The sequence below is a fragment of the Urtica dioica genome, chromosome 7, assembly GCF_054948205.1.
Source record: "Urtica dioica subsp. dioica isolate 48M chromosome 7, U.dioica_male_clone48M_v1_H2, whole genome shotgun sequence".
NCBI lineage: Eukaryota > Viridiplantae > Streptophyta > Magnoliopsida > Rosales > Urticaceae > Urtica > Urtica dioica.
The window spans coordinates 23,663,402-23,735,490 of record NC_142762.1 but is presented as its reverse complement, the minus strand read 5'-3'; the positions used below and the strand labels follow the sequence as shown (position 1 = coordinate 23,735,490).

Genomic DNA, 72,089 nt, shown 5'->3' with positions numbered 1-72,089 from the left:
AGCATCACTCATCAAGTCATTCTCCCCGAGTTGAGTCTTGCTCCTCGAATCGAGTCATACTCCTCGAGTCGAGCATCGCCCCTCGAGTAGAGTCATATTCCTTAAACTCCAGCCAATCTCCTTGAGTCGAGCGTAGCCCCTTGAGTTGAGACTTGAGTTGGCTCCCCGAGTCGAGCCTAGCCCCTCGAGTTGAGACTTGAGTCGGCTTCCCGAGTTGAGCTTCGCTCCTCGAGTTGAGACTTGATTCAGTCTCCTCGAGTCGAGCTTCGCTCCTCGAGTCGAGCCTTGAGTCAGTCTCCTCGAGTTGAGCTTCGCTCCTCGAATCGAGCCTTGAGTCAGTCTCCTCGAGTCGAGTCCCGCTCCTCGAGCAAGCACCTGGAGCGACGTAAAGAACAGGTTAGCCAAAGCAGAGACCCGCGCTCGCGCCTGGGGAATAAGGGCCGATCTTCGGAACGCAGACGAAGAAGCGTCACCAAGGCGAGAATGGCGGATGCCCCGTGAGACCGACTTATGCTTGATGCGTGGTCAAACTTTTAGCGTTTATCCCCGAGCAGTCGAAGCCCTCCGGTGCGGCAGAGCCTTCCGCCAGGTGCCACTCCGTCTTCTCGAAGCATCAGCCCGCAGCATCAACCTCCGTCTTCGAGACCTCGGAATGAGCACGCCTTTGCAAAATGCAAAAGTGCAGTCGCCTTCCAAGCTGGCTGAGACGGAAGCCATGATCTTCCCCTAATAGGTCACGATTACACAATCGTCGCCCTGCTAGTCACCGTCGAGTCCCATGGACTCCGGATTAATGATATTATCAAGCAAAACGCCATCGAAGAAAGGCTTGGGCGTGACTTCACCGAAAGATCAACAAGCCGCGATACGCCCGTCCGCCTCTACACAAATGCGTGTCCCGCTTGCCCACGCATGTCCCCTTTGCTCCGGGGCTAGAGCGACGGACGCAAACGCGTCTGCCTCACCCATGTCAAGCTACGTCTCCTATCCGCTTGGATCCTCCTCCACGTGTCGATCACACACGCGTGTCGAGAGAGGCGGAAAAGCGAGAGAGAGCACTAGCAATTGTGAGAATATCCTTCATAACCACAAAAGCTTCGTGATAGTGAAGCCCTAGGAAGTCTATTTTCCTCAAACACCCGGCGGAAACAACTAAAAGTTCACCGCCCGGGGCCTCCCGAGCAATGAACTTGGGAGGCTAATGTTGTCGGTCGTTTTCGGAAAACCCGAGACGCCAAGAAGGCACGTCACTCAAAGGGCCGATGGTTAGGCCGGAGGTCCTGAAGAGCGGCAAGTCTTCAAGCCCTCGCCCAAACTCTTGACTCCTTGAGTCGAGCCTAGCCCCTCGAGTTGAGACTTGAGTCGGCTCCCCGAGTTGAGCCTCGCTCCTCGAGTTGAGACTTCATACAGTCTCCTCGAGTCGAGCTTCGCTCCTCGAGTTGAGCCTTGAGTCAGTCTCCTCAAGTCGAGCCTTGAGTCAGTCTCTTCGAGTCGAGCTTCGCTCCTCGAGTCGAGCCTTGAGTTGTTCCTCGAGACGAGCCTCGAGTCGTTCTCGAGTCGCTCCTCGAGTCAAGCCACTAGTCATTCTCGTCGAGTTGAGCCTTGCTCCTCGAGTCGAGTCACTCTCGTCAAGTGGAAACCTTCATATTTCACGTGGGAAGAATGGTATTCGAAGACCCCTAAAGGCCCGCAAGAGTCCGGCAAGACAAGCCATTCACCGCGCGCACAGCACGCTGCGCCAGCCAGCCGTGCAGCAAGCAGCGCGCCGTGCCAGCAAGGCAGCGTGCCGCGCCAGGCAGGCGCGCGCCGCGCGCTCCATGCGCCGCGCATCCTGCGCCGCGCGTCCTGCGCCGCGCGTTCGGCGCCGCGCATCGCGCGCCGCGCCCCCTGCGCCGCGCGCCGCGCGCTCCGTGCGCATCCAATTGATGCCGCGCGCGTTCGTAGTCCCACATGGACGCCAAAGGACCCTTCTAAGGCCCCCAAACACCTATAAATACCCCTCTCATTGAGGGGAAAGCCATCTCATTCATTCTCAAGAACTTGACACTTCTCTCTGCTTCTCTGGATGCCATCCTTGGCCTGAAGCAGATTCTCCACGATTTCTCGTTCTCAGAGATTCTGAAGCGCTTTCCGGGGACTCCCGAGTGCCGCCTCTCTTGATCGAACGATTAATCTTGAGCCCACGAGCGCTCTAACGGTTTTCGACTGAAAATCGCCTACGCGTCTAGCACCCTAGACGCGTCCACCATTTCTGACAAGAAATCGCCTACACGTCCGGCATTTCCAACTAGGAATCGCCTACACGTCCGGAATTTCTGCCACAACAAGGAACTCTTGACTTAGAGTCTTCCACGTCTCCAAAAGAGAGAAAACACACATTCTCTCTCGCATACGCGATCTCCGAAGTTCTGAGACGTCGCCGAGGACTCCTCCGCGCCTCGTCTCCTTCGTTGAGCACGCCTCTCCACCAAGGCTCCGCGCCTCATACTGCGTCTTACATGCTTGAACCTTGTTCTGACCTGATCCCACACACGGGTACGTAGGCAGCCGACAACCAAGGCACGGTCACTCCTCCTCCTCACCCCCTACCTCTTCCGAGAGGCTGGTTGATCGGAGAAAACCCTAGCTCGAGACTTTCGAGTTCACACTCTTGGCCCGGGTGCGATCACTTGGTCCGGCCTTGGATCGAACCGCCCGAGGTTTTCAATAGTTGTTCATTTTCGTGCGACAACAGCATACAAAAGAGGTATTATAGGTTGAGTCGAGAATGAAGGATGAAATAAACTACAAGGATGAGAAAGATAAGCCAATGGGAGAAAAAATCGTAAGTTTTTTCATTTTGAAAATATCAATTAAATATTATAATGTTATTAACATCGAATAATATGTGAAGGGAAAGTTAACTCAAGAAGTTACGGAAGAGTCAATGAGAAGTGTCTTGCAAGACGCTTTGGGAACTAAGGAACATTTCGGTCGTGTTCGTGGGCAATCTAGATACTCCTCAAGTTGCAATTTCGTATCTCGTCCTTCAAACTCGACCAACGAGGTAATTAAGTTACGTCGAGAAATGTGTGAGTTAAAAACTTTCATCATGAAAGCCTTAACTCAAAATGGTTTGAGTCTCAAAGATGCTAATTACGAGTTGCCTAATGTTCTACGTCCCACAAATGAAGATGTTGCATATGAAAAGATTGTTGACGATGAAGAGATGGTTAAGGGTGATGATGAAGAGATGAGGGTGGTGATGATGACATGGCTAAAGATTGTGATGAAGACGTGGGTAATGAAATGACGTCTTTAGGTAATTTTCAATTTTTTAATACAAGTAATAAAGTTAAATATTTTTATACTTTTTTTTATAACATTAGTGAATTTATTAGATAAACAATGTCAACATGAAGTTACCGTGGATCTCAATGTTGGTGTCATAGAGCGTCCGCGTGTCGATCCTCTAATTATCGACAAACTCGATAGTGTTCGAGCAAGTCGCTCAATGAATCCAACCACGCCGGTGACACCATGTTCGGATGAAAGCATCGAATGCCTTCTCCTCCTTGATAACTTTTCGAATGGAGGCATGGTTCATGTAGCGAATGGGTGAGCGTACATGAAAGCCGAATCCATTCATTTCTCATCTTTGGAGGATGTAAACGTACGAGTAAGCGTTGCGGCGGCTTTGATTAAGAAAGGTTTTTTGCCGATTCCCACCGCCGAAGCCAAGACTATTGAAGAAACCGTAGGGGGTTCGTTAAGTGGCCAAAGAGATTAGTAGAAACCGAAATTGCAAAAGAGAGTCACGGCCCGGTGGTCACCCAAGTGTTGAAGGTCAGTGTTGATAGTGAACCTAGCGCCGAAGACGATAAGAAGATTTCATACAAGTTGATTAATCCAAAGTTTTGATTGCTCGCACAACATGCTAACCGATTAATGTTACCGAAAGGGGATTCAATCAATGTCAAAGTTTGTGCAAGTATCGCCGTAGTGCCTATTCCGGTGACGTTTGATGATGTTAGAGAATTCCTTAGATTTGAGGAAATTGGCGCATCATGCATCACGGTTTACATGGGATAAATATTTCTTTAATATTATTTTTCTTATATCAATATACAATACTTCATTTATTAACTAATTCAATATTTGTTTTTCGTAGTTATCTACAATCGATATTATATAAAAATAAGCGGAGTGAAGTAATGTGTTTTTGTAGAAGCGGGTTTGAGTTGCTACCTCCAAACCAACAACGACGAGGCCCATTTTTCCAAACGAGTCAAGCAAACCGGCAAAATGGTACGAAATTGAAAATCAAGACAACTAGTTTTGACGCCGTACAATTTAAATGATCATTGGATGTCTTTGATCTTTGGAAAGATCAAGCGATGTTCTTTGACCCGTTGAAAAATAAAATTCCATCCGATTTAAGGAAGTTGATAAAAAAGGTAAATTAATTACATGTTATTTGAAACACTGAATGCATGTATTATGTCTTAAGTTATATGCGTGATATTGTTGGAGTTGGTCTAGATAAATTACAATTGAAGAAGTCATATACACCGGATAACTTAGAAAAAGTTCGACAAGAGTGGGTATTTTACGTACAAACTATTATAGAATGTGAATATTATTTTGATTTTGGATTATATAGATATTTGTTTTGGATGTTTTTGGATATATATATTGTTTTGGATGTAATGGATATGTTTTGGATGTTATGAATATTTTGATTTCGGAAATATAATTTCGTTTTCAAGTTTTTTAATTAGAAAACTGCAAAAATAGCTCTCATGTACAATTTGGCCGCGGCATGTGATAGGTCATGCCGCGGAAAATTTTCCAGGGAATACAACTCGCCGCTGCAAAAAAATGTACCTTGATGCGACGAGTTTTTTTTTTATAAAAAAAATCAACATAAACTCACCGCGACCACGTTATGTTTTCGCCGCAGCGAGATCTTCCACAACGGTACAGAATTACCGTTGTAGAAGATCACGCCGAGGAGAAAAGATAACGTGGCCGCGGCGAGTTACCCGAAAAAAAACAATTTTTTTTGCCGCGGCAACGTGTATATTTTGCCTGCCGCGGAGAGACTTTACACAACGATACAATTGTACCATTGTGGAAAGATTCACCGCGGCGAACTATACACGTTGCCGCGGCGAGGTGCTTAAATCTGTTAAATTTTTCCACAACGGACTGTCCCGTTGTGGAATCATGGATATTTCCACAACGGGACTTGTCCCATTGTGGAATCATTACTTTTTCACAACGGGATGAGTACCGTTGTGGAAACATTCCACAGCGGAGGATTCCACAACGGTACAAAACCATTGTGGAAGATTTCCACAACGGTTCTGTACCGCTGTGCAATCCCCAATTTGTAATAGTATTGTCAAAGTTTTGTGATAACTATCTTCCCCCAATATGTTGAGTTCAGTTTGTTCTAGTTGATTGAATTATTAATTAAACTTAGTCTTAATGGGATTCAATACCCGTACTTTTACACTACTACAAATGTTGGATTATACAACCCACTTTCTACAACGCTTAACATAAGCGTTGTAGAAACTAGGGATTCTACAACGCTTAACATAAGCGTTGTAGAAACATAGTGTTTCTACAACGCTTATGGCTAAGCGTTGTAGAATCTCGGTGTTTCTACAACGCTTATGGATAAGCGTTGTAGAATCTGATGGTTTCTACAACGCTTAAAGTTAAGCGTTGTAGAAACTTAGTTATTCTACAACACTTTTGTTAAGCGTTGTAGAAGTACTTAAATTTCAGATTTTCCACAACGTTTACACAATCCGTTGTAGAATCCTCGCCGCGGCACCACGTGATTTATGCCTCGGCGAGGACTTTCTACAACGCATAGTCAAAGCGTTGTAGAAGGATGGGCCTCGCCGCGGCACAATTTCAACATCGCCGCGGCGACCATTCTACAACGCTATTTACAAGCGTTGTAGAATCTATTCGCCGCGGCGATAGATATTTCTCGCCGCGGCGACATAAGTTTCGCCGCGGCTAGAAATATCCTGCGCCGCGGCGAGATGGATACCGTGGCCAAGCAGTTTTTTAAGAAACTGTCTCGCCGCGGCAAAGACATATTTTCGCCACGGCGAGATTTTTTAGGTTTTCACTATAAAAGGCCGTTTTCAGTTTTTTTTCTCATTTTTTCCAATACCCACACACGAGACAACCATTTTCGGCCGCATCTTTTCAGTTTTTCTCTTCCAAAATTCCTCGCCACGTCCTCGCCGCCCAAAAATCTCGCCGTCGCCTTGTCCTCGCCGCCAACTCTCTCTCGCCTTGTCCTCGCCGCCATTTTTCTCTCGCCGTGCTTCCTCTAGCGCCTCTCTCTCTCTCTCTCTTGCCGCCTCATTGTAAGGTATGAATTTAAAACTTTTTTAAGGTGGTTTATTGATTTAATTTCGTGTTGTTGATATGGATTTCTTGTGTTTACCCGAATTGCATATAGTTTGATTTTTTTAGTTCACAAATTTAGGGTTTTGTTTGATTTTCTCTTTTTGGAACAAGAAATTAGGGTTTAGGTTAGTGGAATTTGAATGAGTGAATTTAGGTTAGTGGAATTTGAATGAGTGAATTTAGTGAAATTATGGTTTTGTTGATATGAATGAATTTGTATGAGAATTTGAGTTAAATTGAAATGTCCGGATTGTGTTTGACATATTGTTACATAGGTTTGTGGTTAAAATGGTTATGTACATTAATGTTGAGATTGAATTGTTTATGAATTTGTGATTGATCGATTTGTTCAATGAATTTGTGACATATTGTTACATAGATGTTTAAATATATATTCTTGGAATTGATATATAATTTGTTATATGTTAATTGTACAATTGTTTATGATTATGTTTTGTAGGAGCTTGAAAATGCGTCGAACTAAAAACACGGCGGTCCCCAAGGCTCCGAGCTCTTCCAGAGGTCAGAGTAAAGTAAAAGGCAAGCGACCTCGTCAACAGTCTCCCGAAGAGGAATACAACTCGAGTATCTTTACTAGCAAGGTCGCGGAGGAACGCTACGACAAAATCTTGCCGCGTAACATTATCCATGAGAGAGGATTCACACTAAGCAATACGTCGGATATAGGAAAGCAAATCCGCAACAGCATAGTTGGTCATGATTGGGGGAGGTACTGTGCTGTACTCGAGTTCGAATCGAACATCAACTTTGTGTACGAATTCTACGCAAACTTGCCGGACTCCCAAGGTGATGTTGTGACGGTCCGTGGGAAACCGGTCGATATGAGTATCGAAGCTATCAACGATCTTCTTGGGACCCCAGATGTGCCTTTCGAGAATGAGGGCTATCGAGAATGGCTAAGAAGTTGCAGCCATGAGGAGATGTCGCGGGTGTTGTGCATTTTGGGAGAGGATTGGGTCACTGAAAAAGGAAAAAGGGTACTCAAGCGTGACCAACTCATCAGGATCGCTAAAGCGTGGATTTACTTTGTTTGCGCTCGTCTCTATCCGATCAAGCACTTCACCACTCTCGACGAGGATCGTATCCAGGTGTGTTCTGCATTGTTAAAGGCCTTTCCATTAACGTCGGTCGATTCATCTATAATTGGATGAAGAAACTCGACTATACTAATGAATGACACGGTTTGCCATATCCGGCGATCATTACCGGCCTTTGTACAAATGCGGGGGTACCACGCTCGAAAAGGGATACGATCCACAGTTCAATGGGGCCTATTACGGATTCCATTATCGAGCGGTACAAGATTAGGGAGGATCCACAAGCGGAGGGAGCGGAAGAAGCGGAGGCCGCGGAGGAAGAGGGGGAAGCGGAGCCCCTATTGCGCTTACCAGCACCTCCGGTAATCGACCCCGCCACCATCGACTACATTGCTCATTGCTTCAACTATCTCGTCGGCGGGTTCCAACACACGCAACAGTACATGCACCAACAAGCGGAGTATGGCGCCTCTCACATCAACCAGTTGAATGATCTCTACTCTCGGTGGGACATCAACCAAGAGAATCAGGTGTTATTTCCTCCATATCCTCAGTACTCCGACTATCCGTACGCACCACCAGAGTGGCCACCGCATATGGCACCTCCTCAATATCCGGCGAACCCACCACCACCACCACCGAATGACGAGTAAATTTCAACAACCAACAACACCAACTCTTCCATATGAATTTCAAACTCTTTTTAAATTTAAGTTTCAGTTTAAGACTCGCTTGGTTTGTTTATGTTTATGACTAGATTACTGTGTTTTATTTGTGTGTTTGAGACCTCAGTCTTTGTTTGAGACTCGTTTGGTGTGTTTTATTTCATATATGTTTGAAACTTGATGTTATATGTTTAAGACTAGTTTTGTTTGTTTTATTGATTGTAGAAATTTTAATTGGATCATTTTTAGTTGGAGAACAGGTTAAAATATTGGAAAAAAAAGTGAATGATTAGGTGGTAGAGTGCTTCTTCGCCGCGGTTAGGTACCTTTCTCGCCACGGCGTGACTAGTCTCGCCGCGGCACCGTATAGTCCCCGCCGCGGCGAGTGGTTAACGCCGCGGCTAAAATATTACTTCGCCGCAGCGAGATTTTCATTTTTTTAATACCGAGAGTCTGTAGTGAGCTCGGCCGGGCGAGGCGAACTGACGAGCTCGATCGGGCGAGGCGAACTGACGAGCTCGATCGGGCGAGGCGAGCTGACGAGCTCGGCCAGGCGAGGCGAGCTGATGAGTTCGGCCGGGCGAGGCGAGCTGATGAGCTTGGCCGGGCGAGGCGAGCTGATGAGCTCGGCCGGGCGAGGCGAGCTGATGAGCTCGGCCAGGCGAGGCGAGCTGGTGAGCTCGGCCGGGCGAGGCGAACTGACGAGCTCGACCGGGCGAGGTGAGCTGACGAGCTCGGCCAGGCGAGGCGAGTCAAGACATTGTCTCGCTGCGGCGAGGTAATATTCCCGCCGCGGCGGGATATACTCGCCGCGGCATGTAATATACGTTGCCGCGGCGAGGTTTCTACAACGCCTCTTTAAGCGTTGTAGAAGGGTCCTCGCCGCGGTAGGATTTATATTTCGCCGCGGCGAGATTTTCATTTTTTTATACCGAGAGTCTGTATTTTTCAAGACATTGTCTCGCCGCGGCGAGGTAATATTCCCGCCGCGGCGGGATATCCTCGCCGCGGCATGTAATATACGTTGCCGCGGCGAGGTTTCTACAACGCCTGTTTAAGCGTTGTAGAAGGGTCCTCGCCGCGGCAGGATTTGTATTTCGCCGCGGCGAGATGATCCTGCCACGGCGAGAGTTGTACTCAGCCGCGGCGATGTCGGAGAAATGTAATTTTAATGTAAATGACATTGTATAGAGAAATTTTGAATGGAAAATAACGTTGTCTACAGGAGAAGAACATCAAATCCAAAATGAAAATACATTATCTAAATGTTCAACATCCTATCTACACAAAAATAGGATCTATATCCTTACGAAGTAGATGTGAAACATCGTCATTATCAAGATCATCCACCTCTTGATCAATTGGCGGTAATCCTGATTGTGAACGGAGGAATGCTAGACATGTCTTCGTCTTCTTCTTCGTTACCGTTTCTCGCTTTCATATGAACCACTAACGATAACTCAGGATTTGCTGGATCCGAAACATAAAACACTTGACTTGCTTGCGAAGCCAAAATAAATGAATCATTCTCGTAGCCAATCCGTCTAAAGTCGACAATTGTAACTCCGTCATTATCAACTTTAACGTGATTATTGTCTGCCCATTTGCACTGGAATAATGCGACTCGCAACCCGCAATAATCAAGTTCCCAAATATCTACAATGTATCCGTAATACTTCATAAAAGCATGTTTTGGATTCTTATCTTTTGCCGACGAAACATGTAAAGCTTCCGCAAACAATGTAACACCACTATTTTGTACGGGATGCTTATTGTCTTGTTCCTTTGTGTAAAATGTAAAACCATTAACAGACCAAGCAGTGTACCTTGTAACCATTGAGGAAGGCCCGCCAGATAGTTTACTCAACGTAGATGAATGTCCTGCCTCTTTAAATATGCGTTTTCCAAGCCAGTTTTGAAACAAACGGTTGTGCTCTTCTTGCAACCATTTTTCATTTCTACCCTTCTTTGGATTATTCACTCTCAACTCATTCAAATGAATATCAACAAATGGCTTGACCTCGGAAACGTTGTGTAGCACATGGAGACTTGCTTGCTCCCATTCTTTTCGGTTGACGATCGAATAAGTACCTATAATGATACAAATACTTAAAAATAATGTTCATATATAATTTAAATAAACAAATAAAGTGTTAAAAAAATACCTTTAGATAGAGGTTTTGAATCAAAATTGGTATTCTTGGGTAACCCAATTTCGTCTGTTTTAGCTAAATACTCAGAACAAAACTCAACCGACTCTTCTGCTATGTAATTTTCAACTATGCTTCCTTCCGGCCTATTGTAGTTCTTCACGTAACTTTTCAACACTTTCATATAACGTTCGATTGGATACATCCACCGTAAAAATACGGGCCCTCCTAATTTCACTTCACGTACCAAGTGGACGGTTAAGTGGATCATTATGTCGAAAAACGAAGGTGGAAAGATCTTTTCGAGCAAGCACAGAGTTTTCACCAATTCTGACTGCATTAAATCCAATCGAGTTGGATCGATGACCTTCGAGAAAATCGAGTTAAAGAATGTTGTCGCTGATTTTTGGACAACTATTTAGGAGCCCAGAGTGGTTAGACCCAAGGCCGGACCAAGTGGTCTCACTCCGGCTCGAGCGTGTCGGACTTGGTATCCCAAGTCGTCCCTTAGCTGTGGGTGAAGCTCACTTCGTCTCGATACCTGAAAAGCAAGCAAGAGATTGTGAACTACAAAGGGGAAACAGGGGGGGTGCCCCTGTTTACCTCTCCGACGCTCAACATTAGTGGGATTGAGGTGGAGTATAGAGGTTTTAGGGGTGTTTAGAGGCCGAGACTTGAGAGAAACGAGCGAGGTACGAGTTCGACAGCGTTTCCGTACTCAAGAATGGATTACCTAGGTCAAGGGAGAGACCCTCATATTTATAGGCAGCCAAGGGGTGGTTTGAAGACCCCTTGGCCGAGTGAGCAAGGTTGGGCCGGCCTTGGAGGAGGGCCGGCCATGGAGAGCCGGCCATGGAGGAGGGCCGGCCTTGGAGGAGGGCCGGCCTTGGAGGAGGGCCGGCTTTGGAGGGCCGGCCATGGAGAGCCGGCCATGGAGGAGGGCCGGCCTTGGAGGAGGGCCGGCCTTGGAGGGCCGGCCATGGAGAGCCGGCCATGGAGGAGGGCCGGCCTTGGAGTGCCGGCCTTGGAGTGACGGCCACGGAGAGCCGGCCATGGAGGAGGGCCGGCCTTGGAGGAGGGCCGGCCTTGGAGGGCCGGCCATGGAGAGCCGGCCATGGAGGAGGGCCGGCCTTGGAGGGCCGGCCATGGAGGAGGGCCGGCCTTGGAGTGCCGGCCATGGAGGGCCGGCCATGGAGGAGGGCCGGCCTTGGAGTGCCGGCCATGGAGGGCCGGCCATGGAGGAGGGCCGGCCATGGAGGAGGGCCGGCCTTGGAGTGCCGGCCTTGGACATGGCCGACTGACCTTTGGGCCGGCGACAGGCCGGTCAAGCATATGGCCGGTCATTGGCCGGCTGAGCATATGGCCGGCCACTGGCCGGCCGACCCTCGGCCCGACCATTGGTTTGGGCCGGCCAAAGGCCGAGGCAAGGGTTCGCCCCTCGAGGCCTTGCGTCAATCGCGTGGGTCGAAGTGACGCCTTAGTCCCCGTCGGTCCGAGACGGACCGACAACAAAGAATACACATATCTTTGATATTGCAAACCTCACATCTTTTGGCACAATTCCTCGCAAAGCAAGAGGCAACATTTGTTGTAGCAGCACATGACAGTCGTGCGTCTTCATTCCAGTGAGCCTCAAATCTTTCAAAGACACGAACCTCTTATAATTTGACGAATGACCTTCGGGGACTTTAATAGAAGCAAACCAGTTACACAATTTCTTCTTCTCCTTTCGATCTAGAGTGTACTTTGCCGGTGGTAATTTTGTTTTTTTCCCACCCCCCTCCTCGGGATGCAAAATGCTTCTTATATTCATCTCTTTGAGATCCAATCGAGATTGTATTCCGTCTTTCGATTTATTTGGATCATCAAGAAGTGTACCAATAAGCGATTCGCAAACATTTTTCTCGATGTGCATAACATCCAGACAATGCCGGACGTAGTGTGTCTTCCAATAAGGAAGGTCGTAGAAAATCGATTTCTTCTTCCAAGGATTCTCTTTGAACGATTCTTTAGTACTAGCACTCCGCTTTCTTTTCCCAAGCACTTCATTGACGTTTTTAACCATCTCATAGACATCTTCACCAGACAAAATTCTAGGAGGGGGTCGTTCTTCTGAATTTCCATCAAATGCTTGTTTCAATCTTCTATACGAGTGATCTCTTGGTAAGAATCTTCTATGACCCAGAAAAACATTTTTCTTACCATGCTTCAAACGGATGGAAGATGTGTCTTTCATGCAAATCGGACAACCAATCGAGCATTTCACAGAGTATCCTGACAAGTTTCCATAGGCCGGAAAATCGTTAATAGTCCACATTAACATTGCCCTTAAGTTGAACGAATCTCCACGGTAAGCGTCTTTAACTTCCATCCCTTTCTCCCATAACATCTTCAAATCATCGACCAACGGTGCCAAATAGACATCAATATCATTTCCTGGTTGATTCGGTCCTGAAATCAAAAGCGTTAACATCAAGAACTTTCTCTTCATACATAGCTTTGGAGGGAGATTGTAGTTCACAAGTATAACAAACCAAACACTGCATTTACTGCTCATCATGCTGAACGGGTTCATTCCATCAGAAGCTAAACCAAGGCGCAAATTTCGAGTATCAACACTGAAATCCTTATACTCTAAATCGAATGATTTCCACTGTGCAGCATCAGTAGGATGTCTCAACATACCATCATCGATACGCTTTTCGGAGTGCCAAACCATGTTCTTCGCGTGTTTGACACTATTAAACATTCGACGAAAGCGCGGCATTGGAGGAATGTACCATAATGACTGAAATATATTTAATGAAAATCAGTAATAAATAATGAATATGAGCTACATGTATTTCCTAATCAAGTGATGAAAATGTACGTACCTTAACTGGAACTCCTTTAACCCCGTTACATGGAATTTTACCCTTCTTCCACCGTGACTCTTTGCACGTCAGACATTCATCTAGATCTTCATACTCGTGTCTATATAAAACACAATCATTTGGGCACGCATGGAATTTCTCGTACTTCATGCCTAATGTACCCAAAGTCTTCTTTGCTTCATACATACTTAAAGGTACTTTATTGTCTTTCGGAAATGCATCTTTCAGTGTTTCCAACAATAGAGTAAAACTAGTGTTTGTCCAACCCCCCGACGCCTTCAAATGAAATAATGTAACTAAAAATGACAACTTCGAATAGCTTGTACACCCTTCATATAATGGTGTCTCCGCATCATTCATCATGGACTCAAACAATTTCGGTCGCTCAACAAAATCGTCCTCCAAATCATTCATCATTCCGCACATATCATCAATATCATCTTCAACATCATCCTCATTTGCCGTAGAACGAAAAACCTCACCATGGTAGAACCATCTTTGATACGAGGTCATTATTCCATATGCAAACAAATGGGTCCGAACGACATCAATCGAAAAATATCTATGATTTCCACATTTAATACAAGGACAACGAATAGATTTCAAATCTACCATGTTCTCTCTAGCAAAATCACAAAACTCATCTACACCTTTCCGATATATCTCATTCAATCTATTCTCCCACATCCACTTCCTCATATTCATAGAAAAACCCTAATTATACAAAAAATTACCAATTCTAATTAGTAAACTATCAAGAGAACAACAATTAGAAGAAGTTAAAGAAGAACTTACAAGATTTGAATGTGTAGATGAGACTAGTAAACGAGGACGCTCTAGAATGAGTAGAAAAGGTACTGGAAATATTTTTTCGAGTGAGGTTATGAGAGAGTACAAAGTGAAAAAGACCAGAAATGAGAATTTATATCACCAGTCTCGTGTCACTCGCCGCGGCGGAAATTCTACTTCGCCGCGGCGAGACATTCTACAACGCTTCCAAAAGCGTTGTAGAATGTCCTCGCCGCGGCAAAAATATGCCTTCGCCGCGGCGACAAATCACGCCGCGGCGAGGTACAAATCCCGCCGCGGCAGGAGTATTGCGCCGCGGCGGGAACACGTCGTCGTCGCGGCGAAAATCTTACCGAGAGCACCATGTTCCAGACATATAGGCTCGCCGCGGCGAGGGCATTCCTCGCCGCGGCGGGAATTCTCTGTCGCCGCGGCGAGGCTTCTACAACGCTTATTTAAGCGTTGTAGAAAGATTTCGCCGCGGCGGAAATTGTATACTGCCGCGGCGAGAACATCTAGGGTTACCTCGCCGCGGCGATAGCACATTTTCGCCGCGGCGAGACGTTTCTGGGTAAGTCTTGCCGCAGCGAGAATTTGGTTTCGCCGCGGCGAGGATCCTACAACGCTTATTAAAAGCGTTGTAGAAACATCTCGCCGCGGCGGGAAATACACGTCGCCGCGGCGAGCTCCTACAACGCTTAGAATAAGCGTTGTAGGAGCGTCTTAAAATCTGAAAATTTCAAATTTTTTTAACTACCCGCGCCCATTTCATATACTTAGCATTTTTTTTTTCAATTTTCCCTCATTTCTTATTCCTTTCATCTCTCTCTTCCCACCACTCTCTCTCTCTCTCTCCGCCCCTCTCTCCCCACCACTCTCTCTCTCTCGGCCCCTCTCTCTCTCTCCGTCCCTCACCTCGCTGAGCCCCCGCGCTCTCTCCCTCTCACTCATCCTTCTACGCGCCCACGCCGTGCGCCCCCGCGCCCTCGCGCGCTCTCTCCCTCTCACTCATCTCTCTCCGCGCCACCACGCCGTGCGCCCTCTCTTCTCGCCGTCGCTCTGTCTCCGGCCACCACCCTCTTTTCTCGCCGCCCCTCTCTCTCCGGCCCTCATACTCTCTTTTCCCCGCCCCTCTCTCTCCAATCCTCACCCTCACTCATTGCCTCCACCTTGACCCCGCCCAGTCTCCACCTCGCCCCTGCCCCGCCTCCACATCGCCCAGCCCCGCCTCCATCTCGCCCAACCCCGCCTCCACCTCGCCTCTCGCTCGCCACGTCCTCGCCTTCACCGGGTATGTTATTTCCCAACTTGTTTTGAATTTAATTTGATTTATGTTATTATTTAGTTAGAATTTGGTATTTATTTGAACTTAGGAAGAATTTGTATTGGATTTTAGTATATTGGATTTTAGTATATTGGGAAATATATTTGATATTAGATTGAATTGGGATTGAAATTGTGTTTTTGTTTAGAATCGGATTGGATTTGAGTTTATATTGTGATTGGAGTTGAGTTTATATTGGATTTTTGTTACATTTGAGTTGAAATTTTGATTACAATTGAGTTGAAAATTGAAATTATGTTTTGAATTTTGTTTATTAGATTCAATGTCGTCCACTACTACTACTTCTAGCGGTAGTGGTAAAAGAAAAATTAGAAGACAACTAGCGCTTAACTCCGATGAACAAGGAAAACGAAGAAACACTCTTATGGGTCGGGTTAATAAGGCTAAAACACTTGGTAAAAAAATCCCGGTACAATTTGATGATAAAGGGCAACCAATCGGTAAAGAGGGTGATGAGTTGTCGAGTTACTTTGGCGTGTTAGCAAGAGAACACGTTCCACTTTCGATGCGTGATTGGAGATGTAAAGACAACGCCCAAATTAAAGAACGGATTTGGAACGAAATGCAAGAAGGATTTACGATTCCTATCGAACAAAAACACGATTGCCTTATGAGAGTCGGAGAAGCCGCAAGGTTATTTCGTCATGAGATATACAATGATCTACTCAAAGACATAATCAACGAACCAATCGCCTTAAAGAGACCGGCTTGTATTTTGAAATACTATACAAGTATCACCGAAGAAGATTGGATAGCATTTGTTGAGTATAGACGAACCGAAATGTTCAAACAAACATCGGAACATGGGAAATCAAATATCGGAAAAAGTGTGTACAAATCTCGAACGGGCCGAAATGGATATCGAAAGCTTGATCAAGAAAAGGTTAGATTCATTTTTTTTCTTTTAGTTATTTCAAATGTTGCAATTACTTTTTAATTTATTATATAATTACTTTTTACTAGCATGACGAAACGGGGGAATGGCCTACGAAAGAGGAACTTTGGATTGACTCGCGAATGAAAGACGTAGATAACTACAAGGATGAGAAAGACAAATTGATGGGAGAAAAAATCGTAAGTTCTTTACCTTTGTTATAACAATTAACCTTGTAATTTTATTTTCAAATAATTTTATGTGTAGAAAACGTTATCCCAACAAGCATCGCAAGGGACATGGTTGCCGGAATCGGGAAAGAGTGTTTTGCAAGAAGCTTTGGGAACGTCGCGAGTTTGCGGTCAATCCAAACACACGTCGCGTTTTGAGTATTTTGTTCCTCCAACGCCCAACGAAGAAGTAATGAAGATGCGTCGGGAAATGAGCGAGTTAAAGTCTTTGGTGATGAAGGCCTTCGGTGGAAATGGTAGCATTAATGTCGAGTCGCCTAGTGTCGAGCAAGTGGAAGGGAATCTCAACGCGAAGGTTGTTGATGATAAAGAGATGGCAAATGTTGAAGAACACGTCAATGAAGCGGTCTATTTAGGTATGTTTAATTTTTTTATCTATTTATTAAAGATAAATGTTTTGGTATTAAGTTATTGATAAAATTCTTGATTCGCTTAGAACACGACGATGTTGATGATCGTCCGAAGATCGATCCTATCATTGTTGATGATCGTCCGAAGATCGATCCTATTGTTGTGGAAAAACCCAATAGTGTTCGTGCTAGTTGCTCTTTGAATCCAACCACGCCGGTGACACCGAGTTCGGATGAAAGCGTCGAGTGTCTTCTTTTCATTGATGACACCGAGTTTGGAGGCACAATTCATGTTGCAAATGGGCGAGCGTACATGAATGGAGGCGTAGTTCATTTCTCACCTTTGGAGGAAGGAAATTTACGCGTGGCCGTTTTGGGGGTTTTGATTAAAAAAGCAAAATTGCCAATTCCCACCGAAGAAGCTCAAACCGTTGAAGATGCTATAGGCGGGTTTGTCTCGTGGCCAAAGAGAGTCATGGAAATGGACTCGGGAATAGAGAGTCGCGGTCCGGTTGTCAAACAACTCTCAAAGCTCGGTTTTGAGAGTGAAGCTAGCATCGATGATGCTAAGAAGATTCCGTACAAGGTGATTAATCCCAAGTATCGATTGCTCGCTCAACATGCCAACAAAGTAATCTTACCGGAAGGGGATGTGATTATGGTCGATGTTAGTCCAAGTCTCGCGGCTATCCCGATTCCTGTGTCATTTGATGACATTTCCGATTTTTTGCAATACTTGGAAATTGGCGCGGGGAGCATAACGGTTTATATGGAGTAAGAGTTTTCTTTATATGCGTTTTTTAATATCAATATTCAATATTTAGTGTTTTGATCAACTAAATATTTGTTTGTCATAGCTATCTACGCTCGAGGCTAGAAAAGGCGAAGAAGACTCGAAATTATTGTTTTATAAATCCGAGCTTAAGTTCGTATATCGAAAATGACGACGAGGAGGCTTATTTGTCAAAACGAGTCAAGGACGTTGGAAACGTGGTACGAGATTGCAAATTTGGTGAATTAGTTTTGATGCCGTATAACAAAGGTGCGCATTGGATGCTCGTTGTCCTCGACCTTTGGAGAAATAGCGCTATGTTCTTTGACCCGTTGAGAAATAAAATCCCAATCGATTTAAATCGATTGATAAAAAGGTAATATTTTGATTTCTTAAATAATTTTCATTATAAATCGTTCTAGATGTTTTTTCTCTTATAATCTTCGTGTTATATAGGGTTCTTGTTGATTTCAAGCTCGAGCATCAAAACGCCCATAGTAACGGGCAATCAACGTACATCAAGGCTTGGGACGCTCCGAGACAAACGGGAAACACGGAATGCGGGTATTTTGTCATTTCTTATATGCGTGATATAGTCGTAGGAGGTGTAGGAAAATTAGAAAATAAGAAATCCTATACAAAGGAGGATTTAGAGAGAGTTAGGGAAGAATGGGTAAGTTATGTACAAACATTTATTAACTGTGATGATTAGCTAGTTTTTTTTTTATTGAATTATGGATTGGTTGTAGATGTATATATGGATTGGTTGTAGATGTATATATTAGATTTTGAATGTTTTGAAGATGAGGATATTTGAAGATGAATGTATATATTAGATATTTTTTGTATCGAAGATTATTTTCAGGTGCGAGTATCGTGTAAAAACAGATTTTGGATTGAAAATAAATGATTCTCGCCGCGGCGAACTATACTTCTCGCCGCGGCAAGTAATTCGAGCCGCGGCGGGAAATATTATTCGCCGCGGCGAGAAAAGATACCGAGAGTAGGCAAATAAGAAATCTTATCCTCGTCGCGGCGAGATTTTTTCTTCGCCGCGGCGAGTTTTAAAAAAAAAATCATCACCTTCCTACAACGCTTAATTATCCGTTGTAGAATGTTGTCGCCGCGGCTCGGAACGTACCTCGCCGCGGCAAACATCTTGCCGCGGCGAAGTATATTTCTCGCCGCGGCGTAGTGATTCTACAACGGATCAAAAATCCGTTGTAGAATATGTCGCCGCGGCGAGAAATATACTTCGCCGCGGCGAGATGTTTGAAAATTTTAGAAAATTACACAATGGATTCTAACCGTTGTAGAAGCTTCTACAACGCTTAAAAATCCGTTGTAGAATCTTAGTTTCTACAACGGATATTTAAGCGTTGTAGAAAGCTGTTGGATTCTACAACGGATTTTTAAGCGTTGTAGAAGCTTCTACAACGCAGGATTCTACAACGCTTAAGAAGCGTTGTAGAATCATTCTACAACTGTTTTTAAGCGTTGTAGAATCCTGGTTTTGTAGTAGTGTTAGTATACTATATTACTTGGAAGACACGTGCGATTGCGTCTGTGGATTTTTTGCAACAAGTTTTTGGCGTTATTATCGAGATATACGCTTTTAATTGTAATTCGATTAACTAGTTTTAATTTAGACTTTCTTTTAATTCTATTTTTTCATCTATTTTTGTGCTCTGCTTTGATATGTTGAAGGTATATTTTGAAGCAATAATCATATCATTGCTCGAAGATAGTGGATCGCAATAGAATACTTATGTGTTGACTGTATTATGGATTATGATCACGTCCATCTAAACCATGATAAAAATCCTCGTGTGATCATCTTTTTTTTTTTTTTTTCCTGTTTTTGGCTCTCAATCATTATACATTGTTTGTGCAGGAAGTTTTTTCTATTGTGTTTTGATTGTTTATTTCGCTTTGATTTCTTGTTATTCCCCGTTTTTTCATTTTTGAGAGAGAGAGGGCGTATAAAAAGTCAACATTTCCATTTAATATTTTGAGACATTACTGAATAAACAGCTGTCGTTTCAATTAGTGCATGGTCCAGCAGCTATAAAGACGCGCATTAAAGTGATATAACGTTAGTAGGCGAAGACAATAAAAAAAAAATTAACTGTGGCTATTCCCTTACACCGTTACACGTCACATGGAAGGAATTACTCGTAACAAACCAACATAAATATGGCATCTTCTCAACCATACTATATATTTGCATCAATAAAGAATAAAGAGTATCAAACAAACTACTTTCTTCTTATTTTTGAAGTGGCTAGAGTAGAGACACAAAAATAAGATGATGATCGAGGTCAAGACGAGGAAGGAATCAACCGTGAAGCCGGCCGAGAAGATGGCTCGACGGTCGATACCTTTTACGCTGCTCGATAGAACGAATTTATTCCCTCGCTACAACTCTTGTGTCTACATTTACCGGCCGAAGATAGATAGCGCCGAGTTTGCGGCGGCGCTGAGGGAGTCGTTGAGCAAGACTCTGGTCTACTTCTACCCACTGGCCGGTCGGTGCAGGCTCGACGGAAATGGAGTCCTAGAGCTCGACTGCAACGACGAGGGCGTTCCGTTTCTGGAGGCTCAGACTGACTCCAACATCGAAGCTCTCGGAGACTTGGCTCCGTCGCCAGAGATGCTTGTTCTTCTCCCTTTTATTGACCTCGGCAATCAAGATATTTCATCCTACCCTATGTTGGCGGTGCAGGTATTTATTACTACGCTGTCATCGAATCTAACTTAGATAGAGTAAAGTAATAATAATAATAATAATAAAAAACTTATGGGGGTACCGCTCCAAATAAATTTTAGGTTCTTTTTTGTGTGTGTGTGTTAATAGTATTGCAATATTTGCGGCCAAGTATATTAATGCTTAAATCGCGTTTCAGGTGACTAATTTCAGGTGCGGTGGCGTCTCAGTCGGCGTCCGCGGAGAACACCACGGTATGGACGGATCATCAGCTTTCCATCTTGTTAAGTCGTGGTCAGAGATTGCTCGCGGTCTCGAAATTTCAACTCAACCATTTCTGGACCGTGCTTTACTACTTTGCCCTCGCGACCCTCCTCAACCCAAGTTCGATCACCCTGAATACTCATGCTCACAGTCCCCCCAAATCTGTAACAACCCAGCTGAGCCCAACGCCGTCAAGATTTCAGTCTTCGGACTGACCAGTGAGCAACTAGATTTAATTAAAGCCGCGACAGCCGACAAATCCAACGGTGGTCATAACTATTCTACCTTCGAGGTTTTGACGGGGCATATCTGGAAATGCGTCTGCAAAGCCCGCGGAATTGGCAGTGGAGAAAAGACAAGGCTGATGTTCCCAGTAGACGCCAGGTAAAGATGGGTATTTTATTCAAATAAATTGATTAAAAAATAGAGTATTTTGGGGATTTCTTTAAATATAACCAGCGTTAACCGTTGTTTTAAGATGCTTTGGTTAAGGTTAACCTCGCTCAACTGAACATTCAAGGTTTAAGTCAACTAAGTTTAAAACAAATCTCAACTTTGACGCCAGGTTCAATAGGTGGAAGCCACAGCTGCCACGTGGCTTCTTCGGCAACGCCATTTTCCGCGCTGTCTCCGTTGCTCAGGTCGGAGATCTGGAGTCGGAGCCATTAGCTTACGCCGCGGCAAAGATTCACGAGGCCTTGATTCGGATGGATGAAGAATACCTGAGATCCGCGATGGACCATCTCGTGCTAATGTCGCCGGATCTAACGGCTGCGAAAATAGGGCCTCATCTTTTCTACGGTCCTAATTTTCAGATTACTAGTTGGGCTAAGATAGGGCTCACTGACGCTGATTTCGGGTGGGGTCCACCGATTTACACAGGACCGGGAACCATTAAGTACGAGAAGGCTTACATCTTCCCAAGTAATCATCAAACTGGGGGTTTGTCTGTGGCCATAGCTTTGGAGCCTCATCACATGGACAAGTTTGACAAGATATTTTATTGCTTTGAGGGCAATAACAAGAATGAGACTTTTATCTAGAAACCAAGTTATTGTAGACTCTAATATCAATGCATAAGTAATTTCGATTCGTTAAACGCTTTCGTGGTTTTTTTTTCAATCAATGTTCAAACTAGGTTTTGATGTTTTATAAAAACAAGATTTATGAGAAAATTGTTGTGTTTTTCTTATAATTATGATGATGCCGAATCCCATTAATTTATTGTTACTTTTAGAAGTGGTTATCGAAAATTTGAAGTTTAAATTTGAGTAATACCACTTACATCATTGGTGGCAAAAAGAGCTATTAACCGGTGGAATTAAGAATTTATATTAGAATAAATTTCTAATTTGCTCATAGTACACCGTCATATTTTTGGGATATAATCGTGCGCCACCACCTAAGCCTTGTTCACTCGCCGAGACACGGCCAACTTCTGCTCTGTGTCCAATCTTAGATTATGTGCTCATGTTGTGTGGCTCCATTTCAGTGCAAATATCGACGACACACGGCCAGATGATTGATGAAAAAAAGTAATTAAGTCTCAACAAAGAACTGTGTATATCGACTAGACTTGGTCAATACAAAAAAAATCAATACTGTTTTTTCTTATACCATTACAAGAAGTACGTACCACATCAAATATATCCCCTCGTATTTCCTCGTGGTCGGAAGTTACGCCCCAAGCTCAAGTGGCAATTTTAAGTGGTCTTAATTTCGAGATTTAGTTTGACTACGAGGTTCTCGAGACAGGCGAGCTACTCTCGACAGACTATTTTTCTTTCATCACTACAAACTGTGAATTACACAACGAACTTTTCACAACACTTAAATTAAGTGTGAAAAGTACATATGTTACAACGGTTATTTTGAATTGTTGCGAAATATGTGTGCTTTTACAATGGTTATTCTATCCCGTTGTAAAAAAAATGGACAGCCTGGACCTTGTACAATCTCGCCGCGGTCAGGAGTACTTCTCGCCGCGACGAAATAAAGTCATGGCCTTGCCGTTGTACAATCTCGCTATGACGAGATATTATGACCTTGTACAGGGTACAGTGTACCGTTGTACAATCCCGCCACGGCGATGAGTACTTCTCGCCTAGAACTTAGGACACAAAATTAGAGCTTTGGACCACAAGTCTAGAACTTTGGATATGTAGTAAGAAGTTTGAACAACAAATCTAGAAATGACAACCCCATATAAATTCTATGGACCAAAAGTATAGAAAATTGGACCCAAACCTAGAACTACGGACACCTAATATCAAATTAGGACCGCTAAACTAAAACTCCAAACCCTTAAACTAGAACTTTGGACCATTAAATTTAGAACTTAGCGCGCCAAATAAGATCTTAACACACAAAATCTATCATATTGAACCCTAAATAATAGCTTAAGACTAGAAACAAGTATTTTTAACCCCAAAACTATAACGCTGGACACCTATAAGTACATAAGAACCTAAATCTAGAACATTAGGTATCAAAATATCTAGATTTGGTTCAAAAGGTTCATGATTTTGGTTCAAAGCTCTAGATTCCTAAAGTTCTTATTTGAGATCCAAAATTCTAGATATAGGTCCTAAGTTCTTACGTATTGTTAAAAGTTACAAAAATTGGGACCCTTGTTCAACTTTGGGTTCAAAAGTGCTAGATTTTCAGTCGTATATTCTTATTACGTGTCCAAAGTTGTAAATTTGCCGTCCAAAGTTCTAGATTTAGGTCAAAGGTTTTAGATTTAGGTCAAAGGTTCTAGATTTTAAGTTCAAATATGTCAAAAATTCTTATTTGGGATCAATATCTCTTATTTGTGGTTTAAAATTCTGGATTTCGTGTCTTGAAGTATGAATTAGGTGTTTAAGGTTCGTATTTTAGGTCTTATGTTCTTATTTTGTGACCTAAGTTCTTAATTGATGTCCAATGTTCTAGATTTGGAATCCAAGATTATTATTAGTGTCAAAATTTCTAGATATGAGGTCAAACGTTCGAATTTGGGATTGTAGGTACTTTGGGATCCAAAGTCATAGGTTAAGTGTCCAAACTTCTATTTTTCCATCCAAAGTTCTAAATTTGATGTCTAAAGATCAAGATTATAGGTTTAAAGTTTTTATTTGGAGCAATAATTCTAATTTGGGGTAAAAAAATTCTAGATTGGGGATTCTGAGTTGTTATAATGGGTATTAAGTTCATGATTTGGGGTATAAAGTTAAGGTTTTGAGGTTTATTGTTCTAGATTTGGGGTATAAAGTTAAGGTTTTGGGGTTTATTGTTCTAGATTTGGGGACTTAAGCTCTTCTTTGTTATAAAATGTAAAGATTTGGAGTGATAAGTTATTATTCGTGGTTAAAATTCTATATTTATGGTCGAAAGTCATAGAATTGAGTCTAGAGTTTTTAGATATGCGGTGAAGTTTACTATTTGGGGTTCAAAGTGTTAGATTAGGAGTCTTGGGTTGAAGATTTTAGGCTACATATTTTGATCTGAAGTCCAAAGTTGTAAATTGGGATCGATATTTTAAGAATTGAGATTTCAAGTATTAGATTATTTGTCCAATGATCTTATTTAGGGTCTTTAGTTCTTAGTTATGGTCCAAAGTTATGGGTTTATGGTCCTAAGCTTTCATTTGGACATCTAAGTTCTAGATTAACGGCCTTATGTTCATTAGATATCTAATGTTATACTTTTGGGGTTTAAAGTTCTTATTTTTAGTCTAAAGTTATTATTTTGGGTCCGAACCGATAGATTTTGCACTATAAGCTCTATTTTACCGAATTATGTTCTTAATTTATGGTATAAATTTCTAGTTTAGGGGTTTGGAGTTTTAGTTTGGCGGTCCTAAGTTGATATTCTGATGTTCTACATGACCAGTATTGAGTCGCAAGCTAAGTATTACCTGCCATTAGGATCTATGACAAGATCTCTCGCTAATATATTCAAGGAAGAGCTGAACTGATACGAACCACGCCAACAATGTGACGGTGACCCGGAACCAATGTTGGTGCCTTCGCAAACCAGGATCTCAAGTTCGATGACTCTGAAAAAACTAGGAAATAAAACAATGAAAACTAGGAAATTCGGATTGAACTTGCAAAAGCTTTTAGGGACTCAAAATCGATAGAAAACTGACTTTTTCGTAATGAAATACAGGGTTTACTAATAAACCCTGAATCGATTCAATAAAGCATAAAAATATCTTTGATTCGATATATTAAACACCTAAATCCGATATCAGAATAAAAAGTTATGACTGTTTCAATTCTGAACTAAAAACAATTTCGAGAATGATAATTTTTTTTAATAAAACTAAAACGATATATAAAACCTTGATGAGCTCGATCGGCTCTGATACTAAATGATACAACCATGCCAACAATGTGACGGTGACCCAGAACCAATGTTAGCACCTTTGCAAACCAGGATCTCAAGTTCGATGGCTCCGCGACCCAACGCTTAGAGAGACGTGAACCATGGAATAATGAGGACACCACAAACGAATGTGTAAGTTCGCTTCATAAGTCGAGGATGAATGCCACCAGGAATACCTTGATAAGTTCAGAAGTTTCTTCAAGAAACAAAGACAGTTCTCTCACTTTTTTTTATCAAAAGCGTAGTCTGCCTTTCTCATTCATGAAACCTCCTTAAATAAGGAAATTACAAAGCAAATTCGGACTTCCTGGTTGCCCTAAATTAAATGGGCCTAGAAGACAGTATTTAGGCCTAATAACATAAAAATTAAAAGGCTAACTTAATACATAACACATATGGGCTTCATTTAACATAAATAAAGCCCAAAAATACTTTAAAAAAACTTCAACTTAACCCTTTGTTTTTTGCTACGAAAATAATAAATAAAAAAACTCAAACAATAATAACTAAAATGTATCTTCTTCAATAACAGCTTGAATAATCATAATTATCTCTCGCTCGCCGCTCTCCTCTTCTTCGATTCTCATTTTCCTTGCTTTCGTCTTTGTATTTCTTCCATTCATCTTCGCTTAAGCCATGAAACTCTGCTTTGAAGTCTTGGACTCTTGAATTCGGAATCGGCTCCTTGAAGCGCCTTAGTTTCTTTGCACGTGGGATCTTGATATGAACCTCGATCGACTTGCTCCGAGATCCAATATCCTAAATATCACAGCGGCGGATCGTTCTACGAATTAGGAATGAGGGTAGAATGAAAGACGCCACGAATGGTTGCGAAAAACCGTCTGATGAGTCGGGATCGAAATCTCACAAGCACTACTTTGCAAGGATTCGACTAGTTCTTAGACGAACCAAAGAGAGAGAGAGAGAGAGAGAGAGAGAGAGAGAGAGAGAGAGAGAGAGAAAATTATCACAAGTTTTTAAAAGTTGTAAGTTGAGTTGCTCTTTCATTCAGCTTGAAAGGCTATTTAAAGATGTTTACAACCACTACTACAAATACTGTTTTCCGGTGCGGAAGACATTCGGGTGCGACTTTTCGCACCCAAAATTCGCACCAAATAAGGCTTTCAGGTGCGACTTTTCGCACCCAAAACTCGAACAAGCATTTGAAAATTTTCGCTGATTTTTTTTAACTTTGGGTGCGACTTTTCGCACCCAAAAGTCTATCAAAACTATTAGGTGCGACATAGTCGCACCCATAAGCTGAAAACATTTTAGCGGCCATCTTTCCCCCGCTTTTTGGTAAAAATATCATTGGGTGCGAAAATTCGCACCTAAAAGTACTGACACGGGTTAAAGTCGCACCCAAAAGTGTCATTGGATGCGACAAAGTCGCACCCAAATGTCCTAAATTTTTCCGCGGCTAAATTTTCCCGCTCTTTTTACAAAAATCATTGGGTGCGATTTTTCGCACCCAAAAGTGTCATTGGGTGCGACTTTTCGCACCTAATGACACTTTTGGGTGCGGAAAGTCGCACCCAAATTCAAAGTTTTATATAAATCAAATTTCTGCTCGGTTTTCATTCTATCCGTGCCAAAACATTTCATTTCGCCTCTCTCTCCCCGATTTCTCTCCTACAAATTCTCCGACCACCACCACACTCCAAGCTCCGTCGCCGCCACCACTCAGAGCTCCGTCGTCGTGATCTCTCTCCGGCTAGGTAATCCTTCCCTCTCACTCTTAGATTATCATCCTCACTTTGTCTCTCCCCCTTCTCTATAACACACACACACACACTCTCTCTCTCTCTCTCAGCCTCCGACCAGCCCCTCCGACCAACCCCTCCGCTGCAGCCCCTCCGACCAGCCCCTCCACGACCGTGTGTGTGGGGTGAGTGTTTGTGTATATGTGTTTTTTTGTGTGTGGGTGTGTATGTGTGTGTATGGTAATTAAGTGTGTGTGTGTGTGTGTGTGTGTGTATCCCTAGTTCAGAAGTTGTGGAGCCGGTCGCAAGAGGAGCGGCGAGGAGTGGCGACGGAGATCAGGTCCCTCTCGAAGAGAAGGACCGACAACCGGATCCTGCTGCCTCGGAACATGGAAAACGCCACGGCAATCATGCTGGCTCTGTGCAAGAGGGACATGGATAACCTGGCCTGAATAAGCCGTCGCCATTTTTTTTTTGTGACTTTTTAGGTGCGACTTTAGGTGCGGAAAGTCGCACCTAAATGTCGCACCCGAAAGTCAAGACTTTTGGGTGCGACTTTTCGCACCCAAGACTTTTAGGTGCGGACTTTCGGGTGCGGAAAAGTCGCACCTAAAGATATCTTTGGGTGCGAAAATTGACTTTTGGCTGCGAAAAAAGTCGCACCCAAAGGTCTTTTTTGTACTAGTGAACCCTAAATTCGTCATACTAGGCCCTTGAAAATGTAACAAGCCCATAAAACTTGTTCTAAACACAAATGGGTTAAACAACAAGTTTATGGCCTAAAACATAAAATAAAACATAGTCTAAATACTCAAGAATTAAAATGATGTCTTAATCAAGGCTGGCCCGAATAACATTCTTAAATGGTGTATCTTGACCTCCTTGGATTCCTTCTTTCTCGAGCTTATCTCCAGCTTCATCTTGGAGCTTCATGATCAGGTTGTTAAGCTCTTCTTTGAATTTCTTGGTGCGAGCTCTTGTCATAGGTCCTAATGGCACGTGATACTTAGCTTGCGATGCCTTGCTGGTCGTGTTCTCATCATTCCCCTCGTCTTCAAAAGGATTTGCCCTCAAGTCCTGATCTGCATCAAAAGGAGTGACATTAAATGTTGCACTTACATTATACTCACCTAGGAGGTCCAACTTGTAGGCATTGTCATTGATCCTCTTTACAACTTGGAATGGACAATCACCACGAGGTAGCAGCTTTGATTTCCTTTGTTATGGAAAACGCTCTTTGTGCATATGCAACCAAACCAAATCGCCGGGTTCAAAGATGACTTTCTTGCGGCATTTATTAGCATGTCATGCATATTGTTCTGCTCTTCTCTCAATGTTGAGTATTGCTGTCTCATGGATCTTCTTGACAAGTTTCGCTTTCTTTTCTCCATCTAAGTTTATATGCTCATTCATAGGAATGGGAGATAAATCCAACGGGGTTAATGGATTAAAACCATAATATTCTCACGTTTTAATGTTCTTCTTTATTATTGCTCTCAACAAAGTAGACAATGTTCGATTCACTACCTCTGTTTGACCACTAGTTTGGAGGTGACAAGTAGTTGAAAATAATAATCTAGTACCCAATTTACCCCACAATGTCTTCCAAAAGTAACTCAAGAATTTTGTATCCCTATCCGAGGGTCCTTGGCATACCATGCAACTTAACAATCTCGCGAAAGAACAAGTCAACAACATTAGAAGCATCATCAGTTTTGTGACAAGGAAAAAATGCGCCATTTTTGAAAACCTGTCAACCACAACATAAATGGAATCACGACCTCTCTTTGTCCTAGGCAAACGCAATACAAAATCCATGAAGATATCAACCCAAGGTGAGCTAAGTATACGCAACGGTGTCTATAAACCATGTGATTGAACCTTAGATTTTAGTTGTCTACATGTGACACAGTGACCACAAACTCGCTCTACATCACGCTTCATCCTAGGCCAGTAAATGTGCTCTTGGATTACTCCTAAAGTCTTAGCTATGCCAAAATGACCCATCAAACCCCCACCATGAGCTTTCCTCACTAACAACTCTCGAAGAGAACAACTAGGTGTTGTCGGTCATTTTTGGAAAACCCGGAACGCCTAGAAGACATGGCGTTCAAAGGGTCGATGGTCAGGCCGGAGGTCCTGAAGAACGGCAAGCCTTTCTACTGGCAAGTCCTCGTGCCAAAACTTTTATCTCCTCGAGTCGAGCCTTGCTCCTCGAGTCGAGTCAGTCTTCTCGAGTCGAGTCTTGCTCCTGGAGTCGAGCCTCAATCCTCAAGTCAAGCCGTCTTCCTCCTTGAGTCGAGATAACTCCTCGAATAGAATCATGAGTCCGCGAGTCGATTTTCGGATCCTCGTGTCGACCATGATACCCCGAGTAGGGAATTTATGTTCCACGCGAATTGCGTGAAATCCGAGTCTTGAAGGCCCAACGGGCCGGGTCATCAAGGGCCTTTAAGGCCCACGAACGGCCGACGAGATGGGCCACATGCCCCATGAGAAAGGCACGCGCGTGCTCCGTAAAAAAGGACGCGAGCGAGCAAGCCGCGTGCCACGAAGGGATGGCACGCGCCGCGCCGGGGGGCTGCGCGCTACACCAAAAGCTCTGTGCGGCGTGCACCCCTAGGGTCACTGTGCGCGCACCGTCCGAAAAGCATGCCACATGCACACAGCGCGGGCTGCGCCGCGTACCCCGCGCCGCTCCTCCTTTCGAAGAGAGCGCGCTCTCCTCAGGTCCCCACCATTTATTTCCAAACCAAAAAAAGGCGAAATGCTCTACATCGCCGTCCTGATCCACGAATAAGATAATGCCCAATGGCCGATCTACTACGTGAGCAAGGCCTTACTTGACGCTGAACGCGCTGCATCGAGATCAAGAAACTTTATTTAGCTCACGTGATGGAAACTCAAAAATTGTGCTCGTATTTCCAGGCTCACCCTATCGCGGTCCAAAATGAGCACCCGATAGGTAAAGCTCTTCAAAAGGAACATCGACTTGCATGGCGATCGATCCCAAGAATTGAGCGAGTATGAGAATGAGTTCCACCCAAGAACAGCTATAAAGGGTTAGACCTTAGCTGACTTTATGGAAGAATTCTCCTATACTTCCGACATGGGAAGAGCAGAAAATGACTCGACCAACGACTTGTTCGTACGAAAGAGAAAGGTTGACCCAACGGGTTTCATCTGGGAATTACACGTAGACAGAGCATCTAATGCCCGAGGGGTTGGTGCCGACATCATACTAACTAACCCCGATAGGGAAAACATATGATACGCCCTTCACTACGGTTTCCAGGCCTCCAACAAAGAGTCCAAGTATGAAGTCCTTATCGTAGGGATAGAGCTCGCACAAAAGCTTGGCGCCAAAAACCTGCGAATATGCTGCGACTCGCAGTTGATCGTAAATCAGGTTAAAGGCGATTATATTGCAAAGCAGCCCAACATGGTCTCCTACCTAATGAAGGCAAACTCCAAGCTCGATGCCTTCTCTTAGTTTGAGATCCTCCAGATCCCGAGAGAACAGAAATATGAGGCTGACACTCTTGCTAACCTCGGATCTAGCATCGATGAAGACGGATTGGGGACTATCCTAATCGAATCTCTACCACAACCATTCGTCTCCCGAGATGAAGTCGGAACCATAGAGAATACGGCTCAGCCAACATGGATGAGCCTGATTATCAAATTCTTCCGAAGAGGAGAACTCCCCGAAGACCGCAAGAAAGCCAACAAATTGAGAGCCCTAGCATCCAAGTATACGCTTCGAGATGATGTACTCTATAAACACAGTTACTCAACACCGCTGCTCCTATGCCTCGATAGTGACGGGTCAACCAAGGTCCTCCCTGAAATCCACGAAGGCATTTGCGGGAACCACTCTGCTGGAATCTTCGTTGCACTCAAACAAGGCTATTTTTGGCCTACGATGAAGAAAGATGCATGCGAATGGGCAAAGCGCTGCAACAAATGCCAACGCTTCTTCGACATCCCAAGACAGTCACCAACTCCGCTAAGCAGCAGCATCATTCCACGACCCTTCGCCAAATGGAGCATGGACATCATTGGCAAGCTCCCAAGAGCGCCAAGACAATACGAATACGCCATCGTCACCATCGACTATTTCAACAAATGGGTGAAAGCCGAGTCGCTTGCAAAGATCACCGAGGCAAATATGACAAACTTCATGAACATCATCAACCGACACGGTATCCCTGCCTCAATTGCAACCGACAATGGCATGCAATTCGACAACGTGCGAGTAAGAGATATATGCAATCAACTAAAGATTAGCAAGACGTTCTACTCACTGCGTCATCCAAATGCCCACGGCCAAGTCGAAGCAGTCAAAAAGACTATAAAGAGAAATCTAAAAAAGAAGCTTGAAGACAAGAAAGGCGCATGGGCGGAAGAGCTACCGTTCATCCTATGGGCGTACTGGACGACTGCCCGGAATGCCACCGGGGAAACTCATTTCTCCCTCGCATTATGAGTTGAGACTTTCAACGAGGAAAATAACGGCGAGGCCATACACCTAAAAGTTGGACTTAATCGACGAAAAGAGGTCAGGGGCACTCACCCCCTCGCTGCGCAAGAGCGCAAAGACAAAAAATACTATAACTCCAAGATCAAGCGGCGAACCTTCGCCATCGGAAGCCTTCTACTCAAGCGAGTGTTTGAAAACACCCAAGTACAAGGCGCCGACGTCTGTTGTCAATGGTGCCTACAAGAAGAGTAGTAAACAATATTTATGTACATTTGATGTAATAAAGTCACACGAAGACTCTTGCTTGTAACTGCTGAATAATTAATAAAAGTTGAAATGTTCATTCATTCTTCCTTGTCTGTTTGAAGCTTTATGATAAACTATAGTCTTTAATCCTTAAACAAACATAACGACAAATGAAGAGTCAAATATAGATTTGCATGAACAAACTCTTCATGGTTTGCTTAAAACATACATTCACAATCTAAGGATCAAAGGGCTATTGATCTCAATATGATTGTTAGGAGAATCTATAATGGCTGGTTATGGGACATTGAGAGTTGGAGACTCTATAGTTCTTCCTAGATATCTTTTGAAGGTACTGAATTGACCAGTGCACTTCTAGAGACAGAATAAGTAAAAACCATTTAACCTCTTATGTCTCGAAGTCACTATGTATGAATTGCATCGTGCTTACCTCAATCCTGAAATAAGACATGTCATTTCATAGCTTACGTATTCTCATTTGAGAAAGTCAGAGTTCTAGATTCACTATGTGATATCAACAAGACCTATTGGTGAGGTACTAAGTTATGAAGATGTCACGAGTAACTTTGTGAAGATCTCATAGATATGGAATTCATGTACAAGATTGCTGAAATGCAATGTATGAAGGGTAAAAAATAGATAATATTCAATGGATCCACTCATTACCATTAAGTAGAATTCTTGAGTAGAAAATACATTCATTTGAACTGAGAGATTTCAGTGTCAACTCTTTAGTGGAGTCAATTGACATTAAGCTGGAAAAGGTTTGTGAACTTTTGAGTCCAAGTATGCTAGCTCAAGCTTTGTTCATTTGGATCCATGAGGTCACTACCGCAAGTCATTAGAGTATGATTAGTTAAACTAGAAGCTAAGTCAAAACAAAAACTAGACAAGTTTTACGAAAACTGTCTAAAGGGTAATTTTGTCCTTTTGGACATAGACGGATATGAATGTCAATAAATAAGTTTTTTTTTACATTGTCATATGATGACAATGAGATTAGATCACACGGCCAAGTTAAGGAATTGGGCCTTGAGATTGAATTTCATTTCATGGAATTGTATTTGAAAATTCTTAATGGGCTTTTCTTATGTTGTCATGAAAAAATAATGAAACATCTAGAAGCTCCTTCTAGAATTCCAAACCGTCCATCCAAGCAAGAGAGGAGAGATTATTTTGTGCATTGATGTATGAAGATACATGGCAAAAGAAAAAGAGGAAACAAATTTCCTCTAGAAGGAAATCAAAGGGGGCGCCCAAGACCAAGAAAGAGCAAGGAAAAGAGGAAACCAATTTGCTTCTAGAAGCATGGGAGTTGGACGTGTGAAATGAGGAAAAGAGTAAATGAAGATTTGCTCATGAATATGTTATATTCAATGGAAAAGAGGAAACTACCTTTTGAAGGTAATCCTCCTCCTATAAATACCCAACCTCATTCACAACTCACAACACACAATTTTAGAGATCGAGAGCTTCTCTCTCTAGAATCAAAGTCGCCCACCATCTCTCTCTCTCCCTCTCTCTCTCTCTCTCTCTCCCTCTCTCTCTCTCTCTCTCTCTCTATCTCTTCTTATCTCTTTTGTTTTGGCACCTAAGTCCTCATTAGACCTAGCATTTGTTTTAGCTCTTTGGCTTAAAGACTCGTTCTTGAGTCATCATGTTTAAAAGTACCCACACACTAAATCCTAACCACACTCAAAGACTCTAGTGGTAGAAACTTTCGTGGTTGCTCACAGGTTCAAGAAGACTAGCAGGAGAGGCAAGCTGAGTGGGGAGATGAGTGTTTCAAACTTCCTAAGCCTTCTCAACATTCAAGCTCCATTCAAGGTTGGTACCAAGTAAAAACTAAAGTAGTTTTAAAATTTTAAATTATACGCTCATGCACTTTGTCTATGTTGTAAAAACGTTTTACGAGTTTTTAAAGAAATTTTTATATTCAGCCCCTTGATAGAAGCGGTAATCTTTTCTTAAACCCTAAATTTGTTCCAACAGTGTCCTCGGCCCAAACTGGGAAGGATCCTATAGAGTCCGCCAAGTCACACATGATGGGACCTACTACATTGAGTACACGGAAGGGATCACGATCTGTCACTCATGGAATGCGAAACACTTGAGGCAGTATTGCCAGTAGCCAGTGCTTCCCCCAATTGAATTGTTTTGTTTTTCCAGATTCAATAAGGCCTACGAGCCAATGTTTTAGGATTTCAAATTTTTCGCAATATAAATAAAGTTCGAGGTGTTCCCTTCAAAATCCACATTATCAAAGTTTTACTTACTTTATATCTTTTACTTATTGATTTTACTTACTATTATCAATATTTCCTTATTTATATTTGATAATACATACCTATTTATATGTATATATTTATATGTAAAATAAAAAATCAAGTTTTTGAATATATATATATATATATATATATATATATATATATTCCTATATATATCATATGAACCTCGACCGACTAAGCTCCGAGACCCGATATCCCAATAGCTCAGCGACGGATGTATATATTTATATGTAAAATAAAAAATCAAGTTTTTGAATATATATATATATATATATATATATATTCATATATATGTGTATATATGCATATAATTATCATAATTTTAATTTTTATGTGTAAAAAAATCAAGCTTTTAAATATATATATACATACATATAATTATCATAATTTTATTTTTTAATAGGTTTAAAAATATGTTATAAATTATATCATTAATTCATTATATGTCAATAATAATCAATAATAGTTGAGTTTATATTAAAAATTGTTACCATTTGAATACTATTTTATGATTTGTAGTGTGTATTTTGACTTTATTTGGTGTCTTGATTAGGTACCATTTGAGAACTATTTTATCATAATAATAAGTAAAAAATTATTTTGTATTTTGGATTTTTATTAGGTATCAATTTTCATCAAAATTTATTTTGGGCCTTCTCAAAATTGAGGCCTAAAAAAACACTACTACAAATTGTGAATTTTACAATACCTAAAAACTGTTGTGAAATGATTCTACAACATTTATATACCATTGTGTAATCAAGTGTTGTAGAAAGCTTCTACAACACTTAAATAACCATTGTAGAATCTCGGGAATTTCACAACGCTTAGGAAACTGTTGTAAAAGCCCCCATATTTCAGATCAGTACGAAATAACCATTGTAAAATGTCGACTTTTCACAATTAAGTGTTGTTAAAAGTCGATTTTCACAAAACATAAATTAAGTGTTGTGAAAAGTCTGTTGTGTATGCCATAATATGTAGTAGTTAAATAGCTTTAGTACTCTTGGGGTTGGGTTGGGCTTGGGTCTCGCCGTGGGGGCGGCGAGGTTAAGGCCGTGAGGGAGGGCCTTGCACCTTGCGAAGTCTTCGGGGCTTGCTCTTGGGCGGACCTTGACGTGGCTTAAGGGACCTACCTCTGATGGCTGGGTCTCGCTTGTATCTCGCGGGAGCTACCCTTTTGACCGACTCTTGCTTGTGGCATGCGGGACATGTGCATTTGATGGCAAGGTCTCGCTTGTAGCCCGCGGGACCTGCTTTTCAGGTAGGATCTCACCTACAATTCGTGGGACCTATCTAAAAAGATTATAGATCCCGCCCTTTTCTTGGAGGGGCCTCTCTGAGTCCCGCTTGTACTTGGGCAGAGATTGGTCTGACGACGGCAAAGAATGATTTCATTTCTCATATTCCGCTATGTTTTGTTCGTTTCCGATAGACGAATTTTTACCCTTTAACATACAACAATATATGTCCATGTGCTCCAATTAAGACAGTTTAATCGACAATAGATGAAAAATATGTGACGATGAATTTTACCCAAGTTTAGACAAATACATCCTACGTCCTACTTGAAAAGTGATTTTACCAACAAAATCAATCCGAAATTACAAAAATTGCAAACGATCGCAACTTTCTTTTTTCTGTTTTAATTTTTCTCTCAAATTTTTCTACGTCGCCCCCCCTCTATTTAAATTAAGGGATTCGTTAACACTGTTAACAGACAGTCTAGATCAATTATCTAAAAATCTCTGTCATCATTTAGGTCATAAAGCCACAAACTTTAGATTGACGGGACTTGAGATAACAGGTGGGAGACAATATCTAGACTAGATACATTGCAATGACATTGCGCAATAATTTCATTGGGGATTGATAGCTCAATAATTTCATTGGTGATTGATAGCTCAACAATAATAGTAACACTATTCTCGTCCAACCCAATTGAGATCCTTACTGAGAATTTGAAGTGACTAGAAATCATGAACAAGATGATGATCGAGATCAAGACGATGAAGACAACAACATTAAAGCCGGCAGAAGCGACACCTCGACGATCGATCCCTTTTACGTTGCTGGACGGAACTTACTTATTCCGTCGGTACAACTCTGTCGTTTACATTTATCGGCGGACGAAAAGCACGGCCGAATTCGCGGCGGTGCTGAGAGAGTCGTTGAGCAAGACTTTGGTCCACTTCTACCCGCTCGCCGGACGGTGCAGGCTCGACGGTGACAAAATCACAGAGATCGACTGCAACGGCGAGGGCGTACCCTTTGTTGAGGCCGAGACTGACTGCGACCTCAGAGATCTTGGAGATTTAGCTCCGTCGCCGGAGATGTCAGTTTTCCTCCCTTATATTGATCACAGCTCTCAAGACATTTCATCCTATCCTATGCTGGCGGTGCAGGTATGTCATATATATATATATATATATATATATATATATATATATATATATATATGTACATATATACACATAATATTAGCCTAACTATATGAAATTATGAATACTGATTCCAATGAGTGATAAAATCCTTTTTATTTTATTTTTTCAATTATAGATTATTCCTTTCATTAAAGTCGAAGAAGAGTGTATTAATTTTTTCAAAAAATCAACGATTTTTAATAGAAAATTTTCTTTTCAATGTATTTTCTTTTTCTTTTTAATTTGAACCTCGTACTATGAACAACTTAAGTTATTACGATTTTCCATCTAAATTTTGGAAAATTCTAATATGAAACGAAAATACTTCATTATGATGATTGGTAACTATAGAAGCAACCAAAATTTATAAATTTGCTAAATAGTCAATTTTTATAAATTTTATGTAAATTAGTCATTATGGTGATATGACATTGTTTAAAAGTTTTTAGCATTTTTATTTATACCTTTAGAGTTTGATGATTATTTACAATTATTAACGAATGTCTACAATCATTAATGTCATTTTGGCTTTATTAATAAAATCTTAAATTTATGGTGTGCTTATTTACTTAAAATTTACCAAAAGTTAACTACATAATAAATATTGAATTTTCATATACTAACATATTAGAGAACTCAATTTAAAACCTTCCTTTAGGATGTCTATTGAACCTTAAAAAGGTGCGAATATGAAAATCTATTTTTCTTGTGTTATTTCGAGAGGAAAATTTGAGGAAAATATTTACTGAATAAAATTGTATAACTAAAATAAAGAACTTATATTTTTTCTTGAAAAAAGTAATGAAAAAAAATCAAGCGAATTGCTGATGTAAATGCTTATACGATATTAGTTTAATGATAAAGTTTTAAGTGCATTTTTTTTCTAATTAATCCGTCAAGTTTTACTTAAACTCTCTCAAATGCTAAGATTCTCTCACTTCCATTCAATAAATTCACCAATTGGTTGATGCATGCTCACGATGATACGTGATCTTAGAATATTACGAGAACAAATCCAACCTCCAGCACAATTTTCTTAAAAACTCACAATGCATATGAAAACTCGTATGGGTATAATCTAATATTTATATGAGTCAAACCCTACCCATGATGCGTTTAATAGAGTTTCTTAGAAAATCGTAACTAATTAATTGTGAAAGAGAATATTAGAAAAATATATATATATATATATATATATATATATATATATATATATATATATATATATTCAAAAGAAGAGCTTAACACGGCTTGAATATTCAAATTCTGCAATATTGGGCAAACAGAAAAACATGCCAATATATTTTTTCCAAGATATTAGAACATAACGCTGTACATTTTAGATAAATTTTTTGGACTACTAATCAAGTAACATCATTAATTAATAGGTAGCATAGTTATTAAAAATTATTTCAACCATCATATTGATATCAATTAAAGCGTGTGTTTTGTACAATGTTTTAAATGCCGGAAAAATCGGCGGCGGCACCGCTGTCGGAGCAAAAACGGCCGACGAAAGCGCATTTTGTCGTTTATCCATTATATGTCGCTGAGAATTCCTCGAAACGACATGTCGTTTGGCTTATAAGACGCCGGTCGTTTTTGTTTCATTTAAAGAGTAAAAGCACATTGTAATTGACGACATCCGTGGAAAATAGAGAGAAACGGCGTGGCTCGGAGACCACCTCTAAGTCAGCGAATTTCGACGGCGTCCGGTTACTTTGTTTCGCTTTTGACACGGCGCAATGTATTTTCAATAATATTTCGGCGACAAACGTGAATTTTCGGCGACATTCAAGGTGACTGTGGAGAAAGGTTGGAGACCACACGTAATAATTGCAGATGAAAAATGAAATTTGGCTGAAGCACTCAAGAAGAAGATAATATATAAAACCCTAATAAGCTTGGGCTGGAACTTAGTGTATTACAAATGTATTTAATACATAAAAATGGCCCATTAACAAAAAAAAGTCCACGAAGCTTGTGATCTGCATAATAATAAACAGGAAAATTGCCAAAAGTAGGACTAAATTAAGGCAAAATTCCATTTTCCTATTTTTTTCAAAAATTTACCAAACTAGGATCGGTCAAACAAGAGTCAAATGAGAGATACACAAAAATCTACCTATTATACCACCATACTAATTACCAACCTACAATCTTCCCCAATAAAATCTCTTATTTTTTCTCTTTCTTTCTATTTTCCCGCTCATCCCATCGAAAAAACGAAATTTTTTTTTATTAGTCCTAGTTTGGTAAATTTTTGAAAAAAATAGGAAAATGGAATTTTGCCTTAATTTAGTCCTAGTTAAGGAAATGTCCCTAATAAACATTGATATTGTACTACACACGTACGTACAGTACAGGATATACGATAAAGAGATACCATTTCCCAATTTGATTTTATTTTTATTTTGACACTACTACATATTTCATTTTCTGGTGCATAAAGGTATCCGGTGCGACATGTCGCACCTAAATGTCGCATCTAAATATGAGCATTGGGTGCGACACGTCCGGTGCGATATGTCGCACCTAAAAGTTTTAAAAAATTTAGGCGGACTTAAAATCGCTCCCCTTATTTTTAATGTCCTGAATTGAAATTTATTTTTTTAGTATCCAGTGCGACATGTCACACCTAATGCTCATTTAGGTGCAACATGTCGCACCCAATATGAGCTGAAAGTATTAGGTTAAAATTATAAAACACCGCTCCTTCTTCACGCCTCTCTCATCCTCTCTCTCTCTCTCTCTCTCTCTCTCTCTCTCTCTCTCGTCCCTCTGCCGCTGCCCGTCCCCCTCGCCGCCGCCCATCCTCCTCGGTACTCGTCCTCCTCGCCGCCACCTTTCCTCATCGCCATCGAGCCTAGGTAAGCTCTCTCCCTCGGCCGACGACCTCCACCACCTCTGTCGTCCAAGACCGCGAGGGCCGACCTCTTTTGCTCTCCGCCCTCCAACAGAGCACAACGCCTCCTCCCACGCCCGTCGAGGGCGAGGCCAGCAAGGGAGGAGGGGGAGGAGGAGCGACGAGGGCTGAGGCTCGGCGAAGGAGGAGTGGGAGGTCAGCGAGGGAGGAGGGGGAGGCCAACAAGAGAGGAGGGGGAGGCCGACGAGGGATGATGGGGAGGAGGAGCGGAGATGGCCGAGGCCTGGCGAGGGAGGAGGGGCGGCATACAAATCTTTTTTTCTTTAATTAAAATAACGTATTAGTTGCGACATGTCGCACCTAATACTCGTTTTTTTAGATTTTCTGAAGCAAAATAGGTGCGATTTTGGCTGCGACATGTCGCACCAAAAAGTGTCACACCTAATATGTAACACTTTTAGGTGCGACATGTCGCGAAGCCTTTAACGACGGACTTTTGGGTGCGAATCGTCACACCTAAAGTCGCACCCGAAGAACTTTCAGATGCGAAATTTTGGGTAACGGTGCGACTTTCGTCGGACCCGATGCCTATATTTATAGTAGTGTGATAAGAATATTAGTATTATTGTTGATAAGTTTCTCAATTACTAAAATAAATATATATATATATATATACACACACATATATCATTCTATACATTTTATAAGGTCAAAATTAGAAGGTATATATGTATATATACTTTTGAAATATTTTTCAAAATTATTTCCGTTTGGCTTTCCATTAGCATGTCGATTTTCCATTTAAAACCGGCATTTCAGTTTCCCTATTCCACATTTTTTGCATTCGAATTTTCGTCGGCGTGTCGATTTTCCGTAATTCAAGAGACTCAAAACGGCGTCGAAAACTTCATTTTGACCTTGGTTTTGTATGCCCAACCAACTATCACTACTACAAATTTGGTTTTCTGATGCGCATGACTATCAGATGCGACTAGTCGCACCTAAAAGTCGCATCTAAACGATTTTCGGGTGCGACTAGTCGCACCAGACTGTCAACCAGAAGTCCAAAAAATTTCGCTTAAATTATTTTTTCTTTTGAGTATCAGGTGCGACTTTTCGTACCAGATAGTTTAAAAAACTTTTAGGTGCGACAAAGTCGCACCTGATTGTTTAAAATTTTAAGCGGGCCTTCTTTCTTTCTTTATCTTGCTCGTTTTTCTTCTATTCTCTCTTCCTCTTCGTTTCGCTCGGTCACCTGCAGAGACCAAGAAAAAAAAATCCAGCAAGTTATAAGTTAATACATGATGAGAAGCTAGTTATAAGTTATAACTATACTTAGGCATACAGTCAGAATAGATGATTTATCTTGACTGAACCAAGGATTAAAATACTGATACCGAAATCGATACCAAAGCTCTGATTTTATTGATATATCGACTATTGAAGGATATATCAATGGTACCGATGATATATCGACAACAAATAGTACTTATGATATATAGATAATATATCGACTAATGATCAATATATCGAAAAAAATCTTATACCAAATATATTTTAAAAAAATAAAAATATATATGTCTCCAAATCCAAAATATTAAGTATATTTTTATTTATTTATAAACTCAAAATACACAACGAATTATAAAATAGTATTCAAATAGTACCAATTTTTAATATAAACTAAAAAATGATTGGTTATTATTATTATATATATATATATATATAATGAACTAATTATATAATTATTAAAAATAAAATTATGATAATTATATGTATATATACATGTATATAGGAATATATATATATATATTTATATATATATATATATATATTCAAATAGCTTGCATTTTTACAGACATGTGTCGCACCAGATACCTTTCCAGAAAACCAAAAGTTTCGCTAATTTTAAGTGGTATCGGGTGCGACATATCGCCCCTAAAAGTTTTAAAAATTTTAGGCGGGCTTAAAATCCCTTCTCTTATTTTTACTGTCCTAAATTGAAATTTAACTTTTTTAGTATCCAGGGCGACATGTTGCACCTACTGCTCATTTAGGTGCGACATGTCGCACTTGATATGAGCAACACGTGCGACATGTCGCACCTAAAAGTATTAGGTGTTGGAATTGATATAGGGTTTACGAAAAAGTTTAACGCTTCGGGTAAGCGGCGGAAATTTAAAAATTTTCTTTTGACAAGTAAAACGATTTTACTAACCTAGACAAAGAGCAAGTACACATAAATAAAAATTATTATGAGGATTATAAATTTACTAACGTTTTTAGAAGCTTGAACGTTGAGAAGCTTTTGGAAGGTTGCAAAGTTCGTCTCCCCTCACAGCACGTCTCTCTTCTTTCATCGGCAACTCGAGCAACCACGAAAGTTTCTAACAATATAATCACTAGAGAGAAAAGGAATTAGTTTTTTGGCAGTTTTTAAACACGACGACTCGAGAACAAGTCTCAAAGTCGAAGAGCTAAAAACACTAGGTCAAATGAGGACCTAGGTGCCAAAACAAAAACGAAAGAAAACTAGAGAGAGAGAGAGGAGTTCGGCCACCACAAGGTCTAGAGAGAGAAGCTCTCAATCTCTAACTTATGTGGAATGAATAAAATGAGAGGAATGGAGGCTCTATTTATCGGAGATGTTTTACCTTCAATAAGGTAGTTACCTCTTCTATAGAATATCACATATTCATGAGCAAATATTTCCCTTTTTCTATCCAAGTCACACGGCCAACATAAGCCTTCATGACACCTTGGATTTGTTTCCTCTTTTATTTTTCTTCTCACTTGACTTGTCTTGGCCGAAATTGTAGTTTCCTTCTAGAGGAAATTTGTTTCCTCCTTTTCTTTTGGCAAGTATCTTGATACATTTATGCACAAAATAATCTCTCATATTTCTCTATAGGGTGGGCGGCCAAGTCTCTCTAGAAGGAGCTTCTAGAAGCTTCTTCATTTGTTCATGACAACATGAGAAAAACCCATTAAGAATTTTCAATAAAACTCTTATGAAATGAAATTAATCCACAAGGCCTAAACAAACTAACTTGGCCGAGTGGATTCAAGTCATCAAATGACCATGTCAAAAAATTTATTGACATTCATTTCATACTATGTCCAAAAAGACAAAAAATATCATTTTTACAATTTTCGTAAAACTTGTCTCGTTCTTGTTTTGACTTAGCTTCTAGTTTAACTATTCCTACTCGATATAATTTGTGACAGTGACCTCATGAATCCAAATGAACAAAGCTTGAGCTAAATACTTGGACTCAAAAGTTCACAAACCTTTTCCAAATTTAGCTTAATGTCAACTGACTCCACTAAAGAGTTGACACTGAAAATCTCTCGGTTCAAATGAATTTATTTTCTACTCAAGAATTCAACCTAATTATAATGAGTGGATCCACTGAATATTATCTATGTTTACCCTTCATGAATATCATCAGCTAGTCGGGATTTACAAAATTACCATTTTACCCTTCTAGCTGTTATTTCCTCAACTCCTTTGTCGCTTGTGAATAAGTTAGAAACAATGTAATGACGAGGAGCTACCAAGTCACATTGTTTCATCCAAAAAAGTCAATACTCAATTTGGACACTGACTAGTTCATTTATTCACATTCCAAGGAACAAAGCATGCGGTGATATACATTGCATTTCAGCCATCTTGTACATGAATTCCATATCTTTGAGAACTTCACAAAGTTACTAATGACATCTTCACAACTTAGTACTTCACCAATAGGTCTTGTTCAGAATCATATAGTGAGTCCGAACTCTGACTTTCTCAAATGAGAATACGTAAGCTGTGAAATGGCATGTCTCATTTCAGGATTAAGGTAAGCATGATGCAATTCATACGTAGTGACTTCGAGGCATAAGAGGTTAAATGGTTTGTTCTTATCTTGTCTCTAGATGTGCACTGGTCAATTTAGTACCTTCGGAAGATACCTCGAAGAACTATAGAGTCTCCAACTCTCAATGTCCCATAACCAGACATCATAGATTCTCCTAACAATCGTACTGAGGTCAATAGTCCTTTGACCCTTGGATTAAGTATATATCGTTTTAAGCAAACCATGAAGAGTTTGTTCATGTAAATCTATATTTGTCTCTTCATGTGTTGTTAGGTTTGTTTATGGACTAAAGACTAAGGGTTTATCATAAAGCTTCAAACAGACAAGGTAGAATGAATGAACGTTTCAACTTTTATTAATAAATAAGAAATTACAAGCAAGAGTCTTCGTGAGACTATATTACATCAAATGTACATGAATAGACACTACTACTCTTCTTGTGGGCACCATTGACAATATTAGGTTCAAATTATTAAACTCCGCTCCTTCTTCTTCTTCTTCTTCACGCTTCTCTCATTCTCTCTCTCTCTCTCTCGCCCCTCTTCCGCCGCCCGTCCTCCTCGCCGCCGCCTCTCCTCCTTGCACCGAGCCTAGGTAAGCTCTCTCACTCGTCCGACGACCTCGCCACCTCTGGCGAGCTCCTCTGCCGTCCAAGACCGTGAGGGCCGACCTCTTTTGCTCTATGCCCTCCAACAGATCACAACGCCTCCTCCCTCGCCGATCTAGGGCGAGGCCGGCAAGGGAGGAAGGGGGACGGGCGATGAGGGCTGAGGCCTGGCAAGGGAAGAGGGGGAGGTCAGCGAGAGAAGATAGGGATGAGGGGTTGGAGGGGGAGGCCGGCGATGGATGAGGGAGAGGAGCGGCGGGGATGGTGAGGCCTGACGAGGGAGGAGGGGCGGCGTACAAATCTTTTTTTTTAATTAAAAGAACGGATTAGGTGCGACATGTCGCACCTAATACTCGTTTTTTTAGATTTTCTGAAGCCAAATAGATGAGACTTTGATTGCGACATGTCGTACTGAAAATTATCGCACCTAATATGTGACACTTTTAGGTGCGACATGTCGAACTCGAAACCTATAACGACAGACTTTTGGGTGCGATAATGTCGCACCTAAAATCTCACCCGAAGAACTTTCGGGTGCGACATTTTGGGCATCGGGTGCGACTTTCATCGCACCCGATGCCTATATTTATAGCAGTGTCATAAGAATATTAGTATTATTGTTGATAAGTTTCTCAATTAAATATATATATATATATATATATATATATATATATATACATGCTTTACTTAGGTATGAACTAATGTCGATATAGTGTGTGTGTATATATATATATATATATATCATTCTATATATAAGTATTTTTGAAATATTTTTCAACATTATTTCTGTTTGATTTTCAATCAGCATGTCGATTTTCCATTTGAAAATGGCATTTTAGTTTTTGTTTTTCACATTTTTTCCGTTCGATTTTCCATAATTCATGAGACTCGAAAACGGCATGTCGAACCATGGTTTTGTATGCCCAACCAACTATATATAATGAGAAGCTAGTTATAAGTTATAACTATACTTAAGCATAAAGTCAGAATAGATAATTTATCTTGACCGAATTAAGGATTGAAATAGTGATACCGGAATCGATACCGAGGTTCTGAATTTACTGATATAACGACTATCGACGGATATATCGATGGTACCGATCATATATCGATGGTATCGATAATATATCGACTACAAATAGTACTGATGATATATCGATAATATATCGACTAATGATCAATATATCGACAAAAATCCTATACGAAATATATTTTTTAAAAAATCCAAAATATAAATGTCTCCAAATCCAAAATATTAAATATATTTTAATTTATTTTATAAACTCAAACTACACACTACAAATTATAAAAAAAATTTAATATAAACTAAAAAATGATTGATTATTATATATATAATGAATTAATTATATAATTTATAATATATTTTTAATAATTATTAAAAATTAAAATTATGATAATTATATGTATATATACATATATAAAGGAATATATATATATATATATATATATATATATATATTCAAATAGCTTGATTTTTTCTCTCACGTACAAAAAATAAAATTATGATAATTATATGTGTGTGTATATATATATATTTAAAAGCTTGATTTTTTATATTACATATAAATATATACGTATAAATAGGTATTGTCATATGTAGTTTATATATATTATAAAATATAAATAAAGAAATATTGATAATACCAAGTAAAACCAATAAGTAAAAGATATAAAGAATAAAGAATATGAAATAAAAATAAAAAGAAATAAAGGAAAAAAAATAAAAGAAATAAAGGAAAAAAATAAAAAAATAAATTTTTTTTATTTTTCTTTTATTACAAAAATTCAAATTCGGACAATATTTGTCGATATTTATAATTTTTAACTACTAAAAGATTTGGATTTTTTTATCGATATATCATCGATTTTTAATGATATTTATAATACTATAACGATTATTACTGATATTTTGCCGAGACCTCATATGTAACAATATATTAGCGATATATCGTTGATGTTTTAATCCTTGGATCGAACTAAAATCTTTGGTCAGGCCGGAATAGATTTTTTCGGCCAATGATGACCTGAATTCTAGGAAACAAAAAGGGGTCATTTTCGATATAAAATTGGAACTATCCCTTCTCGTTTTATATTTTAAAAAAAAGTTAATGAAGCACGCCTCTCGTTAAATCCTGGTAGATGATAGTGCATGAAGTCGTATTTATAAATATCCAAATTTACAAAAAAAAATTAAATAAAAAACTTTGTCATTAAGGTTTACGTTTGAGAAATCATAAGCAAAATCATCCATGAGGTTGATGTTGACGAATGTCTTTTAAGATTGTATTGAATAAAGAGGTCAATTAATGTTCTCCCACCATTAAAGCCTTGACCATTTCAGAGCATCTACTACACTACATATCATAGGTAATGTGCCCCAGGTCACGAAATGCGGTTTTAGATGAAACAGTTTACACTTGCGTAGTAAGTATGTCATGAGTTATAGTTGGCAAGATGGGAAACATGTTTTGGTGTTGCCTCCACCACGTCAAGATGTCAATATTACTTTGCCGCATGTAACAAAACTGTGGAGTGTAAATAGTGTGATCCCGTCGTATATAGGGGTTTTTGAGCCCTACTTGTACCTCTTCGAAATAAACTTTTGAGATGCATTCACACCCCATAAATAGCGACGAAGGGTCCGAAACATTCCACGACTTGTTAATTCATTGCGGGGTGGCCAAGCTCATATAAAACCTTACATGCCCTTAAAGTGATCATGTGAAACGTAATCTTTGCTAGTAAAATCTTTTGGTGTAAAACATTTAAATACCCATAAGATTTAATTTGGGGGTCTAAAATGCATGAAAAAGATAAATGAGAACTTAATTTTTCTGTAAAAGATGCAAGTTTGAAAAATCGTAAAATTGTTGTTATTTTTTAGATGTTGGGAATTTAAATATATATATATATATATATATATATATATATATATATAATGAATAGATAAATGAGTAGTAGGTGTCTAAACAAAGAGATAAAGTAGAAGTTCAATTTTTAAAAATGTTGAAAAGTATGGGAAAAAAACATTAGCAATCGTAACATCATAATGGGTAATCGTAGTGTTACCATACCTGTTGACATATGATACAATCACATTATAATGATCCTCCGATAAAGAGTTGGTTAACATTGAAAGTGTTGAGTTCCAACGTTCTCTCGTTAAGACCATTAAGTAAAATCTCTCAAAGTTGTCTACTCTGGTTGTTAACTATTAATCAGCTTATGGCGTTTCTAGTTTCTGTACAAAACAAATCACAATGGTTTGGATCTGGCTTTAAGTATGAGTGGTACATCTATAGTGCAAAAGGTTATCCACATCAGGTAGTCTTTTCGTCTTAAACCTATAATAATAGGATCAATACTTGTTACATTGCGTAAGGTTACGAAAATAATCTTATTACGTAAATTTCAGTCTTCTACAACTCCTAGAAAACAATTTCGGAAGAAGTGCTTCCAGGATATGCCAAGTATTTCCAGTTCCCATAAGGAATTCGAAATTGCGGGTTGCTATCCCTACCGGAACATGCAACTTTGGAAACAATCGGAACCAGTATTTTTGTTTCTCCCAATTCTGAAGCCTCAAGTTTATGTAACAAATCCAAGAAGAGAATTACAAAGCTAATTAACAGTCATTGCAAATTATCTCTATTGTCATGAATACATCGAAATAAATTATAAGAATGTTAAAATCTTTAAATTTGTTAGTGTAACTTGAAATTACATATAATTTAAGATTAGCCACATCTACCCTAAAAAAAATTAAAAAAAAAATTCACTTCTCTAAATATATAATATAAATCATAAATGTTCTAGGCCAAAAAGGTACAAAAAAACTAAAATAGGATGAGGGACTTATAAAGATAGGCTAATAAGCAATATTTGTGGCCAAGTACTTAATGCTTAAATCGCGTTTCAGGTGACTAATTTCAGGTGCGGTGGCGTCTCAGTCGGCGTCCGTGGAGAACACCACGGTATGGATGGATCCTCAGCTTTCCATCTTGTTAAGTCGTGGTCAGAGATTGCTCGCGGTCTCGAAATTTCAACTCAACCATTTCTAGACCGTGCTTTACTACTTTGCCCTCGTGACCCTCCTCAACCCAAGTTCGATCACCCTGAATTTGAACACCGCCAAATCTCTCACACAACAACCGACGACGACGTCAAGGTTTCCACTTTGAGGCTTACTAAGGACCAGCTGGACCAGTTGAAAGGCACGGCGTCGACAGAGAAAAATGATGATGAGAGTTGTTATAGCACATTTGAGGTTTTGGCGGGGCATATATGGAAATGTGTGTGCAAAGCCCGCGGGATCGGAAGCGAAGTAGAGACGAGGCTGACGTTCCCGGTGAACTCTAGGATCGGTAATAGGTGGAAGCCACAGCTGCCACTTGGCTTCTTCGGCAACGCCGCGTTTCGCGCCGTTTCAGTCTCTCGGGCTGGAGATCTGGTGTCAAAGCCGCTGTGTTACGCTGCGGCCAAAATTCGCGAGGCGTGGGCCCGGATGGACAACGAGTACTTGAGATCCATGATCGATCATCTCGCGCTTATATCTGATGATCCAACGGCTATCCGAAAAGGGAATTATCTTTTCTACAGTCCCAATTTCCAGATAACTAGTTGGGCTAAGATGGGGCTCAGTGACGCTGATTTCGGCTGGGGTCCGCCGATTTACACTGGCCCTGGGAGCCTTACGTACGAGAAGGCTTTCATTTTCCCAAGTGATGGTCATCACACTACTTGTGGGTTATCTGTTGCCATATCTTTGCGGCCTCAGCACATGGAAATCTTTGAGAAGGTACTTTATGAGTTTTGAGGGTTACTAAGTTTAGACAAAGTCCAATTATTAATTTTTAGTTGTGCTGCTGTCCAGTTATTATTATTTACTAAACTTATTGTCTACACATTATATAAATTAAATAAGTTCATTGTCTTTCCCTTCATTAAGTCTTGAAAAACTCATAAATCGTGATGCAAAGCTACATTTTTTTTAATAAATTTAGTAACAACAGAAAGCGGGATTTTTTTTTTATACACCGGTGAAAACGTACTTCCCATATGTTGCATATTTTTAGTTACTCATAGTTTTGAAATACACTGTACTGGTAAAAAAAATAACCCTAAAAAAATTTGGACTTCTATTTAATTTTAAAATGTGTCTATAATGGTCAAATCCACTTTTATTAAATTAGCTCTATTTAATCGCATTTTATCTGCATAAGAAATCAAATTTGAATCTGATATTTTAATTCATTCCTTAGAGATGATGTCTACAATTTATATCAATATTTAATCTTAAAAATATAATGAATGACACGCTTATTTTACGGAAACCGAAGAGAATATATTATGTAATTAAAATGATATTTTGGACCAAAAGTAAAATAAGTATGGGAAAATAACACATATATACCTTACGTTTTAGTGGGATGTCAAGTTTAACTTTTGGTTTTCAAAAATGTCGAGCTCATACATTCGTGTTTAACTAAAATGACTAAATTATACCTTAAAATGAATATCAATGTCACAAATCTCTCTTTTATTGATATTAATTCTTATATAAAAAAAACCGAATCAAATCCAAACCACCACCCTAACTTCTAAATTCTCAATTTTGAAAAAAAAAAAAAAGAATAAATCCTATTTTTACCCCCTGAACTCGTACCTTCGTTACATTTCGCCCACTAGACTCGAAAATGTTGCAAAACTCAACTCAGAACTCAAACACATGTTACAAGTCCCCACTTCCGTCAGTATTTGGACGTTAAGTTTCACGTTTTGATGACCTGGCAAAATTTTAAAGGGTATAAGAGTATTTTCTATTATTCTAAATACTTTTAATATTTAAATATTGTTATAAGATTAAATAATTAAATATTTCTATTATTCTCTCTCTACTCTCTCTCTCTCTCTCTCTCTTTCCTTTCTTCTTCTTCTTTTCTTCTCTGCATTTTTTTCTTTCCTGGTTCGTGTGGGTTGTGTCTATACTCTATACTATTACTAATCATATAATTAAATTTAGTAAATTACGAGTAATCTGTGTCTTTATACGTATACATATAAGTGTATATATGTATATGTATATAGCTAAGAATACTAGTTCATCCAAGTCAAAGGAAAAGGTCTTTGCTGGAAAATCCCATCTCCGCCGCCAAGATTGACCATTTTTTTCTTCCTTTCTTTGAGACTATAAACCACCAACAAACACTCACCAACAAAACAAAAAAAACTCAGATCGAAAAATTTCTTCTTTTCCTCTGCATCCTTTCTCGCTTTATCGATTGAACAAGCAATCTTTCAGGTTTGTGCTCTTCTACTTTCTTGGCTGTCGTCAACTTTATTCACTTTCGTATATTCATGTAGTTAATTGTTTTGGTTGGTGAGATTGAGAGAGACCACTACCCACCCCGTTCTTTTCCTCGTGCGACCTTAAACCACCGAACCCATCTCACGCGCGCGTTCCGGTCGAGAAGACAAGGATCACCGCGACCGCGAGGACACCGGACCGAGGAGGGACGCCGGAAACAGAGGAAAAGGGCACCGAAGATGAGAGATTTCACAAACAAGGTGAGAAATTTTTTTTCCCCAAATTGGATTTTAATTTAGGGTTTCGAATTGGGGCTTTTCTCTTGAGTTGGAATCCGAGTTTTATGGTTGTGTTTTGATGGATTTCGATGATGATTTCGAGTTATTTGAATGAATTGGTTTGTTCATTTTTGCCTCCTCTGTGTTGACCGCTTGTATGATGTTGGAATTTGGGGCTTTTGGATTTTTGTGATGTTTTTATGGATTCAGGTTGGTTTTGATTGTTGAGATTGTGATTAAACTCTAATTGTTTGATGAGTTTTGTTCATTATTGATTCTATGATGATTCCGAAAGTTGAGGTTGCTTCCTTGTAATTTTAATTTTATTTCTTTTGTTGTTGATAATTTTATTGATTCTATGATGATTCGGAAAGTTGAGGTTGCCCTCCGACTGTTGAAGAAATAATAGAAATATTATTTCACAACTCACGCTGAAGCAGGACCCACGCGAACCGGGAAAGAAAAAAATGCAGAGAAGAAAAGAAGAAGAAGAAAGGAAAAAGAGAGAGAGAGAGAGAATAATAGAAATATTTAATTATTTAATCTGATAACAATATTTAAATATTAAAAGTATTTCGAATAATAGAAAATACTCTTATACCCTTTAAAATTTTGTCACATCATCAAAACGTGAAACTTCACGTCCAAATATTGACGGAAGTGGGGTCTTGTAACACGTGTTTGAGTTCTGAGTTGAGTTTTGCAACATTTTCGAGTCCAGGGGGCGAAATGTAACGAAGGTACGAGTTCAGGGGGTAAAAATGGGATTTATTCTAAAAAAAAAAATATCATTAACTTGAAATTAAATAATAAAACTCATATATCCCAAGAGATGACTTCATTCCGTGTTCGAATTGCAACTCTGAATTATGGATTATCCGTTCGAATATGTGATTTTGATGATTATCAAATGTCGATTTTTACCACTTTGCATCTTTATGTATTCTTCGCAATTAAGAGACGTTTGTTCATTTTTTAGTATTTAAATAAATGATATATCTAGCGTGAATGATGAAGATAATTGATGTTTACACATAAATATTATAGTCAACATCAATAAAAAGTCAATAGATCTTCAATAAATAGAATATTTGTGGCACTGTTGTCTATTTCAGGATATAATTTCATCATTTTAGTTAGTTAAATAGATACTATAAACTCGATATTTTTGAAAATCAAATGTTGAACTTGACATTTCAATAAAACACAATGTATATATGTGTCATTTTCCCAATAAATATTGGTTTTGGACTAGGTTGAGAGGATAATTTTTCTTTTACGGAAAAAGTCCATGGAGCTTAAATAAACACGACAATCTAGTAAAGCTACATCCAAAAGGAAAGGAGGAAAATAATCATTCCAAACGACAACATCATTAGTACTATAGCTTTTTTTGCAAGAGCATGAGCTACACAATTATCAACTCTAAAACGAAAACAGATATCAAACTTAGAGAAAATAACAACTACCACTAGTACAAATGTTGGATACTACAACTTATATTCTACGTTGCTTACGGCTAAGTGCTGTAGAAACTGCATATTCTACAACACTTAAAATACGCATAAGATCCATATCAACATCTTGCACCTGCTTGGAATCTGATAAGTGCGTTTATTACGTATGAATCCACCATTTTTCAACTTGAATCTAGTCGTTTTTAGTGTGTTTGACGGTTATTCTGAGTTTTATGACAATTTTAGGTTTTGGGTGCTTAGTGGAGTACCGAGAAAACAATGGAGCTACTCAAGAGGTCCCTAAGACTTAAAACAGAGCAAAACGGCAGATTTTGGAAAAAGTCCATGTTGGAAGTAAAAAATTAGAGTTCATCGCAATGCGATGCTTTTCAACGCGTCGTGATGAAACCTCAAAACAGACCGCAACGTTACACGGAATTCAACGCAGCACAGTGGCGACGTTACCTGAAGTGTTTATTTCTCTTTTTGAGCCAATCTGGACCATTGGATCTCCTTCAATGGCTCAGATGGCTCCGAAAATAATCCCTCAACCCAGATATTCAATTCCTTTAACCTAAAAACAGACTTGGGCTTTTATTATAGATTCTCTTATTGTGTTTGGGAGAGATAGAGATTTTTGAAGTGCCGTTCGTCCTCGTCTACGCTATAATCACAGTTTTTATTCTCTTCTCTTATTGTGTTTGGGAGAGATAGAGAATTTTGAATTGTCGTTCGTCCTCGTCTACACTATAATCATACTTTTTATTCTCTTATCTTATTCTCTTGAACTCCGGTTGTTATTCTTATTTTATGATTATTGCTATGGGTTTTGTTTTGATGAATTCTAATTTTTCTTCTTCTTCTTCTTCTTTGTTTCTCTGCTACGCCATGAGCTAATCCCCTTAAGGGCTATGGTGTAGCTAGTCTAGAACATGGTTATAGATTCAAATTCAGTTTAATTGAAGTATTTATTCATTCTATTTTGCTTTGATTAATTTAATTCTACTCTTAATGCTTAAATGGGATTAGCTATCTCGTTCATGATATTTAATTCAACTTGATGCTTGAGAAAGATTAGGTTGTTCGTGTGAGTAAATTGAATTACCATAATTCATTGCTAGGCTAGAGATAGCTAGGTTGTTACGGAGTCGTTTTTACGTTCTTGTGTTTAATGTCTTGCCTTGTTTTTAGGAAAGATCGACAGATAAAACATGTTAGGCACTTTTCGACGAACTTAGCTACGTCTTTCCTTATTCCTAGCCACCAATAACCTGCTTGAAGTCTTGGAAGCTCTTCACACACGGCTTTGACCAAATGAATTTATGTCTCTTACAAGTTAGTTGGGTCAAGGGCATGGCAAACTTAGAGAATCTTTCCACGAACTTCCCCGCAAGTGTTGTCAATGGTGCCCACAAGAAGAGTTGTAGTCTTTACTTTTGTACATTTGATGTAATAAAGTCTCACGAAGACTATTGCTTGTAATTGCTTATTTATTAATAAAAGTTTAAACGTTCATTCATCCTTCCTTGTCTAAAGATTTATGATAAAACCTTAGTCTTTAGTCCATAAACAAACCTAACAACACATGAATAGACAAATGTAGATTTGCATGAACAAACTCTTCATGGTTTGCTTAAAACAATATATTCGCAATCTAAGTATCAAATGACTATTGATCTCAGTACGATTATTGGGAGAATCTATGATGTCTGGTTATGGGACATTGAGAGTTGGAGACTCTATAGTTCTTCTAGGTATCTTCCGAAGGTACTGAATTGACCAGTGCATTTCTAGAGACAAGATAAGAACAAACCATTTAACCTCTTATGTCTCGAGGTCACTCGTATGACTTGCATCATGCTTACCTCAATCTTGAAATGAGACATGCCATTTCATAGCTTTCGTATTCTTATTTGAGAAATTCGGAGTTCGGAGTCACTATGTGATTCTTAACAAGACCTATTGGTGAAGTACTAAGTTATGAAGATGTCATGAGTAACTTTGTGAAGTTCTCTTAGATATGGAATTCATGTACAAGATTGCTGAAATGCAATGTATATAACCTCGTGCTTTGTTCTTTGGAATGTGAATAAATGAACTGGCCAGTATCCAAATTGAGTCATGACTCTTTTGGATGAATCAATGTGACTTGTTAGCTCCTCGTCAATACATTGTTTCTAACTTATTCACAAGCGACAAAGGAGTTGAAGAAATAATAGCTAGAAGGGTAAAATGGTAATTTTGTAAATCCCGACTAGCTGATGATAATCATGAAGGGTAAATATAGATAATATTCAGTGGATCCACTCATCACAATTTAGTTGAATTCTTGAGTAGAACATTAATTTATTTGAACCGAGAGATTCTCAGTGTCAATTCTTTAGTGGAGTTAGTTGACATTAAGTAAACTTGGAAAAGGTTTGTGAACTTTTAAGTCCAAATATTTTAGCTCAAGCTTTGTTCATTTGAATCCATGAGGTCACTGTCACAAATCATACCGAGTAGGAATAGTTAAACTAGATTAAGTCAAAACAAGAACGAGACAAGTTTTACGAAAATTGTCTAAAGGGTAATTTTTTCTTTTTTGACATAGAATGAAATGAATGTCAATAAATTTTTTGACATGGTCATATGATGACTTAAATCACTCGGTCATAACAAGTTTATTGGGCCTTGTGGATTAATTTCATTTCATAGAATTTTACTTGAAAATTCTTAATGGGCATTTCTTATGTTGTCATGAACAAATGAAGAAGCATCTAGAAGCCCCTTCTAGATGGACTTGGCCGCCCAACATAGCTAGAAAAAGAGAGATTATTTTGTGCATTGATGTATGAAGATACTTGCCAAAAGATAAAGAGGAAACAAATTTTCTCTATGAGGAAAGAGGGAATTCGGCCAAGGCAAGGAGAGAACAAAAGAGGAAACAAATCCAAGGCTTCTAGAAGCCCCTCTTGGCCGTGTGAATCAAACGGAAGGAGATCAAATTTTGCTCATGAATATGTGATATTCTATAGAAGAGAAAACTACCTTATTGAAGGTAAAACCTCTCCTATAAATAGAGCCCTCATTCCCTTCATTCTATTCCATTCCAAAGTTTTAGAGATTGAGAGCTTCTCTCTCTAGACTTGGCCGCCCCTCTCTCCTTCTCTCTCTAGTTTTCTTTCGTTTTTGTTTTGGCACTTAGGTCCACATTTGACCTAGTGTTTTAGCTCTTCGACTTTGAGACTTGTTATTGAGTCGTCGTGCTTAAAAATGCCTACGCACTAATTCCTTTCTTTCTCGAGTGATTCTTGTGATAGAAACTTTCGTGGTTGCTCGAGTTCCCGATGAAAGAAGAGAGACGTGCTGCGAGGGGAGACGAATGTTTCTACCTTCCCAAGGCTTCTCAATGTTCAAGCTTCTCAAAGGTTAGTAAACATATAATGCTCATTTATAGTTTTAATTTACATGTACTTGCTCTTTGTCTAGGTTAGTAAAAACATTTTTCTTGTTTTAAAGAAATTTTTTAAATTCTGCCGCTTGCTCGAAGCGTTAAATCTTTTCTTAACCCTAGATCAATTCCAACAGCAAGACCCAAGAAATCCCTATCTTTGTGACCGTCTTTGGCTGACTCTTGGAGCTGCATCTTGAGTTCTTTTACTCTGCTGGAGCCATATGATATGGAGCTTTTGATATAGGAGTTATGCCTGTGATGAGCTCTATATCAAAGTCAACTTCATGATCGGGAGGTGGGCCTGAAAGGTCTTCTAGAAAAACATCAAGGAAATCTCTAGCAATTGGAATCTCTTGGGGCTGTGGCTTAACCATCTTCGTGACGTCTACAACACTCATGAGGTATCCAGCTCATCCTTGCTGCATCATCTTCACGACCTTCAATGCCGATATGATTCGAGAACTTGATTTCAGAAAGGAACCTTGAAACTGGAATGGTTCAAGTCATGGGCTTTAAAACAAAACCGACTGCTTTCGGCAATCAATGATTGCATAGTGAGTACTTAACCAATTCATTCCGAGGATCACGTCATAGTCCACCATTTTCAGTTCAATCAAGTTCGTTGTCAGTATTCGATTATGAACTCGGATATGCACATGTTTATACCAATACAATGACTAGTACTTATCTCCAAAAGGTGTAACCATAACAAACGGGTACGAGAATTCCTTTTGATTTTCACCTAACTGATCAGTAGGATCATGGAAGGAGCGAACCCTGCCAACGTGTCGAACTTCGTCGTATATTCTGGTACAGACATCAAACATTGTCGTAAACACATAAACTCGCGTACCTTGTTCGATAGGTTAGCCTTGCTCCAACTGATTGAGGAATTGAATCCACGTCATCGAGTCGCCATCACCTCCCACCATCCCCTTGCCTCGTCCTCCAGCTGGTTCACGACGCAAGCCACTCTTTCAGTATCTGACAGCTGCATATAGTTGAAGGTCTGCTGGATCTTCTTGACCCAGTTTCAGCTACGGCTAGGTTAACGTGACCGTCAAACATCTGAGACTTATGTTTACGGAACCCCCCATACATTGGCTCGCCTACTGGAGGAACGACGTCGAGAATTTGGAAGTTAAGTTCTTCAAAAGGATCCAAAGGTAGTCGCGATGGATTCTCATGTCGTTCTTTCGGATCTAGAGGCGTTGGGTGCTGTTGAGGCGGCGCGTTCAACCTTGTCAAGAGTTCTGTGACCGTGGGGTTCTGTTGCTATATCCATTGACAAAAAAGCTTGATTATGATGCTTCATCTGCTCCTCTCTTCAGGGAGCGTCAACATCTTGTATTTTCAACATGCGTCTAATTTCTGTGAGACCCTCAACTGAAACATTCTCGACATTCAACGTATCTCGTCTCAGCCCCATTCCTTCTAATTTTCACATGCAAAAGGATGGGCATGGTTGAGGATCACAATCAACCATCACGAGATCGCTTAACCAAAACAGACTAGCCTCTCAAGGCATAGTCGAATAAGAGATTCATACACAAACACTAGCCCCCTTTTTCGAAACAAAATTGCAACCAACTCTCGTGGTTGCCAAGCAAATGTCTACGCAACTGGATCAGCAAGAGGCTCGGAAGGATCCTCCTCAAGATCCCCCTCGTCATCATGCGGAACAACCACCGGAAACAGCCATCGGTAGTGAGGTACTCAGGTACCACATCGCGTCATGACGAGGAAGTCAGTCTACACTCGCAAGACGTAAGATGAGGAACAATCAGATACCAGCACCGGATATCGGAGCTCTACACGTATCTCCCAATAATCGATACTTTGATGGAGTCTATCCTCGGGCACTACAGACACCGGTCCACAATCTCTTGGATAAATTGGTCTCAACATCGGACAACCGATTCAAACCCAAGCTAGTAGAATCCGTAAGCTTGCTTCTCCCATTTGTCCTTCTTCCTCCGAGCCTTGAACGTGTGCTGCATCACACTCTAAAACGTCTCACAATCACGGTTAACATCACCGCAAGCAGAGCAGCAAGTCCGTCGATGCAACGATGGGCCAGTGAGCAAGGTCACCGCGATACTTGTACGGAAGCGATGAGGTATCGAGACAACACTCATCCATCCACATGTCAGACGATCCACAAGCCCAAGTGATGGTGCCTCTCACACCACTAGATGTACTTGCGGTCGAAGAAATTTACATGACCGCATCGCGGTGCGTACAAATCTCATTAGGGAGGAGAAATAAAAATCCTAATGGTTCATCTTACGCCATGTCGTACCTATTTGAAAGACAGGTCAACTACAAGCACACCCATCATCACATGGCATACTTGCGACCTATATCGAGAACACATATCCTAAGTCTACAAAAACGGCTAAATCCGAGGCTTTGATACCCTGCTATGTTATTACCCTGCTAATAAAACACAAATAAAAGCTTTAACCAACATCTTAAAACGTTCCGTTACACTTGAATCTTTTTCGCACCTAAAAAGGACCAAAGTTTTAATTTATTTCTTTTTCTTCGAGCTCGAGTAAACCCGCATTAAAAGTGGCATAACTCTCTGCTCAGAAATCGAAATTTAATGATTCTTGAATCAAATTAAAGCTCTGTCTGTCCTCTGTCCAATGCCACCGGTTTCGGCTGAAAAGGATATCGGAGCCGCCAGATATGGCGATTTTACTCCGAGGTGCGCGGCTGTCTGAAACTCCAGTTTTTTAGAAATCCGGATTTTCAAACCCCACTACCATGAGTTATAGAACTCTAATGAGAAAATTTTCTTGAGCAAAAATGTTTTTCATATGATTATAAACATGATGTGTAAAGATTAAAAGTTTTTATTTTTGAAAGATTAATTGAAATTGAATTTTTACAAAACTAGTTTGAATTTTGAAAAACCGTTTTCACTTTCAAACTTGAAAATATTTTGTCATCCAAATCAAATAAGTTTTCAAAATGTTTTCAAAACTATATCTATATCACATATGTTCAAAATCTATATGCTCTTGAAAATTTGAGTGGGAGGTCTCCTTGTAGACAAGCCGAAAAATAAAAAGATGTGTAATCTCAAACTTTCAAGTGTTCGAGTGAGTTGAAGTTCACACTTCCCTCACGCACTTTCCCGAAATAGAAAATAGGAAAAGATCGAGTATGTACCTTGTGCCTTTATGCACTAATACTGCTCTGAACATGTCGATCTAGGATTCTCTTCTAGTTGTCCGCTCTGTCGCTCTCTAACTAGGAAATTTGTTTCCGAACTTATAAGAGTCGATGAACCAACTCCAAAAACTAAGTGGGAGGGTTATATTCGTTGTTTGTAACCCGCGATCCCCAACACTAGTGAAATATGCAATAACGTGGGACTAAGAGCCGCTCTTGCGACCCTCACTTAAATGTGAGTACTCCAAGGCGTTATTGCTTCGATCATTGCTCAATGAGCTACGTCCGAGAGTGATGCAATGATGACAAGGCCTCCCCTTGGGGGATTGTTTTTCAAAGCTGATCTTTTGGACTAAGTGGTTGGTTGCACACTTAGGCTCAATCCCTAGTATCCTCCCTTGAGGCTCTGCGAAAGGATATGAGTGATCAAACCAATTTAAAAGGTGGCTAGTCAAAATAGATGTATTGACATCTTGGCTTAGCATTAATGATGTGTCATTTACTTATAAAAGGAGATTTTTTGCGGCCTTCTCTTGAGGGAGTAAATTATCGTTTGGTTTATAACACCTTTGGATTTTACAAAAGTCTTAATGAAACTTAAATCCTAAACCAAAGACTAATCATAAACTTGTTTCAACTTTTATAGGCAATATGTCTCTCAACCCTCTCTCTACAATTCTTTCCTCGAATAAACTCGAAGGCGACAATTACATAGACTCGAAACGTAACCTCGACATAATACCTACCGTTAACAAGCACAAACGGGTACTCACCACCCATGTCCTCCTCTGACGAATGATGATTCAACTCAAGAGGACAATGACGCCTTAGCGGCCTGGCTTCGATCCGATGAGATTGTGAGGTGCTATATCTTGGCATCTATGAACAATATGCTGAAAGAGCAACATCATGACTTCGAGACTGCCGCTGACATGCTCTACAATCTCCTTGAGATGTTTGGAGGGCAAAGGCGTCAAACAAGGCAACAAGCAGTCCGACAGTTTATGAACTGTCATATGAAGGCTAGGACTCCTGTTAGAGACTTTATCATACTGATCATTAGTTTTCTGAATAAAATGGAAATCCTAGGATCTGAGACTGATGGGAAGAATGTCATAGATGTGATCTTAGAAACTCTCCCCGCATCTCTTGATACTTCCAAGATGAACTACTCCATTAACAAGCTAGAGTACACTGTTACCAAGCTTATGGAGGAACTTCACACTGCTATAAGTCTCACTAAGAGAAAGAGGAATCAAAGAGAGGCACATGCTACTGAGCAAAAAGCCTCCGCCTCTGGAACTAAGAAGAGACTTTACAAGGCCGATAAAAAGAACTGTCCCGCCTATCTCAAAGCAAAGGAACATAGTATTGTACTAGTTACCGAAGCATGCTTAGTAGCTGATAATGTATCAACGTGGATTCTTGACTCCGCTGCTACTAACCATATTTGTTGTTCCTTGAATGGTTTCAAGAAAACCAAAAGCTTAGAGGAAGGCGAGTTCTGTTTCAAATGGGGTGATGGAAGCCTGGTGTCTGCGAAGGCTGTGGGATCCGTGACATTGTCTTTTGAAGACCGTACTATAAACTTGAATAATGTTTATTTTGTTCCTACCTTTGGTAAGAACTTAATATCCATTGCTCGTCTTCTTGAGCAAGATTATTGTTTAAAGTTCATTAAGAATGGAATTCGTATTTCGTTTCCTGATAATTCTTTTGTCACTGATGCATGTATGAAGAATGGTCTTTTTTACATCTATCCCACTCAACCTTCTCTTTTAGACACCGAAATAGATAACGATCTAATTAGGGAGCCAAAGAGGATCAAACTTTCTGAATCCTCCGATCTAACAAAATCAACATACCTCTGGCACTTAAGACTTGGTCATATCAGTCTAGATAGGATTAAGAGACTTGTGAGGGATGGTCCACTCCAAGCCTCTGCAATAGGCTCACTACCTACTTGTGAATCCTGTATAGAAGGAAAAATGACTAAGCGACCTTTCTCCGATAAGGGTCGAAGAGCCACTGAGTTGCTGGAACTAATACATTTTGATGTATGTGGTCCGCTCAACCAACAGGCACGTGGAGGATACGAATACTTCGTTACCTTCACTGATGATTACTCAAGATATGGGTTTGTCTATTTGCTTAAACACAAATCCGAGACCTTTAACGTATTTAAGGTCTTTAGGGCTTTAGTGGAAAAGCAAACTGGCAAAGTGATCAAAACCCTTCGATCTGATCGAGGTGGTGAGTATATGTCTGGAGAGTTCGATGACTTTCTTAAAGAAGAAGGTATCGCTTCTCAGCTTACCGCACCTGGCACACCTCAACAAAACGGAGTGTCAGAGAGAAGAAACCGAACTCTTATGGAGATGGTTAGATCGATGATGAGTTACTCATCACTCCCGCTTTCCTTTTGGGGATATGCCCTCGAACCAGCCGCCTATATTCTGAACCAAGTTCCGTCCAAAACGGTTCCTGGTACTCCTTATGAACGATGGACTGGCCGTAAAGTGAATCTTGGTCGCATCCGAATTTGGGGTTGCCCTGCACACGTGCTGAGGCAAAAGACTAGCAAGTTGGCTAGTAGGTCAGAATTGTGCCTGTTTGTAGGATATCCGAAGGAAACCAAAGGTTTTACTTTCTATAGTCCCGAGGATGATAAGACTTTCGTTAGCATGAATGCTCGTTTCCTTGAGGAGGACTTTATGAAGGATGCGAAACCTAGAAGCAAAATTGTGCTTGAAGAAAAGTTGGGTGAGGAAGCTTCTACCTCATCTGTAAGAACGGTTCTTACCCCAACTGAAACACAACCTAACTCATCAGAATTTCGTCAAGTAGTACTTAGACGTAGTGGGAGGGCTACTCAAAAGCCTGACAGGTACATGTCTTATGGAGACTCTCTTGTAGCCGTCTCCGACATGGATGACCCTGTTTCCTATAGCCAAGCGATGGCTTGTTCTGAATCAAACCTTTGGCTTGACGCCATGAAAGTTGAAATGCACTCGATGTATGTCAACAAAGTCTGGAAACTTGTAGACCTTCCTGAAGGGATTAAACCCGTAGGGTGTAAGTGGATATACAAGAAGAAAATGGGTCCTGATGGGAACGTCGAGACGTTCAAAGCACGACTTGTGGCGAAGGGTTATACCCAACAAGAAGAAATTGACTATGACGAAACCTTCTCGCCAGTCGCGATGCTTAAATCCATCCGCATACTCCTATCCATAGCTGCAGCTCTCGACTATGAGATCTGGCAAATGGATGTCAAGACAGCCTTTCTGAATGGCAATCTTGACGAGCGCATTTACATGGCTCAACCAGACGGTTTCGTGGATAAAGGTCAAGAGACCAAGGTTTGTGAGTTGCTTAAATCCATTTATGGACTAAAGCAAGCATCTAGGTCATGGAATATTAGATTCGATGAAACTGTAAAGAGCTTCGGCTTTGAACAGTCAATAGATGAGCCTTGTGTTTACAAGTTAATACACGAAGGCAAAGTTGTGTTTCTGGTACTATATGTCGATGATATACTACTCATTGGTAATGACGTGGGTAAGTTATCTGAGGTTAAGGTCTGGCTAGCAAAGCAATTCGATATGAAGGATCTAGGAGAAGCCGCGTACATTCTGGGAATCCAAATCTTTCGAGATAGGAAAAACCGGACCCTGTCGCTCTCTCAAGCATCTTATATTGATAAGGTGATGGATCGCTTCTCGATGCAAGACTGCAAGAGGGGTCAAACACCCTTTAGGCATGGAGTTTCACTCTCTAAGGACCAGTCTCCCAAGACTGCACAAGAGATTGAAGACATGAGAAAGATTCCTTACGCCTCTGCCGTGGGAAGTCTCATGTATGCCATGCTTTGCACTAGACCTGACATCTGTTTCGCCGTTGGCGTAGTTAGCCGTTTCCAATCCAACCTTGGACCCGAGCACTGGATTACTGTTAAGCATGTTCTTAAGTATCTTCGAAGAACTAGGAACTTGATGCTTACATACTCAGGTACTGACCTGACTATGACGGGATATACCGACTCCGATTTTCAAGCGGATAAGGATTCCAGGAAATCCACTTCGGGATCTGTGTTCATCCTTAATGGTGGAGCCGTTGTGTGGAGAAGTATTAAGCAATCTTGCATTGCTGACTCCACAATGGAAGCAGAATATGTGGCTGCTTGTGAAGCATCCAAAGAGGCTGTATGGCTTAGAAAGTTCCTTAAGTATTTGGAAATTGTTCCAAACGTCGACGAGCCCATGACCCTTTATTGTGATAATAGTGGGGCTGTCGCTAACTCAAAGGAACCTAAAAGCCATAAGCGCTCTAAGCATATTGAGAGGAAATACCATTTGATTCGAGAGATCGTGCAGCGCGGAGACGTGGAAGTGAAGAAGATCTCAACGGTGGACAACCTCGCAGATCCATTCACCAAGGCCCTAGCGAACAAGGTCTTCGACCAACATCGTGAGGGATTAGGCATGAATGACTACACACACCTTCTTTGAGTCAAGTGGGAGTTTGTTGTCAATGGTGCCCACAAGAAGAGTTGTAGTCTTTATTTTGAACATTTGATGTAATAAAGTCTCATGAAGATTCTTGCTTGTAATTGCCTATTCATTCATTAATAAAGTTGAAACGTTCATTCAATCTTCCTTGTCTGAAGCTTTATGATAAAACCATAGTCTTTTAGTCCATAAACAAACTTAACAACTTGCGAAGAGACAAATGTAGATTTGCATGAACAAACTCTTCGTAGTTTGCTTAAAACGATATATTCGCAATCTTAGGGTCAAAGGACTATTGACCTCAGTATGATTGTTAGAAGAATCTATGATGTCTGGTTATGAGGCATTGAGAGTTTGGGACTCTATAGTTCTTCTAGGTATCTTCCGAAGATACTGAATTGACCAGTGCACTTCTAGAGACAATATAAGAACAAACCATTTAACCTCTTATGTCTCGAAGTCACTATGTATGAATTGCATCATGCTTACCTTAATCCTGAAATGAGACATGCCATTTCACACCTTAGTATTCTCATTTGAGAAAGTCAAAGTTCGGACTCACTATGTGATTCCGAACAAGGCCTATTGGTGAAGTACTAAGTTGTGAGTCTGTCATGAGTAACTTTGTGAAGTTCTCATAGATATGGAATTCATGTACAAGATTGCTGAAATGCAATGTATGTCACCTCATGCTTTGTTCCTTGGAGTGTGAATAAATGAACTGGCCAGTGTCCAAATTGAGTCCTGACTCTTTTGGATGAAACAATGTGACTTGTTAGCTCCTCGTCAATACATTGTTTCTAACTTATTCACAAGCGACAAAGGAGTTGAGGAAATAACAGCTAGAAGGGTAAAATGGTAATTTAGTAAATCCCGACTAGCTGATGACATTCATGAAGGGTAAACATAGATAATATTCAGTGGATCCGCTCATTATAATTAGGTCGAATTCTTGAGTAGAAAATAAATTCATTTGAACCGAGAGATTTTCAGTGTCAGCTCTTTAGTGGAGTCAGTTGGCATTAAGCTAAACTTGGAAAAGGTTTGTGAACTTTTGAGTCCAAGTGTTTAGCTCAAGCTTTGTTCATTTGGGTCCATGAGGTCACTGTCACGAATCACATCGATAGGAATAGTTAAACTGGAAGCTAAGTCAAAACAAGAACGAAAATAGTGAAAAGGGTATTTTTGTCTTTTGAGACAAATGATGAAATGAATGTCAATAAATTTTTGACAAGGTCATTTTATGACATGTTTCACTCGGCCATGACTTGATCATTGGGCCTTGTGAATTAATTTCATTTCATAAGAATTTTATTGAAAATTCTTATTGGGCCTTTTTCATGTTGTCATGAACAAATGGAAAAGCTTCTAGAAGCCCATTCTAGAAGGACATAGGCGCCCAACATACCCAACTAAGAGAGAATATTTTGTGCATAAATGTATCAAGATACTTGCCAAAAGAAAAAGAGGAAACAAATTTGCATGAGGATGCTTTAGGGTAATCGGCCAAGAGAGAACAAGGCAAGGCAAGGAACAAAAATGGAAACAAATCCAAGCCTTCTAGAAGGCATCCTTGGCCGAGCATCTCAAGTGGGAAAAGAGGAAATTGGCTCATGAATATGTGATATTCTATAGAAGAGGAAACTACCTTATAGAAGGTGAGACCTCTCCTATAAATAGGAGCCCCCTTTTCTCACAATTGATTCATTCCAAAGTTTAAGAGATTTGAGAGACTCTCTCTCTAGAACTTGGCTGAAAATCCTCTCTCTCTCTCTCTAGTTTATTTTCAATTATTTCTTGTCTTGGCACCTAGGTCCTCACTCGACCTAGTGTTTAGCTCTGCGACTTCGAGACTCGTTCTCAAGTCGTAGTGTTTAAAAGTGCCCACTCACTGATTACTTCTTTTCGAGTGATTTAGTGATAGAAACTTTCGTGGTTGCTCGAGGTGCCGAGGAAAGAAAGAGAGACGTGCTGCGAGGGGAGACGAGCGTTGCAACTTTCCAAAAGCTTCTACAAGGTTCAAGCTTCAAGAAAGGTTAGTAACTTTAATAGCTCATATTAGTTTTTATTTACATGTACATGCTCTTGTCTAGGTTAGTAAAAACTAGTTTTACTTAAAAAGAAAATTTTTAAAATTCCGCCGCTTAACGAAGCGTTAAACTTTTTCTTAAACCCTAGATCGATTCCAACAGCACATTGCTGAATGGGTTCACTCTAGGCAACTGCCCATTACCGTCCGCTTCGCTCGTTATCATTGGATTCGTTCGAGGCGGCTGCCCGATCTTGTTGGGTTCACTCGAGGCGGCTCGCCATTACCATCGGGTTCGCTCGTGGTGATTGGCCGTTATCGTTTGGTTCGCTCGAGGCGGATGCCTAATGTTATTGGGTTCGCTCCAAGCATCTGCCCGTTGCTATCGGGTTTTCTCAAGGCATCTTCCCGTACTATTCGGATCTCCCCAGTTTTGAGTACTCAGCGCCATACAGACCACCTTGGTCTGCCACACACACAAGTCGTTGACTTGCGGGTACCACCGACAACCATTCAATTAAGGTTCTGGTACTCTACATCACGTAGAGTACACACCTATACTACTACAGGAGAACATCTCGGGATAAACTCCAAAAGAATTAATGTTTCTCTTTCGTACTCGTTAATTGCTTTAGGAAGAAGACTCAGGATGCGACTCCCGGCACTTCCACCCTTGGTTCGAATCCAAGAGTTTGACTTATGCTCTCCCGTCTCCCTTGCTCTAATCTATCCACTATGGTTAGCAGAGAGATCTAATAAACAAGATAACATTGTGGCTGGTTCACGTTAGCGTTTGAACCTCATGGACAAAACCCAAACCTACATTTTCAAGAAAGATGGCCGAAGCCTTAATCTTATTAGTGTGTTTGTTTTAAGGCTTTCATCTACTCTTGTTTATTAACACATAAGATGCACGTAAAACAGGGTTATTCCCTTGGTAAGTAGTTGACCTATGTCTCCACACTTACCCGGAATCAAAGCTTTGTGACTTCCTGATATCGCCGCTTCACCTTGCGCGATCCAAGATTATCGATCGAAGAACCTATAGCATATCGAGCGAGTAAGGATTCCTAGTCGAGATCGCGCTAATCACCATACTCAGAAAGACTCCAATGGACTAGGCTCAATGCCAGAGATAATGAGTTTCAGATTTTATTCGAGAATCTAACTCGCTAGTTTCTCGAACTTTGGGAGTTTAGTTCTTATTTAAGGCCCGAGCTACCCGTACCAAAACAGTACTCAAATATTTCGTACATCAGTCAACAACAAATTCAAACCGACGCTTAACGATTCATAAACTTTAAACGCTCACATTGATAGGGCCTCAAACGAATAAATCTAGAAATCTTACACTTCAAGATTTTTAGATAACCTTTATATTAATACTAAATTCCCGAATGAAAATAAATATGTAATGAAACTTGCCAAATCTGAACTCCTCGGCGTGTTTGACCTAACTCGAGAGGACTAGACGCTAACGAGCGACTGTAACTCACGGTTTAACGTCGATTTCTTATTTTTCTTCTATGACTGGCTTCATTGAGCTTGAGCCCGTCGATACTCGTCCGCTATGTCTCGGCTCGTCTATATACATGTTGCGAGTTTCAAACACGAAATACAAAAATCAGACTCGAGTTCGATAACAACACCTATCACTCGATTACTCAACGGGATCTGAGAAAACTCGAGATAATCAAACCACTCGTATCCATATTAAAATAGAAGGCACATCATATTCTCAGTGATACCAAATATACGCAAACAATTACATAATCTCGACTCAAGTTTTCGATTAAAACACATAATCAAAATTTTAATGTACATAATCGGACAGGTTTGGATAGAGACTAAAAAATGCATCATAACTCGAACTATACAACTCCAACTATTCTAGTTTCAGAATGAAACTTACTTCCGTACCATTCTAACGAGATATTATAAGCCTACATATGACCAGAACAGATATCTCAAAAACAGCCCGCAGTTCACTGTCGCTGTTCTGGAAATTTTAAAATCGCAGCTTTGAATCATTGATTTCAAAAATTCATATCTCATTCAATACTTAATGGAATTTTTCCTTCTTAAATAATTTAGAAAGCTCATTAAGTATACTATCCAGAAAAAAGTAGAAAAAAATAATCTAAGATCATATCGGCCTGTCGACGTCCCTTTTATCAACCTGTCCAGTCTCAACTTATCAAAGCAAAAAGATATCTCAAGAAATCAACAACATCCAACACAATTTCAAGGTCATACCAACACAAATCCATCATCACTTTAAAGATTAACGCTCGGAATCAAAAAGCCCCAATTTTGAAAACCAATACCCTAATTTTTGGAGGAAAAGAAGGATTTCATGGATCTTTACCTGTCTGTGTGAATCAGCGAAGCTTCGACGTGAAAATCACTTTCTTCCATCCACGGATTCACAACGAAGCTATGAATAACCAAAATCGAGTCACACCGAGTCTTAGACGAACTTGGGATGAAGAACAGAGAAAATAATGAGACGGGGAAGAGAATATAAGCTCTTACCTTAGGCGAAGAAGAAGAATGAGGAAGATGAAGGAATTTTGTGGCTTTTATTTGAGTAAGACTTTGGTAATTTATCATTTAAGTCCTCAGATTTTAGCCGAAGCCTCACTTCTGGCCCAAATTTTAATTTTTGTTGCAACGGGGTCCTTAATTTTTGTTGCAAATGGGTCATATCCATTTAATTACTTATTTAAGTCTACAATTAAATGGATATCGTTTTTATAATTTATATCGAAAATTTTCTCACTCGGTTTTTATTTCTTTAAATATATTCAAGGTGTCTCGGAAATAATTATCACTCTCGATAATTTATTTATTAAATTAATCTTCCAGAATGTCTCTTCGGAATTAATTTCTCATTTACTCGTTCCTAGATTATTCATCACCATAATATATTTTAAATTAATTCGATACTCATTGGACCCTTCTTCACTCAATAATTTCATTTGCAACAATGGAAGCTGGTTTATTAAATTCAAATTACAAGTCGAGTGATACAAAAGTTTATACTTTATATTTGATTACCTTGAGTTTGAGTTGGAATTGAGTTAGAATATTAGATTGAATTTCGGTTTGAGTTTATGTTTGAATTGTTTTGAATTGAAATTGAATTTCAGTTTGAGTTTGTTTTGGAATTAGTTTGAATTGAAATTGAATTTCGGTTTGAGTTTGTGTTGGAATTGGTTTGAATTGAGATTATGTTAAATTTTGTTTTTTCATAGATTATGTCTACTACCTCCACTAGTACCGTTAGCGGTAAACGGAGAACCACCAATATCGATGGTCCCGGAAAAAGAAGAAATACTCTTGTGTCCAAGGTTAATAAGTGTAAAACTCTTGGTAGGAAAATAAACGTAGTATTTGATGAAAAAAATCAACCAATGAATAAGGAGGGTGATGAGTTGTTGAGTTATTTTGGCGTGTTAGATAGATAATACGTTCCGATTACGATGTTTGATTGGAGACTAAAAGAGCATAAACAGCTAAAAGAAAGGATTTGGAATGAAATATGTGATGCTTTTACGGTTCCTATAAGATATAAGCATAATTATCTTATGAGAGTTGGAGAAGCGGCGAGATTATTTCGTCACTAGCTGTAAAACGATCATGCCAAAGATACCCTCAATGATCTAAGCGTTTTGAAGAGGCCGGAATACGTTTTAAAACGCTATGAAAATATCACCGAAGAGGATTGGATAAAATTCATTGAGTATAGACGTTTTCAAGTGTTCAAAAAATCATCGGAAAATGAGAAAGAACTAACCGGGAAGAACGTGTATAAATCTAGAACCGGCCGCAATGGATATTGCAAACTTCATAAAAAAATGTTAGATTTATTATATGTTTCATTTTGTCATCCTTGTTTCGTAATATAGTATTTAATTAATTAATTTGTGGTATTGTTTGGTATATAATATTACGAGGAGACAGGTCAATGGTCTACAAAAGGGGTATTATGGGTTTAGTCGAGAATGAAGGATGAAATAAACTACAAGGATGAGAAAGATAAGCCAATGGGAGAAAAAATCGTAAGTTTTTTCATTTTGAAAATATCAATTAAATATTATAATGTTATTAATATCGAATAATATGTGAAGGGAAAGTTAACTCAAGAAGTTACGGATGAGTCAATGAGAAGTGTCTTGCAAGACGCTTTGGGTGTTGTCAATGCTGCCCAAAAGAAGAGTTGTAGTATTTATTTTGTACACTTGATGTAATAAAGTCTCACGAAGACTCGTGCTTGTAATTGCTTATTCATTAATAAAAAGTTGAAACGTTCATTCATTCTTCCTTGTCTGTTTGAAGCTTTATGAGAAAACACTAGTCTTTAGTCCATAAACAAACTTAACAACTTACGAAGAGACAAATGTAGATTTGCATGAACAAACTCTTCGTAGTTTGCTTAAAACTATATATTCTCAATCTAAGGGTCAAAAGACTATTGACCTCAGTACGATTGTTAGGAGAATCTATGATGTCAGGTTATGGGGCATTGAGAGTTGGAGACTCTATAGTTCTTCTAGGTATCTTCTGAAGGTACTTAATTGACCAGTGCACTTCTAGAGACAAAATAAGAACAAACCATTTAACCTCTTATGTCTCGAAGTCACTACGTATGAATTGCATCGTGCTTACCTTAATCCTGAAATGAGACATACCATTTCACAACTTACGTATTCTCATTTGAGAAAGTCAGAGTTCGGACTCACTATGTGATTCTGAACATGGCCTATTAGTGAAATACTAAGTTGTGAGAATGTCATGAGTAAATTTGTGAAGTTCTCATAGATATGGAATTCATGTACAAGTTTGCTGAAATGCAATGTATATCACCTCATGCTTTGTTCCTTGGAATGTGAATAAATGAACTGGCCAGTGTCCAAATTGAGTCCTGACTCTTTTGGATGAAACAATGTGACTTGTTAGCTCCTCGTCAATACATTGTTTCTAAATTATTCACAAGCGACAAAGGAGTTGAGGAAATAACAGCTAGAAGGGTAAAATGGTAATTTCGTAAATCCCGACTAGCTGATGATATCCATGAAGGGTAAACATAGATAATATTCAGTGGATCCGCTCATCATAATTTTGTTGAATTCTTGAGTAGAAAATAAATTCATTTGAACCGAGAGATTTTCAGTGTCATCTTTTTAGTGGAGTCAGTTGGCATTAAGCTAAACTTGGAAAAGGTTTGTGAACTTTTGAGTCCAAGTGTTTAGCTCAAGATTTGTTCATTCGGATCCATGAGGTCACTGTCACAAATCACATCGAGTAGGAATAGTTAAACTAGAAGCTAAGTCAAAACAAGAACGAGACAAGTTTTACGAAAATTGTCAAAAGGGTATTTTTGTCTTTTGAGACATAGGATGAAATGAATGTCAATAAATTTTTTGACATGGTCATTTGATGACATGCATCCACTCGGCCATGTTTGAAATAATTGGGCCTTGTGGATCAATTTCATTTCATAAGAATTTTATTGAAAATTCTTAATGGGCCTTTTTATGTTGTCATGAACAAATGGAAAAGCTTCTAGAAGACCTTTCTAGAAGGCCATGGGCTCCCACTACCCAAAGGAAAAGAGAGAATATTTTGTGCATAAATGTATTCAGATACTTGCCAAAAGAAAAAGAGGAAACAAATTTCCTATGCATAGCAAGAGGAATTTCGTCCAAGAGAGTCAAAGGCAAGGCAAGGAACAAAAAAAGAAACAAATCCAAGACTTCTAGAAGGCTGCCTTGGCCGTGTGACTCATGAGGGAATAAGGCAATATTTGCTCATGACTATGTGATATTCTATAGAAGAGGAAACTACCTTATTGAAGGTAAAGCCTTTCCTATAAATAGGAGCCTTATTCTTCTCATTTCGTTCATCCCAAGTTTTAGAGATTGAGAGCTTCTCTCTCTAGCTTGGCCGCCCCTCCCTCCTTCTCTCTCTAAGTTCTTTTCATTTTTGTTTTGGCACCTAGGTCCTCATTTGACCTAGCGAGTTTAGCTCTTCGACTTTGAGACTTGTTCTTGAGTCGTCGTGTTTAAAAGTGCCCACACACTAATTCCTTTCTTTCTCGAGTGATTCTTGTGATAGAAACTTTCGTGGTTGCTCGAGTTTCCGAGGAAAGAAGAGAGACGTGCTGCGAGGGGAAACAAACGTTGCAACTTTCCAAAAGCTTCTCAACGTTCAATCTTCTAAAAAGGTTAGTTAATTTATAATGCTCATAATAGTTTTTATTTACGTGTACTTGCTCTTTGTCTAGGTTAGTAAAATCGTTTTACTTGTCAAAAGAAAATTTTTAAAATTCCGCCGCTTACCCGAAGCGTTAAACTTTTTCTTAAACCCTAGATCAATTCCAACAAATGGTATCAGAGCTATGGTCAAAGATATGCATGTACATGTAATTAAAATTATGAGCTTGAAAATCGTTTTCGAAAGTTTACTAATTTTGTGACAAGTTAGAATTGTTTTCTTAGATTTTTTTTAATTTATTGCTCTTGCCTTTAAATAAAAAATCATGTTATTTTTATATGAGTTTGGGATGTTATTAAAACACATTAGAATCAGTTCTAAAAGTTTTTAATTTTCTATATTAAAAAACGTGTTTTTAAGTTTAAGAAAATTTCGAGTAAATTTTGTGACTAGTTTTCTTGTCTTACTTGTTTCTTTTATTTACTTGAATCGTTTTATGCTTCTTTTTATTTCTTTTATATCATGTTATTACCATGTTAATAAAACATAAATAAAAGCCTTAACAACTTCCTAAAACGTTCCGTTACACTCGATTCTTTTTATGCACTAAAAGACCGAACTTTAATTATTTCTGTTTTCTTCGAACTGGAGTAAAACCCGCAGTAAAAGTTGCATAACTCTGTTCTCAGAAATATAAATTTAATGATTCTTTAATAACATTAAAGGTTTATCAGTCGTGTTTCCAATGCCACCGGTTTTGGGTCAAAAAGACATCGGAGTCGCCAGTTATGGCGATTTTACTCCGAAGTACGCGGCTGTTCCGAAAGTCCAGTTTTTTATAAATCCGGATTTTCAGCCCCACTACCATGAGTTATAGAACTCTAATGCGAAAATTTTCTCGAGCAAAAATGTTTTTTTTTTATAAGATTATAAACATAATGTAATGTGAAAGATTAAAATGTTTTGATTTTTGAATGTTTAATTGAAATTGAATTTTTTACAAAACTAGTTTGATTTTTGAAAAACCGTTTTCACTTTCAAACTTGAAATTTTTTTGTCATCCAAATCAAATAAGTTTTCAAAATGTTTTCAAAATTATATCTATATCACATATGTTCAAAATCTATATGCTCTTGAAAATTTGATTGGGAGGTCTCTTCGTAGACAAGCCGAAAATAAAAAGATGTGTAATCTCAAACATCCAAGTGTTCGAGTGAGTTGAAGTTCACACTTCCCTCATGCACTTTCCCCGAATAGAA

General features: G+C 39.7%; 3 protein-coding genes across 3 annotated transcripts; all 3 read left to right on the top strand.

Annotated features, from left to right (window-relative positions):
* Window positions 1–19,747: 19,747 nt before the first annotated feature.
* LOC149390487 (shikimate O-hydroxycinnamoyltransferase-like) lies at window positions 19,748–21,713 on the top strand. Its single transcript, XM_089621425.1, has 3 exons — window positions 19,748–20,272; window positions 20,454–20,902; window positions 21,084–21,713. Exons 1-3 carry the CDS (start codon window positions 19,856–19,858, stop codon window positions 21,559–21,561), a joined length of 1,344 nt encoding a protein of 447 aa, XP_089477551.1. The 5' UTR covers window positions 19,748–19,855; the 3' UTR covers window positions 21,562–21,713.
* A 6,982-nt stretch (window positions 21,714–28,695) lies between these two features.
* On the top strand, window positions 28,696–31,081 carry LOC149390486 (uncharacterized). Its single transcript, XM_089619783.1, has 5 exons — window positions 28,696–28,761; window positions 29,521–29,616; window positions 29,888–30,037; window positions 30,086–30,656; window positions 30,732–31,081. Exons 1-5 carry the CDS (start codon window positions 28,696–28,698, stop codon window positions 31,079–31,081), a joined length of 1,233 nt encoding a protein of 410 aa, XP_089475909.1.
* Window positions 31,082–35,445: 4,364 nt separating this feature from the next.
* LOC149390485 (shikimate O-hydroxycinnamoyltransferase-like) lies at window positions 35,446–48,242 on the top strand. Its single transcript, XM_089620749.1, has 2 exons — window positions 35,446–36,035; window positions 47,330–48,242. The coding sequence occupies exons 1-2, from the start codon at window positions 35,610–35,612 to the stop codon at window positions 48,224–48,226; spliced, it is 1,323 nt and encodes a 440-aa protein (XP_089476875.1). The 5' UTR covers window positions 35,446–35,609; the 3' UTR covers window positions 48,227–48,242.
* The last annotated feature ends 23,847 nt before the right edge of the window (window positions 48,243–72,089 follow it).

Bases quoted from the DNA above. Each gene is read 5' to 3' on its own strand.
- LOC149390487 (XM_089621425.1), top strand. From the start codon at position 19,856: ATGATGATCGAGGTCAAGACGAGGAAGGAATCAACCGTGAAGCCGGCC. The intron at 20,273-20,453 runs GTATTTATTACT...ATCGCGTTTCAG, and splicing joins ACCCTATGTTGGCGGTGCAG to GTGACTAATTTCAGGTGCGG. The intron at 20,903-21,083 runs GTAAAGATGGGT...CTTTGACGCCAG, and splicing joins ATGTTCCCAGTAGACGCCAG to GTTCAATAGGTGGAAGCCAC.
- LOC149390486 (XM_089619783.1), top strand. From the start codon at position 28,696: ATGGCGTTCAAAGGGTCGATGGTCAGGCCGGAGGTCCTGAAGAACGGC. The intron at 29,617-29,887 runs GTATGAGAATGA...TACGGTTTCCAG, and splicing joins CGATCCCAAGAATTGAGCGA to GCCTCCAACAAAGAGTCCAA. The intron at 30,657-30,731 runs GCAAGCTCCCAA...AATGGGTGAAAG, and splicing joins ATGGAGCATGGACATCATTG to CCGAGTCGCTTGCAAAGATC.
- LOC149390485 (XM_089620749.1), top strand. From the start codon at position 35,610: ATGAACAAGATGATGATCGAGATCAAGACGATGAAGACAACAACATTA. The intron at 36,036-47,329 runs GTATGTCATATA...ATCGCGTTTCAG, and splicing joins ATCCTATGCTGGCGGTGCAG to GTGACTAATTTCAGGTGCGG.